The following is a 72,089-nucleotide window of genomic DNA, read 5'->3' as shown; positions in this document are numbered from 1 at the left end:
CGCTTAGTCCCAAAGGCGGAGGACGTTAGGAGGGAGGCCGGGGTTGCCGCTGTTGAGGCCAAAAAGGTTTTGTAAGGGCCCCCCGGACGCCTTGTTCAGCTTGATAGAGCGACCCCAGTTTCTTCAAGCTCACTTCCACTGAACTTTTAACCCCTTGGTGTCAGTCTTACAGGTATTCAGGGCAGGTTTCCTCTAATTTTTTACCCCCCTCCTTTCCTTTCCTTTTTATTTTTATTGGTTTTTAAGTTTTAAGCTGAGAACAATCTTGCAGAAGGAATCTACTGGTAAGGACCTGAGTTTACAAGGGTGTGCATTTTTGCTAATCAGGTAAAAACAGGGACGCCCAGGTGAAACGTACCCCGTGTTAAACCTGATGCAGACTGCGATGTGTGGTAACGACGCAGCAAGCCTGAGCAGGACACGTAAATGACGGTAGTTGTTCACTTTTTTCCCCCTTACCAGATTTGTTTATTTTAATTTGGAGGGTTTCTATTTTTCTCCCTGTGACCGGCCCTATTTTCTCACATGGCTTGATCTTTCACTAGCATCATAAAGGCAAAGAAATCCACTAGCACCTAGGATGCTTTCTCCCCAGTCACCCCCTTTCCAGTCCTGGGGCTGAGACTCTAGGGGCTCCATCCTGATCTTCTATCAGGAAAAAACACTTATCCTGACTCCACCCCCTTTCACCTAGCTGATCCTGGAGCTGCGTTCTCCTCAGGAGTTGTTCTGGATGTTGGTAAACCAAATTACAGAAAGTGTGAGCTGGGCGGCCAGCCTAGTCACGGACTGGATTGTGGGGGTGGAGATGGAGGGATAGAGGAGCCTGGAGGAGCAGGTGATGGCACTGGGAGCGGGGAAGAGAAGGGACTGTCTTGGAGACCATGCTCTGAGATCCTGAGTGGGCTCGCAGGATTACAGATGTCCAGTCCAGTCTCTTCCACGATGATCGTGGCACCAAGCCCAAAGGGGCAAAAAGCCCAGCACCCTCAGCTCCTCTCTGACTTCCTTCTCTGCAGAGATCCCCTGGCATTATAAGAGTGGAAGCGTGTTCAGGTCTAAAAGCAAAACCCAGAACTTCCACTGTGGTCTTGTTGCCTGACTTTCCTTTACAGAGGAAATGAAGCCTTGCATCACAGAAGGAAACCAAAGCTGAAGCAGACTGGTAGCACACGGTGGTGATTTGCTATGACTGCTGGAAAGTGCAGGTGGGAATTCACATCTGACCACACTGACCACACTGTGATCTCAAGGACCTGCAGATGGGGACAGAAAGCGTTACAAGACACATTTTTAAAATCAGGCGTTTGTCCTTGGAAATCCCAAGTGGACAGAAAAGAAAGTTGCCCTCCCCCACCCCAACTTTCTCAGCTCCAGGAAGTGGGTCTGCTTTACCCCCAGTGAGAGGAGGCGAACAGAACGGGAGGTTGGAAACCCCATATGAAAACCGATTTGTCTCTCTTGGCTCTTCCTTCATCCCCAGTAAATTCTTCTGGTTACTTTAAATGCCCTTTGTCTGCCCTAGTTGCAGCACAGGAAACAGGAAACAACTTGTCCCTAGCACCTGAATTTCTTAATTCGTTTTGGGGGCAGAAGAGAGAATGATCCTCTGGAGCAGAGCTTCTCAAAGCATGGTGCACAAAGAATCGAGGGTAAGGTCTGGGACTCTACGCTTTTAACAGGCACTCTCTTTCATACATGCTAAAGTTTGGGAAGCTCTGGTATAGAACAAAGTCAGGCTAGGTACAAAGTGGATGACAGACTTCAGGGAGGGAAATAGGAGTAGGGGGCACTGAAAGCTGCCCGATCACTCTGGGAAACCAGAGCTGTTCTTCTCTGGCTTAAAGCACTGTGGATGACACCAGAACCATGACACCAGGGGATAGCTGACCACTCTTCCTATTTTCCAGGGTCCCTGAGACTCATGACTCCAAGCACACATAGCCTTACCCTGATCACCCACAAACTCAGGGTTCTGGCCACTGGACACATGTCCACCCTGGGACCTCAGCCTTATGTTCCGTCACAGGTCACACAGAGTTGAGCTAGTAAGTGCCTTCAAAGCTCTAGCCTTTCTTGGCTGCTCCTTAATATCTCTGCTCTCCAACTTTGTCACATGAGCTGTTGCTGAAAGAGGATGTTAACTACACCACACACCGTGGAGGATGCAACAGTCACCTGTAGAGTGAGAGGCTCTATCAGACCGTTTATAGACCACTCGGTCATGGCTACCCTCACCAATGAACATCCACCACCCCAGGCCCCAAACACATATATGTCATATCAATCCATTTAAAATAGACCCTCATCCTGTGTTAAATGTAAACTTCTTTGATGTAAAAAAAAGTAAGGAAAATTATTCTTACAAATTTTTGAGTTTTATGGTATATTCTTCATTTTGTTCTTGTGATTCAAACTTTAGTACATTTAGTTCAATTCACAATCTCAGTTGTGTCCGACTCTGCAACTCCATGGACCGCAGCATGCCAGGCTTTCCTGTCCATCATCAACTCCCCGAGTTTGCTCAGACTCATGTCCACTGAATTGGTGATGCCATCCAACCATCTCATCTCATCAAAAGAGTGAGCTGCAGCTTCTAAGTTGGTTAAGTTTACCTTTAGGAGGCACTTAATAAAACATTTGTTCATTTTGATTTACCATTTTCGTATTTTGGAACCAAGACTCCCCCTCCCCCGCCCCCAACATTGCTTTCTTATCTTTTGGGTCTTTGAAAGTTTTTAGGATGTGGAGCCCAGTTTGGCAAGGAGAGATCCTCGGTGGTGGAAGTGTCCAGATATTAATATTAGAAGGAGGCGATGAGAACCTGCGGTCAGATGTAAGCCCATTGTTTCCTCTTCCCACCTGCCAATCGCTCCAGTACTTCCTCTTGGCAGAACAAGATCAGAAACCAGCTGACAAGGGAGTCTGGGAAATGTGGCATATAGTGTCTTTTGGGAGATTGGTTCCATGCAGTGGAAACCTCCAAGTGTGTTCGAGGCAGGCTATAGAGGCCCCAGACCAAGAAGTCTCAAACCAAATTATGGTGATGAAATCACAAAGGTTATGTATTTAGAGGCTGTCTATTTAAACCATACAGTTAGAACCAATCAGTCAGTCAGTTAGTTCAGTCACTCAGTCGTGTCCGACTCTTTGTGACCCCATGAATTGCAGCATGCCAGGCCTCCTTGTCCATCACCAACTCCCGGAGTCTACTCAAACTCATGTCCATTGAGTCGGTGATGCCATCCAGCCATCTCATCCTCTGTCATCCCCTTCCCCTCCTGCCCCCAATCCCTCCCAGCATCAGGGTCTTTTCCGATGAGTCAACTCTTCGCATCAGGTGGCCAAAGTATTTGAGTTTTAGCTTCAGCATCAGTCCTTCCAATGAACAACCAGGACTGATCTCCTTTAGGGTGGACTGGTTGGATCTCCTTGCAGTCCAAGGGACTCTCAAGAGTCTTCTCCAACACCACAGTTCAAAAGCATCAATTTTTTGGCACTCAGCTTTCTTCACAGTCCAACTCTCACATCCATACATGAGCACTGGAAAAACCATAGCCTTGACTAGATGGACCTTTGTTGGCAAAGTAATGTCTCTGCTTTTTAATATGCTATCTAGGTTGGTCATAACTTTCCTTCCAAGGAGTAAGCATCTTTTAATTTCATGGCTGCAATCACCATCTGCAGTGATTTAGGAGCCCCCAAAATAAAGTCTGACACTGTTTCCACTGTTTCCCCATCTATTTCCCATGAAGTGATGGGACCAGATGCCATGATCTTAGTTTTTTGAATGTTGAGCTTTAAGCCAACTTTTTCACTCTCTTCCTTCACTTTCATCAACAGGCTTTTAGTTCCTCTTCACTTTCTGCCATAAGGGTGGTGTCATCTGCACACCTGAGGTTATTGATATAGAACCAATAGGAAAGAATTAGATAGGTTAACCCACTTGGGGGCTTCCCGGTAGCTCAGCTGGCAAAGAAATCTGCCTGCAATGTGGGAGACCTGGGTTCAACTCCTGGGTTGGGAAGATCCCCTAGAGAAGGGATAGACTACCCACTCCAGTATTCTTGGGAAGCCCTGGTGGCTCAGATGGTAAAGAATCTGCCTGCAATGCGGGAGACTTGCAGGAGATCTGGGTTCAATCCCTGGGTGGGAAGATCCCTGGAGGAGGGCATGGCAACTCACTCCAGTATTCTTGCCTGGAGAATCCTCATGCGCAGAGGAGCCTGGTGGGCTACAGTCCATGGGGTTGCAAAGAGTCAGACATGACTGGGCGACTAAGCACAGTGCAGCACCCCACTTGGGATGGGGTGTAATAGGGTGAAAGGGCTGCGCTCTCTGAATCTTGTGTTTTACTCCGCTACTGTAGTTGCAAGTATCAGAATTGAGGTTAAAGGAGTCAGTAGGCGGAAGATGCTTGGAACTAAGGTACACTTGCTCTACTGGGAGATGCAGGCAAGCAGGTCTGGCGTCAGGTTTATTCATACAACTCATAGGTTCTGGGCAGCCACCCCTTTTGTCAGCGTTTCTGCAGCAGAGCATACAGGGTCCAGAGTGATGCTACCAACAGGAAGAGGGTTTAAGGATGTCAGCCCTGAGGGGGGCATGCTCTACACCTGCTGACTTATGATTTGATTTTTCTATTCCTTTCTACATGTAAGTAGCACTCTTGTTTTTTCCCTTCTTTTTTATGTAATACATTCCATTTATTCTATTTTTTCATGTTTTACAGATTACAAACTTGTTCCTATTTTTAGTCATCTGAATTCTGCTTATGTCTCACAAACTACTTGCTTACTTATCATCTATAGTTAATACTGATGATTTTCACCTATCCTGTTTGCTTTCCTTGTCCTCTGTAGTAGAAGTGAATATTCTCACATAATAGAGCAAACATACATTAAACTCTGCATTATAGAGAAGATTACAGAAGTGTGGGGTTGGGACTGAGAGATGCAGGGTGAATGCTTGGCACTAATCCAGGTTCATGTGTTTTTTATACAGAGAAGCAGGGGCCCAGCTCTGCTTCCTGTGTGGCCTCTCCTTTCCCTACTCATCTGAAGTGCCCTTTCTGCTCCATATCTGCACCTCACGTACGTGTGGGCCTCTTTCTGGGCTCCCTATCCATCGGTCACCACGGGTGCAGCTTCGGATAAGTCCTGATATGGTTAGGTCAAGTGAAGACTCAATTTTTTTCTCAGAAAAGTGACCTGGCTAGTCTAGGCCCTTTGAAGAGTGAAAGTTAAAGTCGCTCAGGGGTGTCTGACTTTGCCACCCCATGGCCTATACAGGAACTCTCCAGGCCAGAATATTGGCGTGTATAGCCTTTCCCTTCTCCAGGAGATCTTCCCAACCCAGGGATCCAACCCAGGTCTCCCATATTGCCAGCGGATTCTTTACCAGTTGAGTCACAAGGGAAACCCAAGAATACTGGAGTGGGTAGCTTATCGCTCCTCCAGCAGATCTTCCTCACCCAGGAATCAAACTGGGGTCTCCTGCATTGCAGGTGGATTCTTTACCAACTGAGCTATCAGGGACTCACCCATATAGACCAGAATTCACTTATCAGATTCCTCCCCAAAATAACCTTTAGGATTTTGATCAAAATTTCCCTGTAGATTAATTTGGAGAGAATAGAATCTTCCATTCAGTGAAGCTGGCATAGCTCTTTATTACTTGGGTCTTCTTTAAAGTTTATGTTTTTCCCTGTAGTGGTTTTCATTCATCTTTTGTTAGATTTATTCCTAGGTAATTGATGTCCTCTAATACTGCTGTAAATAGTATCTTCTATTTAATTATTTTCGTTTCTGGTGTGTGAAATGACAGCTCATTGTTTTATATTAATCCTCCATTGAGCTACCTTGTTAAATTCTATTATTTCTAAGTATTTGTAGATTCTTTTGGGTTTTCTATGTAAATGATCATATAAACCGCAAATAGTGATAATTTTAGTTTTTCTTTCCAGTCCTCCCTTTTAATTCTTTTTTTTTTTTTGAAGTTAATGTACTTGGAGAACATCTGCCACAAGAACGAAAACTGGGTGATCTTATACATTCTTGACTCGTTTCAGATTTTAAAGGGTAATGTTCTAATATTTCCCCACTTAGAATGACATTTGCTTAATTTTTTAAATGTGCTTTTTATATCATGCTAAAGAAATTCCCTTCTATTTTAATTTATTAAAAGATTTCTTTAATAGTGAACGTATGGTGATTTTTAAAAAAATATCTGTATCTATTGAAGAGATAGTTTTTTCTCTTTTAATATGGGAGTATAGTGAATTACATTTATAGACTTTCTAATATTAAACTGACTTTATGTTAAATCCAACCTTGTCATGGTTTATTATCTTTTTTATACACTGTAGAATTTAATTTCTTTTTTTTTTTTTGAAAAGTTAAAAATTCCTTAATTTTTTATTCCTGGTACCACTACCACAATTTACAGGGCAATATACCTGATGTAATGAAAAGAAAAAGAAAAAGACAAGGCTACAACAGATAAAAGACCTCAGGAATGTACATCTAATTGACACTACATTGCATTAATCAATAGCTGCACTTTTTGCAAACTGTGGCTATGACAGTCCTGAACAAGAAGGGTTTCCTGTTTAAGCTGCAGTAACTTTTCTGACTATGGATCATCGTTCCTTCTGTGGCAGATTTCTACAGTTCCTCTAACGCATTTGGGACGGCTGTCTCAAAGTAACCTGCAGCTTTCCTGACAACTCCTCGCTCTCTCTCCTGCTAAGAACTGTAGCCCTTTTCTTCTGAGTTTTTAGAACCTTCTGCTACCATATCCACCACTTCCACCACCAGATCCATAACCACCACCATAGGGACTGCCCGAGCTTCTTCCACCAAAACTACCCCCTTTCATGGGTCCATAATTTGATTGCTGTTGTCCACTATAATTTACAAAATCATTATAGTTTCCACCACCACCATAGTTACCTCCAAAATTTCCTCCTTCATTGTAACCATCATATCCTCCATCACTGCCACCATATCCATCACCTTGGTTTCCATATCCTGGTCCACCACCACCGTAACCTCCTCTACTACTATAACCAGGACCACCGCCATAGTTGCCACCATCACCCCAAATCCATTGTATCCACCATCACCTCCTCCATAACTCCCTCGGCTGCCACCACCTCCACCACCATAGCCTCCTCTTCCACCAAAGTTTCCACTACGGCCAAAGTTACCTCCACCACCTCCAAAGTTTCCTCCATGACCCATAAAGTTGCCAGATCCACCTCCACGACCTCTTTGTGATCCAGCAGATTGCATCTCTAGAATTTAATTTCTAATGCAGTCTTCTATTTATGGCTTGTGTTTCTATATTTATAAACGAAATGGGTCTATATTGTCTGATTTTGGTATTGGGATTATGAAGTCCTTATAAACTGACTTGAAGAATATTTCTTTTTTTTTTTAATAGTCCCAGGAAGAGTTTTTATAAGATTGTGATGATCACTTTCTTAAAGATTTGTTAGAACTTTCCTACAAAATCACTTGGGCCTGATATTTAGTGTGGGACTATTTAAAAATACTATTTTCCATTTGTTTATAAGTTCTCAGTTTTAAAACATTTCCTCTTGAGTAAATTTTATTTTTCTAGGAAATCGTTTATTTATGAAAGTTTTCAATGATTTTTGGTAAAAAATAAATTCCTTTTATCTTATTTATCTATATTTTTCCTAGAAGATATCATCACTTTCACCCATATTATTACTTGCTTGTGAATAATTTGTCTTAATTTTTTATAAATATTTAAGTTACAAAAGTGTTCAAGTTGCATGTATATGCTTTGTTGGGACAACATCCCTCTCTTTAACTTGAGTTGGGGCAGGGAGGGATCTATTCCTTAGAAGGGAGTGAGCTTGGACTGACCATCCAGGGCAGGTGCCTGCAATAATATGTTAGCATCTTTCATAGGCCCCTTGGAATATCCTTAAAGTGAAAAAATGTAATGCTGTTCAGAAAAGAGGCATCAAATGCAGCATTTCGTTTCTCCCTCCCTTCAATATTGGCTCAGATCTGCCATCTGAGTTTTGCTTCCTGAGGGACAGGTTTCTCAGTAAGAAAGAAGGACGTGGCGTTTCAGTTGGACTTACATGTAATCCATAGCTTTTCTGTGCATGGCTATAGCTATAGCTATTAAGAGCTAGTGATAAGACACATATGTGGGAAGAAAGCACATCGAGGTGTGGTGATATTTTGCAGTGGGAAGGGCGAAAAGGTCAGTGTGTGAAAGGCTATACCCTGCATCACATGGTCATCTCGGGCTGGCAGAGTCAGGGGCAAATGCTGCTTTTTTCACTTCTGTGTACAGACTGGCCCTTTTTTATTTTATTTTTTACAATAATGATGCATTGCTTTTACAAACAAAAATGACAAATAAAGCTATTTGCACCGTGAAAAGGAAAAAGAGTGTGCTGATTTTTATTGTAGTCCTTCTCTTAAGATTTGTTAGGACCTAGGTTGTCTGAGGGAGCAGCCACGTGAAAACCGGAAACATCCTGGCTCAAGAACGAATATGTCAGCGATGAGGGCACTTGGATAAAACACTTCTAAGCAGTGGGAAGCAGCCCTCGGAGAATGGGGCAGAAATCCGTGGCCTGTGAGAGTGTGTCTGTACCTCTGCTATTGGTTCTGCTTATTTCCCTTGTGTCTCTTCTAGGTTTCCAATAACTCTTCCTGCCAGGGCAGGCCTATCTCGGCATCCCTCATGAGTGCGACCAGATAACATCTGTATTTCCAGTAAAACCAGAGTATGAGAGGGGTCAAGGCGACCCCGGGGGCTGGAGTGTAATGGATTCAAGGAAATGCCAAGGGGAAGGATTTATTTGGAGTAACAGAAATGGAGCTACTTGGCAAACTGCGCTTCCTCACTGGGAAACTCTGTGGTGCTACCTAAAGGTAGGAGCAGGGAAGTGATGTCTGGGATCCAAGAATTACCTCAGGGGGCTAGAGTCATCTTACACCCAATACTGCATCTAGCGCATGGCCCAACAGGCTGGAAAATCCAGGAACCCATGGGTCCTTGTCTCTGGAAACCCGAATGGACAACTTTAATGACATACATTTGATGGAAGCCAAAGCAGAGAGGGTAGTTATTTTTAGCTTGGGGCAGGAAAAGGGTGGCTGGAAAGGAAACATCTGTCCCAAACTATTGACTGTTGCACTTCACATGGAGGTCTTTTCTTTCTTGAAACCATCACATAAAATAAGGTGGTTGGTTGGGGCCTGGCTCTGGGAACATTGTCCCATTGCCCCTCTCCTACTGCTTATCTTCTGAGTTGGGGCTACGCCTAAAAGAGACCATCTCAGAGGCAGCGGGTGGGGGGAATAGGTCAAGGACAGCCCAATTCCTATGAATTTTTCGGACCGCTCCTAGTTTACCATCTTCATCCAAGATGGCCCCACCCTTTAGGGTACAAATTCTTCAGACTGCCAGTTGGGAATCACCAGAGGTCTCAGGCTGTGAGAATCAGACCTCTGAGAACCAGAACACTCTCCTCGGCTGTGCTGGTGTCTGACCTCTGAGCAGAGTTGTTCTTTCTTCCATAACAGCAAGAAAGCTCCCTTTCCTTCAAGATAGGGCAGCCTCCTACGTGTCCGTCTGAGGGGGAGGAAAGGGGCAAGTGTGCCCGCAAGGAGGCAGGGAGCTCTTTTCGCCTCAAGAGAAGCATTTTCCATTTCTGAGCACACAGTGCAAAGCTGAATGTAGCCACAGAGGCTCAGGATGGATAACGTGAAGGAAGTGGAGAGGCAGAACGCGGGGCTCAGGCAGAGCACGGCAGGGACTCAGCCGCTCTGCTCCTGCGGACGACGGCATGAAAATGGCTCCTCCGGAAGTGGCAGCCGTGCAGAAGGGGAGGAGCAAGACCCAGCATGTCGTTGGCTGAGGGGTTTCCAGCCTTGTGTCTTGAAAAACTAACCAGAATAGTGCTGCTGTGTTCTTTCTTTCGGTCCTTTCTCTCTTTCTCAATTCCTTCCTGTTTTCGGCCCAAGACAATTGCCTTCCAGATTGAGCAGACTCTTGCCAAGAGCAATGACAAGTGGTGAAGAAGAATAAAAGAGCCTCCATGGGTCCACTCCGTCCCTCTCCTGGGGCAGTCCCAGCAGAGCAGTATCAGAGCAGGAGGGCTTAGAGGGTGTGAAACGGGATTGCTAAATTGCCTGAGTCTCTAAAAAGATCCATATGTCTGGGCGGCATCAGGCTTCTGGGCTCAGGGAGGGGCCGATAACGTCATCTGCTGGACGGGCGTCCGGTTCTCTTCCTTTGGGGAAGATTCGACATCAGTGTGATTACAAGTTGTTAGACTTCATGATGACCCAGGTTGGGAACTCGGGGTGCAAGTGTTTGGGGTGTGGAGGAAGGGAGAGGAACAGAGAGTAAATGGGAGTAAATGAATAGGAAAGGTGAAGTTTCTAAGCTCGGGTCTGTGAAACATTTAGTAGGGAAAGAGTTTGGAAACCCCAGCATACTGATTTTTTTCTTTGAAATTTTTTCTCATGCCAGGAGAGTTTTGGGGGGAGCCACTGTGCAGTTGGATGTTGGGCCATTTGCCTACTTCGTGGGAAGTCTAGACGCCTGTTCCCATAACTAACCCTCCAGAGCCAAGGAAGAGTCACTTTCTTCCCCCTCACATCTTTAACCTCCAAACTGCAGCTTCCTTCGGGGTAGGGGGTGGCAGATGGTACACAGCTGTGTGATGCATCTGGTCTTGAAGGGATCAGAGCAAGGCACAAAGGCCAGTTGGAATCCCAGAGGCTACCCTGGAGGCATGGCTTCGAAGATTTGGGGTGGTGCCTCTGACACTCTACCCAGGTCCCATCTTGGACAGATTTTCTGCCTTTCCTTAGTCCCCTACGCCTCTTCTCCACTCTGACTTCAACTGGATCAGACAGAGAAGATTTTGTGAGAGTGGCCAGGCAGCTGCTTCCCAGATGTGTGTCTTCTCCAGAAATGGCCATGTCCAAACGTGGGAGCTTTGAGAAGATTGGTTGGGGACGGTAGGGATGGGACTTGGGAGATTCCCCTGAGGATGTCCTGACCTAGGAGAGCTAGCACGGCAGTCGTCTGAAGACCCCGGAGTGAAGCCGGAGGACCTGAACTGGAGAAGGAATGGCAAAGCTCTGGAGTGTTCTCAGCTCTTCTCTCCAAAACTCTGTGTCCAAACATATGACTTTAGTACATTTGCCAGATAATCTGACTCATTGTGTGTGTGTGTTTGCTTCACAAGTAGAACATAGTCTTCTCCAAGGAGGTCTTGAGTCTGCCACACAACTTCTTAGTAACTCCCCTGGTCCTGCATTTCTCAGTTGGAACATGAGTAGCTTCTAGTCTGGTCTCCTGATAACCATTTTTTTGGTTGTTGCTGTTCTTTCTTCTCTTTATTCAAACAGCAGGCAGAGATAATGTGTGAAGGATTAAAACTGAGGCATTTCATCCTCTTGTTGAAAACTCTTAAGTGATTGCCCTTCGCTCTAAAATAAGATCCAAACTCCTCACCATGATCTGGAGACCTGGCTGGGCTGGACTCTTACTTGTCTCTCAGTCTCCTCTCTTGGTCTCACCTCCTTGCCCAGTCTCCCCACTGTTCTGGCGATTTGGGCTTCCTAAAACCCCTCAAGGTCTTTTCCCACCTTAACTCTTAACCCAAGCTGTTTCTTTGTCTGACTGTTCCTCTTTCTGTAAGCCGGCTCATCGTCCCATCCTCCCTGACCACGCCATGGAAATAAGCACCCCTACCCCCAGTCGCTTCCCTTCTCTCTCACAGCCCACCCCACCTTGAAACATGCATCCATGCCGCATATCACAGTCTACAAACACACGTTATGTGTTGGCTCCTTGTCTTTCTCTTTTGACTGTAAGCGACACAGCAGCAGACACCATGAGAATTTTGTGCCCTGGAACAGGGCAGGTGGCTAACACACCCTCTCAGTATTTACTGGGTGAATGAATGCATTATCTCTTTATTTTCCTTTGAGGAGTCTCCACTTGCCCAGACATCAGTAAAAGAAAATGTTTTAATGCTAGGGACAAACATAGGATTATCACATGCTATTATCGTTGTTTCAGAAAAACAAGGTCATTTTTACAACCTCAAGGTGAATGGAGCCTAAACTCGAAGCTCTTTCTACAAAGGCACAGTTGGGTGATCTTATCCTAATTTCTTCAGTTTCTTCTGAAAATGTCACAGATAAGCCCACGTCTTCTGACTGCGTTTGGAAACCTTAGTCTGACCTCACAGTTCCTACAACCCGTGACTCCGCCCAACGCCGGTTGGGTGTTCAGACTCTACAAACATTCCGGTGGACCTGAGTGAATCCTTGCCCCTCCGTGGGGCCCAGTCCTGGCATCTGCCATGTGATAGGGCTCAGAGAGATGGTTGCCAAGGCGACTCCGGCTCCAACCGTACCCACCCACCGGCTTCCCTCTAAGAGGCAGGCCGAGCCATGCCTGCTGCCAAGGGGACTGAGCGGGGTGGGCGGCCAGTGTCTGAGCCCTAAGCTGCTGCCGGACAGGGGGAGTGTGGGGGTCGTCTCCTTGTGTGCCGGGCAGCCCAGGGCGAGAGTGGAAGCAGCCAGAGTGGGTGGCCAGTTCCTGTCTCTGACCCTTGGGGCAGTGCCTGCAGATCCTGCCAGGCTCCCACACCTTGGCTAAGAATAGCTCAGCTCCTTCCTGCTAGCCTGCAGGCCTCCGGAGCCCAGAGGAAAGAGAGCCGGACTATATAACCTCAGGCTGGGCTGACCCTTCCGGCGATTCTCTCCTACGCCCTGCAGATCAAAGGGCTGCCGGGATTGCAGCTCTAGTTTCTGACGCTACCCCCTAATAATAGTGTTCTGCTGTCGGTGGGGGGAGTCAGGCCACTGTTGAAGGCTGGTGGGAAGCAGGAGGTCTGGAAACTGAAAACTAATAAGTCTGGGTACCCAGGACTGGGAGGATGTGTGCTTGGGAGAGAAGCAGGTTGCCAGGGGTCTTCAAGGTGAGCTGAGGTTGTAGCCGAGAGCATCAGACTAAGGCCTTGCGGGGAAAGGAGCTCCTGGTTCCGAGTGACGAGGACCAGAGTGGGTCCTGAGCACCCGGACGGGCACACAGCTCTAAAGCTGGCTGAAGCAATTGGCCTGAAGACCACACTTTGAGAAACAACCAACAACGGATGGCTTAGCAGTCCCGAAAGCACTTCCCTGAGTGAGGGGCTGTCCTTATTCTGCACCAAGGCCATGAGGGTAACTTTGGGTCCATCACTAGACTCCAGCGACTAAGGGGATCATTCATTTGGACAGTGAATGAGGATGTTATTAGTAGCTATGCCAGGAGATCAAGCATCATGGAAACTCTCCTGGAAAACCAGACATCTGGTTGTTCTAACCACCAAACACAGCAGCACCTCCCTGCTCTCCTCTGCCTCGATTTCTCAATAGGAAGAGATGAGATGGAATACATAAAATAGAACGTTGGAAATGGAGGGGCCACAGAAATCTGGGGCTTATGATCAAGCTTCTCTGTGCTTCACAGGTCCTGTCCTTCATAAATCAAGTGGAAGTTAATTATAGCCACAAGGAAGCTGGGAAAGAAAGGAGAACTTTCTCAGGAAGTCCATTGCTTGGCTGGGGTGGGGGACTGCCTGGATGGAGAGATAAGCTTCACTGACAAGCCAAGGGCAGCAGCTTTAGGCAGCTGAAATCCTGGGCTGTTGCAAACCCCGGAGAGAACCCCTACATCCTCTTTTACAGTAAAATAACCTCAGCTCCCCAGTTAACTGTCCACAATCTATACAGTTCACTTGAATTGACAGTCCATTGATTCATTAATGATCATGTGAGGGACAGATCATATGTTACATGCCAACTTCTGTGTTAGTTTCTAGAGATGTGAAAACAAACAAATTTGTCCCATCTCTTAAGGAACTCTCAATCTAGCAGGGGAAACAGAGGGTTAAATAATTTGCAGAGTGGTGGAACAATACTGCTTTCATGGAGAAACCTGTTTCCAGAGTCCCTTTCTCAGAATCACTGAGGATTTTCACAGTCATTCTTTAGACAGATAGCAAAATCCTTGCTTATATGATGATGAAATTTACTTTGGGGTGTTTCAGAGTATTTGTTAGGAGATAGGCTTTGGAGCTGGTTAAACGTAGATTTGGATTCTGCTAACTCACAAATTACATACTCTTCAGCAAGGTTCTCCAGGCAGATAGCAGTGCCTACTTTGTCAAGCAGTGGGTCTAAAATTTTAACATGTACACAGATCAATTTGGGGAAGTGTTAAATGCACATTCACGTTCAAGAAGTCTGGGCTAGGGCCTGAGAGTCCACATTTTTAATAAGCTCCCAGGTGATATTGATGCTGCTCATCTGAGGACCACACTCTGAGTGGCAAGAGCATGGAATACTAAAAGATCAAATGAGTGCTGAGCGCGGTGCCAACAAGTGGAAAGTGTTCAAGAAATGTGCCTTGAAAATGAAAGTTACTCAGTCATGTCTGACTCTTTGTGACCCCGTGGACCATGCAGTCCATGGAATTCTCCAGGCCAGAATACTGTAGTGGGTAGCCTTTCCCTTCTCCAGGGGATCTTCCCAACCCAGGGATCGAATCCAGGTCTCCCACATTGCAGGTGGATTCTTTACCAGCTAAGCCACAAGGAAGCGCAAGAATACTGGAGTGGGTAGCCTATCCCTTCTCCAGGGGATCTTCCAGACCCAAGAATTGAACTGGGGTCTCCTTCATTGCAGGCGAATTCTTTGCCAACTGAGCTATCAGGGAAGTCCGAAGTGTGCCTTACTACTATTCAAATGAAATTCTAGAATGTTCATTGATTTTCATCTAGCTCTCTCCCCATATATTACTTATTATCATAATCTTAAAGCAAATTTCTTAAGTCAAGGAAACACTCCCTGTTCCATCTCTTGGGAACCACAAGAGGCCAGTCCTTTACACAGTCCCTGGCAACGGGGTAATTCCACAAGAGAGGAGTGGAAGATTGGGAATTTGTTTCTAATATCCCCCCAGATCCTCGTGATGGAAAGAGCAACAGGAACTCTTGCTGGGCTGTCATCTTTCCTGCAGAGTGCATCTACCTGTGGGTACTGAGAAGGCATCACTCTCAGACCCCATACTAAGAGGAAAGAAGGAAGCAGGCATGCGGATAGCAAAAACACGATTAAAGTCTAGAAAGTTTTATAAACGGTGGTGGTTTTAAGGTATGGCTTCACAGATGTTGACACTCCTGCCATTGAGAGGCAGGCTGTATGTCCTCTCTTCTTAAAGCTGAGCTTGCTCGTGACTCCCTCCACCAGAAAAGTACGATGGAAGGGCTGCTGCGTGACTTCTGAGACTGGATGGGAAAGGGCCCTGCGGCCTCTCCCTGCTTCTCTGGGATGCTTGCTCTCCTGACATGCTTCCTCTTTTGGGAAGCTAGGTGCCGCAGGCCACAAGGAGAGACCTCATCTACGCTGTCTGATTGACAGCTCAGTGGGGTCCCAGTCACTCCAGTCTTCCCGCTGAGACCCCGGACCTCCTGGTGGAGCCGAGTCAACGCCTTCCGCCTGGGCTCTGGCCCACAGAATTCACGAATATAATAACACACTTGTTTTATGTTGACACATTCCCAGGGCAATAAATAATTTAAACCATATTTTTATTTAGAATAAGAAAGTATAGATATGGTAGCTAAAATTGAAAGCTGATGTTAAACCCTTATTTACAGGTAGTAAATATTGTTTTCTATGAAGTTAATAATTCATTAGGTTTTTAGAAAGTAAACATCAAATCTCTAACACATTAAATTTAAATTCCGTGATTAAGTATTATGTCATTAGAAGAGGAGGAGTAAATAGTGAAAAAAAAAATCATACTTTGGAATCTGGATTGGAATTCCAAATTTAAAACTTGCCAGTTGCATGAAAGACAAATAGGTTTGCTTTTCTATGTCTCATGTTAATAATATATTAAATATTTATATCATTTCATGATATAGTAGATGGGATGGTAATAAAATGAGAAGCTAAGCAAACTGCGTTGAGGAAGAGAAAAAGGTTTCTGATGAAACTGCCTTGTAAATTAACCCTTAAAATGAGTGGGAATAACTGGGTTAGATATTCTCAGATTGTAGAATTTCAAAAATTTTCCCCCAAAATTTAGGGTAGATTTAGGTGGGGGAAGCCTTCAAAAAAAGCAATTTTCTAAAATATGTATAAAAATTTGAAGAGCCAATAATAACTGAGCCTGTCTTCAGCCAAACAAGCTGAATATCTTAGTTAGTCTAGATCAAGATGGATTATAAAAATATAGTAATGAAGATAGCATGGTTTTGGAACAAGGATAGACAGTCTGATGGGTGGAACAGATAGTTCAGCTATACGCCCACATGCATTTGGTCTGATTTACAGCAAAGGGGACAGCTCAGAGGTTGTGAAGAATACAGCTGCAGAACAGAGAAAAGTGAGGACCAGGAAAGTAGAGCATCCCAGAATCAAGGGAGCAGAGAGCTTCAGGGAGGAGATAGAGGACAGAGCCAAGGACAGCAGAGGTCTACTAAACTGGAAAGCTCTTCTGAACTTGACTTTCCAGCAGTTGTTAAGACCAAAGTGTGAGCTCTTCTGCCAATGTGGACAGGAACCAGATTGTAGTGGTTTGCAGAGTGAGTGGAGGTGATGTGTTAAAGAAAGAAAGTGCAAGCTGCTTGTCCAAGAACTCTGGTAAGAGGAGAGGGGAGGAACTCACAGCAGGTATCCATGATAGGAATTCTTTTTTAGGTTTATTAAGGATAATTCAGGCTTGAGGGTGTTTATAAGTTAAGGAGATGGTGAAAGTTGAGAGAAAAAGTAGAACATACATCACACTGAAGATATATTGATAGAGGAAATTCAGTATATTTCTGGGGAGAAAAGAAGATTAAGAGTTAAGAATAACACATGGATAAACTAAATTTTATGAGTCTTTAAATGTCTCCAGAAACTATTAACATTTCAGTTTAAAATAGCCCAATTCTCAGACATCCTCAGTTATATCTCAAAGGCCTTTTAGTGGCTTAAAAATGCGTTTTGAAATATATCAGACATAAAAAAGTCTATAAAGAGTACTGCAAGGAACTTGTGAGCCCTCACTCACCTTAGAAAAGAGAACATTATGAATACAATTGAAGACCACTTTTTGCACCATTTGTGTATGTGTATGTGTGAATGTAACTGTGAGCTTTTGTTTGCTATCATTTTTCCTCAGATAAAGAAATGTCAAAAGTTAAAGAATGAAGAAAAGTCTTGCACCTCTGCTTAGCGATAGGTTGCATGCGTGCATGTTAAGCCTCTTCAGTCATGTTCCCCTCTTTGTGACCCCATGGACTGTAGCCTGCCAGGTTCCTTTGTCCCTGGGATTCTCCAGGCAAGAGCACTGGAGTGGGTTGCCATGCCCTCTTCGGCAATAGCTTAATATGTTATTATTATTTCTCTTACTGTTTTAGTATACTTTTGCTTTCAGTTCAGTTCAGTCACTCAGTTGTGTCTGACTCTGCGACCCCATGGACTGCAGCAGGCCAGGCTCCCCTATCCATCACCAACTCCTGGAGCTTACTCAAACTCATGTCCTTTGAGTGGGTGATGCCATCCAACCATCTTATCCTCTGTCATCCCCTTCTCCTCCCACTTTCAATCTTTCCCAGCATCAGGGTCTTTTCCAATGAGTTTTGCATCAGGTGGCCAAAGTATTGGGGTTTCAGCTTCAGTCCTTCCAATGAATATTCAGGACTGACCTCCTTTAGGACAGACTGGTTGGATCTCCTTGAAGTCCAAGGGACTCTCAAGAGTCTTCTCCAACACCACAGTTCAAAAGCATCAATTCTTCAGTGCTCAGCTTTCCTTATAGTCCAACTCTCACATCCATACATGACCACTGGAAAAACCACAGCTTTGACTAGTCAGACCTTTGTCGGTAAAGTAATGTCTCTGCTTTTTAATATGCTGTCTGGGTTTATCATAACTTTTCTTCCAAGAAGCAAGTGTCTTTTAATTTCATGGCTGCAGTCACTATCTACAGTGATTTTGGAGCCCTCCAAAATAAAGTCTGTCACTGTTTCCATTGTTTCCCCATCTATTTGCCATTAAGTGATGGGACCAGATGCCATGATCTTAGTTTTCTGAATGTTGAGTTTTAACCCAGCTTTTTCACTCTTCTCTTTCATTTTCATCAAGAAGCTCTTTAGTTCTTCTTTACTTCTGCCATATGGGTGGTGTCATCTGCATATCTGAGGTTATTGATATTTCCCCCGGCAGTCTTGATTCCAGCTTGTGCTTCATCCAGCCTGGCATTTCACATGATGTACTTTGCAAATACGTTAAATAGACAGGGTGAGAATATACAGCATTGACATACTCCTTTCCCAATTTGGAACCAGTCTGTTTTTCCATGTCCAGTTCTAACTGTTGCTCCTTGACCTTTTGCTTTAAAGTTTGCTAAAAATATATAGTAAGTTGGTGACTACTGTTTCCTCTTTATTATGGGGAAGTATTTGTATAAAATCAGAATTATTTTCTTCTTGACTGTTTTATACAACTAACTTCTAAAATATCTGAGTGAGACTGAGTATATGTGAGAGTGTGGGTGTCAATTTTTAATGATTCATTCAATTTCCTTAACTTATAGTAATATGAACTTTTTCTGTTTCTTTTTGGGTCAGTTTAGGTATATAATATTTTCCTTTTCATCTGTTTTTAACTTAAAGGAATATAATTGTTCATATTATTCTCTTAATATTTTAATTATCTCTTACATCTATAGTTATGAATTATCTAAAAATCCTAATATTACTTTCCTTCTTTCTTTTTTAAAACTCAATCTACTCAAAGGATATCAATTTTAAGGTTTTTGAAGATATCAACTTTTGGTTTTGTGTGCATTCTGCTGTTTTTTGTAATTTTTTAAGACTCATTTCACTAATTTCCATTCTTTCTTATTTTCTAAACAAACATGAAAATTTGTAAAATTCCCACTAATAACAACTTTTATCCTTACATATATCTTGATGTGTGCTATTTTATTATCCTTTGAGTTTATGCATTTTGCTATTTATACCTTGGTTTGTTCTTTGATCCAAGGAATTTTTAGAAGTTTGTTTTAGAATTTTTCAAACATATTGAGTTCATTACGTTATTTTTTTAAAAAATACACTTAAGTCCATTTTGGTCAGAAAACGTAGTGTCAATGATATGACAGCTTTCCCACTTACAGAGACTTTCTTACCAGCTTATTGATAAAGTTTCATTTTCATAAGTGTTCCATGTGTGCTTGACCACAATGTGTTTTTGCTGATTGTTGGATTCAGAGTTCTATATACAGTCTTTGAAATAAATGTGTTAATTGTGTCTATGAATTCTTTTACTTCTAGCTAATTTTCTTACTGCTTGATTTGTTATTTTTGGGGGGGAATTGTATTGAAATTTCTACAGAGCAGGTGAATTTTGCTCTTTAGGTCATTCTACTCTTTTTTGCTGTGTATATTTGAAACTATATCATTAGATATAGAAAAGAATAGAATTTTTACATTTTCATGGCTAATGAAACATTTACTCTAACCTTTAGATTAAAGGTTAATCTAAAGGTTTTTGTATTAAAGTGTGTTTTGCCTCATACTGATGTAGCTACATAGGCTTTCTTTTTATTAATATTTGCCAGAAAGATTTTTCTTCATCCTTTTATTTTTGATATTTCTGTGTCCTCACTTCAAGGTGTGTCTTTTGTAAACAGTATAAAGTTGAATTTTCCCAGGACCATTTGAATAATCTCTGCCCTTCAGCTGGTAGGTTTTCAGTCCACTTACATTTATTATCATTACTTATCCTTTTAGATTTATTTCTACCATCTTACTTTATGTCTTCTATTTGTCCTACTTTTTATTTTTCCTCTTTATTTTCTCGTCTTTTTAAATTGGTTATTTTTTAACTCAATTCTTTAGCATTCTATTTCAATTATTTTAGAAATTAAACTTTTATTAATAACAAACATTAATTTTAATGACATCTACATACAAGGATTTCCCCTTTTGTGTTACATGTTACTGTATTCCAGTAATTCAGTTCTGTCTTCATACATTATCAATCCATTCAGCAGATATTTACTGAGTGCTTGCTGTGTGCCAGCACTGTGCTAGTAGCCTGGGGTGCATAAGGAAGCAAAATCTTCCAAAATAAAACTTCTTACTCCGTTTCCTAGTGAGGGCAGGCCTATAGTTGAGTTCTAAGAACTTATTTTTGCTCCCCCACCCCAATGGAGGCCTGGCGTGCTGAGATTCATGGGGTCGCGTAGAGTCGGACACGACTGAGTGACTGAACTGAACTGAACTGTACCCCCATGAGACCCAAAGACCAGATAGAAATTTTAAAATTTCTTTGTGATTTATCTTTGTATATTAGCTGGTAGAGGTAGAAGTTGAAATAGATCAATTTAGCTGCACACACATGCACACATTTATATATGCATATATGACAGATTTTTATCAATCTCTGCATATATAGTTTAAAGACTCTTGTTATTTCATAAGACTTATTGCCAAAAAAAGGAACTTCCCTGGTGGCTCAGATGGTAAAGAGTCTGCTTGTAAGGCGGAAGACCTGGGTTCAATCCCTGGGTCAAAGATCCCCTGGAGAAGGAAATGGCAACCCACTCCAGTACTCTTGCCTGGAAAATGCCATGGACCAAGGAGCCTGGTAGGCTACCGTCCATGGGGTCGCAAAGAGCCGGACACGACCGAGCGACTTCACTTTCACTTTCATTTTCACTTTCATTACCAAAAAGAAAAAAAAATAACCCACACAACCAAAAAAGGATGCCCTTTATCTTATTTCCCATCTTTAGACCAGTCCACTTTACTCTCTTTTACCTAATTCTATTGTATTTACCTCCATATCTCTAAATAGTGTGTTTACATTGCTACTTCCAGATTTTTCATTTAAGTCATTACTTAAATTCCCTATGTTGGCAGATGAGGTTTACCTGTCTTTCACTTTACCTCCTGTCTTATCCTGTTCACTCTTCTTATCCCCATTAAGTTAATTTCAGGAAGGACAATAAGTGATTTATTTTGCAAAGTTATAATGACCTATATGATCTTCATTCTATATATACTATTTTATTATTATACAAACTCTACTTAAAAGTAAGCCAAGCAACTATTAATATTTTTTTATTTCCTGAATTTTTTTAAATCTTCCCTGGAAATAACTGTAGTCTTGAATTTTTCTTTTTATTTCATCAATTAAATCCTAACCCTGCCACTATTGTTGACCCCTCCTCTCAAGACATGCAAACGCACCATGCATTCTGTCAATTTCACCTTCCTAAACAAACATTTCATAGAGCCTTTGCATGTGCTCCGGTCTGGACCGGCCGCCCCACTGCCTGAAGCGCAGCTCTCATTCTAGGTTCTCCCTTTACCTTCATCCCAAGGATCCTCTTTTCCTCTCTTGTGTTGGATTCCCTGTTTCTGGTTCCCCATTTCCCTCTTTCTTAATTTATTCCCTCTTTATTAACAAGCACATTCTTTACCAGCTTTCTGAAAATCGACGTACTAGAGGCGAACTTTTTCATACCTTACGTGTTCGAAATTGTCTTTATTCCACTCTCACAGTTAGTCTAGCAGCAAATAGAATTATTGATTGTAAATTGGCTTCTTTTATAATTTTGAAGGCCCTGCTCCATCGTTATTTAGGTCCCATGTTGCTCTTAAGAAATTCAAAGCTATTCCTGAAATTCAAAGCCAATTCCTGATATTTGGATGTGACATATTCTCTTCCTGGAAATGGGAGGATGTTTTCTTTATTTGTTAGTGTTCTGAGAAAACTTAATGTACCTTTTATGGACTATGTTCAGCTATAATATTGGGTTCTTAATAAGTCCTTTATCTCTGGAAACATGTAACATTCATTTGGGGAAAATATCTTGAAGTACTTTGTTCTTTGGATGTTTCAATTGGGAACAAGTCCTCTCACTTTATCTTTTCAATAATATTTTCCATCTTGTGTTTTTTACTCTGTTCTAGGAGATTTTCACCACTTTTTTTTTTTCATTTATTTTTATTAGTTGGAGGCTAATTACTTTACAATATTGTAGTGGTTTTTGTCATACATTGACATGAATCAGCCATGGATTTACATGTGTTCCCCATCCCGATCCCCCCTCCCACCTCCCTCTCCTCCCGATTCCTCTGGGTCTTCCCAGTGCACCAGGCCCGAGCACTTGTCTCATGCATCCAGCCTGGGCTGTTTTCACCACTTTTATTACATTTTTAATTTCTTCCAGAATATGTTTCTTATTTCTAGAGTACTTTATTTTCTATATGTTGTTTCTTTGTCCTTTCTTTTTTTTTTTTTTGCATTCTATTTTTGTTTTATGAATACTATGTCTTCTCTTACTTCTCTGAGGATATTGGTGATAGTTCTTTCCTTTTTTAAAAAAAAAAGTCTACTTCCTGCATGGTCTCCATTTCCTCCAGGTTGGTTTTTTTCTTCCTGTTTGTTTATTTGTTTTTTTGCTTTGGTCTATGTCATTCTTTGATATTTGATGATGCTTGAAGTTTATGAGTAGGGCACCAGCAAGCTGACGGTAAGCTCTGAGAGAAAGGGTTTGGTTTGTCAAGTGTGGTCTCTACTGGAGGAGTGTTCTGGCTGGGATGTATCTTTGGGAAAATCCCTGGCATCAGTAGCTTCAGATCTTTTCTCTTGTGTTTGCCAGAAGCCCCAGAAAATTTTCAATTCTCCTGTCTAGACTGTTTATTCCTAGCTGCCTGCAACCTGGGAACTAGTGGGAGAAGTGACCTGGATGGGCAGCATTCAATTCATGCCCCTATTTTCAGAATGATGCGCTTGTCCTGAAGTGAAGTGAAGTGAAGTTGCTCAGTCGTGTCCGACTCTTTGCGACCCCATGGACTGTAGCCCACCAGGCTCCTCGGTCCATGGGATTTTCCAGGTGTGAATACTGGAGTGGGTTGCCATTTCCTTCTCCAGGGGATCTTCCCAACCCAGGAATTGAACCCAGGTCTCCTGCATTGTAGGCAGACGCTTTACTGACAGTCCAGAGACTTTCTGTTTTATATTCTTCAGTCACCAAATCTCCAGACATCTTGCTGTAGTTTAGAAGGGGCAGTATCTCATGGTATAGTAGGATGGGATAAAGGGGAGCAGAGTGGAAATTTGGGAATCTTCAAATCTGAGTTTCTGCTTCAACCAAATTGATCTTCCTATCAAATTGATCAACCTATCACTACATTTTAAAAAACTCTATGTTATGCATGAAAGTGAAAGAATTGTTAGTCTCTCAGTCATGTTGGACTCTTTGCAACCCTATGGACTATGATTCACCAGACCACTCTGTCCATGGAATTCTCTAGGCAAGAATACTAGAATGGGTAACCATTCCCTACCCTTCTCCAGGGCATTTTCCTGACCTAGGGATCAAACCCAGGTCTCCTGCATTGCAGGAAGATTCTTTATCATCTGAGCCACCAGGGAAGCACATTTTATGTATAGTAGTTTGTATTTGTTAATCCCATACCCCTAATTTGTCCCTCCCTTCTCACTCTCCCTGTTGGTAACCGTAAGTTTATTTTCTGTGTCTGTGAGTCTGTTTCTGTTTTGTATATACATTCATTTGTATTATTTTTATATTCCATATATGAGTGATATCATATAACATTTGTCTTTCTCTGACTTATTTCACTAAGCATAATATTCTTTAAGTTCATCCACGTTGCTGCAAATGGAAATAATTCATTATTTTTAATGGCTAAATAATATTCCATTGTGTATATATACATAAAACACATCTTCTCAATCCAGTGATCTGTTGAAGAGCCCTTGAGCTGCTTCCATGTCTTGGCTATTGTAAAAAGTGCTGCTACAAACATTGGGGTGTACGTATCTTTGAATTAGAGTTTTCACTGTTTCCAAAAATATACACAGGAGTGGGATTGCTGGATACTATGGTAGTTCTATTTTTAGTTTTTTAAAAGAAACCTAAATACTGTTTTCTATAGTGGCTACATCAATTTGAATTCGCACCAGCAGGGTGTAAGAGTTTCTTTTTTCCCACATCTTCTCCAACATTTGTTATTTGTAGACTTTTTGATGACAGTCATTCTGTAAGATGTGAGGCGACGCCTCACTGTGGTTTTGTGTTTCTCTAATGATTCACCATGTTGTACATCTTTTCATGTGCCTATAGGTCATCTATATGTCTTCTTAAGGAAAAGAAGGGAGTGTCTGCCAACCCCAGAAGAAATGAAAGAACCACAAAATATCATACAAAAGAGGGCAAGCTAATGGAGCGATGGAGACTTGGTAACGTGGTGGGAACTTGGTCACTGGAAGGAGACATTCCATCTGATAGGAAAAGAAATGGGAAGCTGATGTTTCCTCACCCAGAAGCTATTATGATTAGTGTTTCACCAGAAAAATCTGAGGGCTTTGTGCTGACTCCTGGGACATAGAGGGATAGAGATAATTAAACATAAAGAAACCAGCTAGCAACAGCCACGGTGGTCATAGACCAGCTATGGCTTCCACAGTCAATTTTTTTTTCTTTTTTAAGGAGAGAAGAGTTTATAAAGATATAAAAAATTTCAAATGTATTTAGAATTTGGGATCTTAAAATTTTATTTAGGATTCCAACTTTATTTCAACATCACAGGACTGCTTTGAAGTTCTGTTTGGAAATCATCTAGAGTCATCTATTTGCCAAATATCTCTAAGTAACATAAAAATGTTAAGTTCTTTGTACTTTACAAGACTGTTCTAGGCATGAGAACTATAATACAGATTTGTTCACGACACCACCTGATTCTGTTTTCACTTTGTGACCTCAGGCATCCTGTTTTATTTTATTACCCAATTTATTCCTGAAAATATTTTGGATATTAAAATTTCAAATAGCTTGAGCGCATATTTCATGATTTTAAGTGAGAAAAATAAAAAAGCATTTCTTAAAACCCCAGCCAATTCCGCCAGCCCCCCACTTATCATTAAAACCCTCTTAGAAATCTCTGTAATAATCCATGGAGGATTTCTGAACTATAAAGATAGAGGATTTAAAATGACAATTGCATTTAATGAACTCATTAGTGAGTACAGATAAATGCTTTGCAACCATGTTGTTCAATAGCCAGTACACATTATGTTATCATTTCTACCTGCTTATTTTCTATTCGTTGTCTTCTCTCAAAACGCTTTTTCACTCTCAACTATCTTTTTAGCGATTTGGGTTTTTCTAGGTCTCTTTGGTTCGTGTACTTGGTTCACAGGCTTTTCCACTTTCTTAGAAGGCATTTTCACTGAACAATGTGGGGAAGATGGCAGCGATAACACACAAGTTTAAACAATGCAATCAACAGCACAGGCAGGAGAGAAGCTGTCTTGCCGGGGAAATAGCTAAGACAGACTGCAGGGCATCCTGTGTCCTCTTGTCCAGACTTGCGTTCAAATGATGAGTTTTTACTGGCCCCAGCATGCAAATACTTTACAGCAGGTTTTCAATTAGGGTAATGTCTGTGGGGTAAAAATGGTTCCAAGTCATTACAGGGAATATTTGCAGAGTGAGGATTCAGGTAGTAAAAGCAATATCTGTATTGTATCCTGTGTACCCATAGTATTTTCTTAAAAAAACAACAACAACACACACACACACACAGTAAAAAGGTTTTTATAATTAACAAAACAAATTCAAACACAGTACAAAAATACACAAAAATAAAACCAACTGTATTTATTTAATTTTTCATGGTTTGCATTCTGTCTTCTGATTAGACAACAAAACTCTTGGTGGAAATGATCTCATTTTTATAATTCAATCCAGCAAATGATGCTGGCCGCCTACGTGGTGGCAGGCAGTGTGCCAGGCAGAAAGCTGGTTATGACACAGACAGAGCACCATGGCTGAGTGTGCAAGCTTGTTCAGCAAGTATTCATTTCCTCCCAGTTTCCATGTCCAAGTTCTATGTATCTGCCACCAGGTAAATGGGTTATTTCTCCATTGCACCCTACCTCCCCAAACAAACAAAACCCTTCCCTAACCATGCCAAAATACCAAACAATCTGATCATTTATACTGATATTCTTCCAAAATATGATTGTTAAAACAAGAGTATGAATTATTAGGTCATAATTAGTCATTGTGTATGATTCTTGTATACTTTAGGGACATACAGAAAGAAAGAAAAAAATACACAAGGGCAAATTAAATATCCTTCTCCCATTGAACTTCGATTTTAGCTCTAATCACTTCTTCACCTAACCCCACTTTTCTTACTTTGCAAAAACAATGCCTTAACTTCTTAAATGAAATTTCCAGTGTTAAAGAGTCTTAGCTCTTCCAGTGTTCTGAGAAGCGCAGAGTCTCTCCGTTTCTCTGCTTTTGGGCTTCTGATAGATCTGGGATCAAAAAGCCTGTAGTTATTTTCTTAGACTTACTAGAGAAAGGGCATTCTGTTTTACTCCTTGGTTCTCTGAATAGACTCTGACGTATTTTAACTGGCCAGCTAGATTTCCAGAGGAAATCTGGCTTTAAGCTTCTAGAAGTGACCTTCCTCTTTCTTTTCTTTTTGTGGTTAGAAGAGGAAAGAGCAAAAAGACAATGGCAAGCACTGACAAACATTATATACCCAACAGGGCAAAAAATTCTCCCAGTTATCAGGGGACCTGTCATTTGTCCAGGCTGCTTCCTCCCCTCCTTGTTCTTTGAAGCAACTCAGTACAGTCTTTACTGAGAAGACAGTTTGCAGACTCCCCCAGACCAGCGCTGTCTGGTAGAAATATATTATAAGTCACATATGTAATTTAAAACTTTCTTATAGCCATATTAAAAAGGTAAAAATAAATAAGCAAATTAATTTTAATAATATACTTTACATAACACGATGTATTCAGTCATATAATCAATATAAAACATATTGAGATATTTTAGGCTGTTTTATTCTTACTAAGTGTACTTTAGACTTACAGCACACCATATTTGGGTGCTCAGTTTTTATGAGGAATAGGTGAAGTATTTGTAATTTTATGTAATTCACAGTTGGATAAGTATATTCACATACTTAAGGTGTTCTAAACATATTTACATTTCCCCCGTAACTGAAAAATCATTCTCCTTTAATACTGCATCCACATGGACAAGACTGGTTTATCTTTTTAAAAATAATTGCTTCGACTTCAAAAGCCAAAGATACCAGTTTCAGATTCATGTCTAAGCTAAGTAAATTCACTACCTCTTGTGTTAGCTCAGTAATATAAACACTGAGCTCAAAATGGTATTGACAGATTGAGAAGCAATTCTTTATCAGTGTTGAGTTCTTCACATTTTTCTTGTAGTTTTTACAGTCAGTTTATCTAAACGCTATCAATCACAATGAAAATTGTTTTCATATTTGCTCATATAAGAAAAGTGTAAAATCAGTTATTAATTGATCATATAATGAAAAGTTTCAATTTCAACTTAAAATCTTGTGTCTCTTTAACTAGGTCACAGATAAGCTTTTCCTTTTCTTATGCCTTCAAATTTAGCTCATTCATATGCAGTCTGAAAGTATAAATCACATTGATATTTTGTTTTTGATTTTTGGCTATTTGGCAAATATTCCTTTATTTTCAAGAAAATCTTAAATTAGAGTTCAGGGTACAGCAAATTCTTGCAAAACTCTCACAACTCAACCGAAGAGCATTGGCAAAGAAGTCATGAGGCCATTAAACTCACCATCTTTTATTTCTTTCAACAGTTCTATCCACTTGCAATGGTTCATTAGATTAGCATACAAACACTGGATGATTTTAACAACTATATCCATGACAAATTTCATGGTGTCTGCTTCAACTAAGCATAAATATTTGTAAGATGTATCATACAGTGAAACAAAGACTTAAAGGAAATATCAGTTCCTTTTAAAAAATTCCAAGAAACTGTTTTTTTTTGGCCTAATACAGCTGAAAACTGTTTGTTGTGTTAGAAACTAATTTTTTAATATCTAGCCAATACTCTTCTTTGACAGATGTAAAATATTTTAAAAATATCTATACTGTGACTTTGCTATTTTAGGGCCATGAATGGAAAATATTTCTTTGTAAACTAAGAAATCTTTGGAGACAAAACATACCCAATGTACTAATTGTACAGTGTCTTTTATATATTGTGACTCATTTAAAGGCAACCCAAGAAAAGGAAAAGCTTATCTGTGACCTAGACAGACAGGTGCAAATTTTTTTACAATTATTCTGATTTTGAATCAGTTGACATTTGGTATTGTTAAGAAGAGCTTGTATTTTATAAACAATAGTTGTGGCGGCTTAATTGAAGTTCTTACTTTTGTGAAATATCTTCTTTAGTGCTTTTCTCAATTTTCTAACAAAAATTTCTGTAACTGATATAATAGTTTCTTTTACCATCTCTCCATCTGAAAATGTGAAAATGAAAGCAATTTTATATCTGGCCAAAATGACAAGCTCAAATCTTATTAAAAGTCTTAAGAATTTGGGATGTCATGGATAGATCTGGAAGTCACCATGCTAAGTAAGTGAGTCACAGAATGGCAAATACTGCATGATTCTACTTATATGAGCTATCTAAACTAATCAAATTACAGAAGTAGAAAATAGAATGTTGGTTGCCAGTGGGTGGAGGGAGAGAAAAATGGGCAGTTGCTATTCAACTTGTATAAATTTACAGTCATAGAAGACAGATAAGTTGTAGAAATATGCTATACAACATACCTGTAGTTAACAATATGATATTGTGCACTTAAAATTTTGTTAAGAAGGTAGATCTCATGTTAAGTGTTCACACACACACACACACACAAAGGGACACAAAGAACTTTTTGGAGGTGATAGACATGTTTATTACCTTTAATGTGGTGATGGTATCACAGGTATATATAATGTATGTAAAAACTCAACAAATTGAATACATTAAATATGTGCAGGTTTTTGTATTTCAATTATATCTCAATAAAGCTGTAAAAGAGAAAGTGAAGATAAATTGTCTACAAAACAAGAAAACTTAGATGTTTAATCCTGATTTCAGGTAACTTAATTTCATCAGTTCTTTTTCAAACACTGGAGGAAATGTATCAAATTCAGTATGTGTTTTCTGAAAAGTCTCTTAACATTGTGTACTTTATTATCTCTAAAGATTTTTATACAACAATCTTTCTCATTTTTCTCCATGTCAGCAAATTATAGTTGTCATTCATTGTGAAATTTACAACATACCTTTACCAATCATTTTTTTAGTGTTCTGACTAGCTTTTACACCTGTATGCAATTCTGCATCAGTATGATGCCTTCACTTTGAATTAAAAAACTTGTCCATGCTTATTTTTTAAATAGAAAAATAATTTAATTGTATTACAATTAAACAATATTTTATATAATTTATTATTTATAATTGGTACAAATTATACCAATTATAATTTATAGAGGTATCATTGGAAATTGTGCTGCCTGTATAAAACATTCAAATAAACACATTATAATGTTACATTGGTGTTTAGAAAAAAAATCACTGAAATTGAAATCAGTGTATAGACATCAACTCGGTCAGTACAGTGTTTACATGTAATAGTAGAAATAGTGTATATAATACTGTAACATGAGAGAAAATTTCACAGTGAAGGTTAAATGCTGTCCTACCAAAATAATCAAGTCATATTGTTAGAAAAATATTTTATAGTCTTTCAGTTTTTAAATGTAAAGTATCAGTTCCGTTGCTCAGTCGTGTCTGACTCTTTGTGACCCCATGGACTGCAGCATGCCAGGCCTCCCTGTCCATCACCAACTCCCAGAGCTTGCTCAAACTCATGTCCATCGAGTCGGTGATACCATCCAACCATCTCATTCTCTGTTGTCCCCTTCTCCTCCCGACTTTAATCTTTCCCAGCATCAGGGTCTTTCCCAGTGAGTCAGTTCTTCGCATCAGGTGGCCACAGTACTGGAGTTTCAGCTTCAGCATCAGTCCTTCCAATGAACACCCAGGACTGATCTTCAGGATGGACTGGTTGGATCTCCTTGCAGTCCAAGGCACTCTCAAGAGTCTTCTCCAACACCACAGTTCAAAAGCATCGATTCTTTGGGGCTCAGCTTTCTTTATGGTCCAACTCTCACATCCATACATGACTACTGGAAAAGGTCATGTCACAATTAAATAAAATGAAACAGTGACGTATTTCAAGGGCTCAGTGGCCACATGTAGCTGGTGATTATGGTACTGGTTAATGCAATCTCAGATGATCACTAATGAGAACTGATAGATACCTAACTGAATCTAAAAACCCCCAATAAAGAGATCTTGATTCCATTTCAATAGATAAATATTGAAAAACACACATGAATAGAATACTGGAGTGGGTAGCCATTCCCTTCTCCAGAGGATCTTCCTGATCCGGGGATCAAACTTGGGTCTCCTGCATTGCAGGCAGATTCTTTACCATCTGAGTCACACAGGGAAGCCATGAATAGGTGCTTTAAAAAGTAGGCTTATGCTGTAATTCACTGTGACTCCTCTAAATAAGGGTGAAATGAAATAACAGTATACAATTAGGAATTAAAAAAATATCAATTTTTGGAAATCCAGCTTTCATGCATTTCACATTTTTGTTTTACATATTCTATTAGATATTCTATGTAAACCATTTAACACAATGTCTGGAGCATAATAAAGTGACCCATTTATTTGTTTTCTCTCCTTGGTCATCTGATTGCTGATGCTTTTAAGCCCAAAGAGTTTGGTGCTGTTGTCTGTCTGCTGCTGCTGCTGGGAGCAGGGCGGAGCCCAAGGATGATGGTTGAGAGCTGAAGCTGGGCTTCTGAGATAGCAGTTGTCCGTGTCACCATCTTTCTCCCCAACCCATGACTCAATCCCTTGACTACCAGGGTTTGGGGCTTGCTCACCATATGCAGTCATCATCTCAAGTGGGTATGTTGCTAGACCCCATCCTCTCTGACCACGGGAAAGCTGGCCACTGAGTGAAGGCTTTACTCATGGGTGAGCTTGGAGGAGACAGATCAAGACTTCATTCAGCTCTTGTTTGGGAAACAAGGAGAAAGATCTTGTTTCTGCTACTTTTTCCTTTGTTTCCCTAATGTCTGGTGGCGGGGAGGCGGGGGTCAAGGAAGCGGGGCTGCATGGCTCCCTGACCCTGTAAGTTACTAAGTCTGGGTCCCGCCCCTCCATGATCACAGCTGCTCCTGCCTGCCCAAATGGGTCTGTTAAAGATTTTCATATGTTCTATATCACTGGAGCTTAAGTGAGGCAACATCTACAGAAAGCAAAACAAAGGACTTTCTAATCTTTAGCATTTGGGGAAGAAACGTCATCCTGCCTAAAAAGACGTAAGCCTATAGTGTTCAACTTCTGAATACAGCTCTTTTAAACATTGTCAGGATATGTTGTTAGAAGCATTGTTATAAATTAGAAAAAGAGAGTTCTAAGAGTAAAAGCTAAAAGTTTTCATTGAGAGCTCACCATATCCTAAGTATCTCGTTAATCCTCAAAGCAGCATTAGTTGTGACTGTTTTTACCTACAGTTTTGAGATGATGAATCTGAACAAATGAGATGATACATGACCTGTCCAGAACATAAAGCTGGCAAAAGTCGAACATGACTAAAGTGACTTAGCACTCACACACACACATATATACACGTATATGTGTGCATGCTAAACGATGCATGCATGCTAAGTCACTTCAGTTGTGTCTAACTCTTTGCAGCCCCAAGGATTGTAGCCTGCCAGGCTCCTCTGTCCATGGGATTCTCTAGGCAAGAATACTGGAGTGGGTTGCCATTTCCTCCTCCAGGGGATCTTCCCGACCCAGGGATGGAACCCACGTCGCTTACGTCTCTTGCTTTGGCAGGCAGGTTCTTTACCACTAGCGCCACCTGGGTATATATATGTGGTTGTTGTTGTTCAGTATTTAAGTCTTGTCCGACTCTCTGAAACCCCATGGACTGCAGCACGCCAGGCTTCCCTGTCCATGACCAACTCCCGGAGTTTGCTCAAACTCGTGTCCACTGTGTTGGTGATGCCATCCAACCATCTCATTCTCTGCTGCCCCCTTCTCCTCCTGGCTTCAATTTTTCCTAGCATCAGGGTCTTTTCCAATGTGTCGGCTCTTTGCATATTATATATATATATATATATATATATATATATATATATATAAGAGTATATATATATATGAAACATTCCTAGTTTTTAATCACTTCTATTTGATCCTTTCTGAACAGATATCTCAAATATCGATACAGTGATTTACTTATATTTGCTTATAATACTTACCCAGTGTTTTTGCTGTTATTCCTACTGTTGAATTGAATGAACTATCAAATTTTTTAAATTTAGGGTTGCATATTTTACTGCCTCCTATTTTAGAAAGGACTTGATTAAAATTTGGCTCAAACAGTAATTTTTTTTTTTTTAGCATAGAAGAAGTTTATTAAATGTTGCTCTTCATTTGAACACTTGGAGAAGAGATGAATAGAAAGAAGATTCAGCAGAAGGGGAATTTGGATTATCCATGGTTTTACAAAGACCTCACCAGACTTCACAGGACTCTCTGAAGCTGAGACGATCCCTTACTGTGGTTCTGAGTTGGATCAAGGGGGCAGACCATTCCTGAGTAGGAAGCCAGTCATTGAATGCAGACTGTTCTAGGGAGGCGCAGGCAAAGTGCTTCCCTTTAGGCCAGACTTGAAGACTGATTGCTGAGTGTTTGCAGTAGTGGGTGAAAAGCACTTCAGCCCTGAAGAGGTGTCTGGGTGGCCCAGCCTCTGCCCACTATACCCAAGGTGGACGCTCCTTCACCTGAAGCTGGGAGGGTGGAGGCCGCACACTGCTGATGGAGGAGCTGAGGGGAGGGATGCAGGCGATGCCGCTCTCTGCCCTGCCTGTCTCCTGCCTGCAATGCAGCAGAGCGGGGTTCGATCCCTGGGTCAGAAAGATCCCCTGGAGGAGGGCATGGCAACCCACTCCAGTATTCTTCCCTGGAGAATCCCATGGACAGAGGACCCTGGCGGGCTACAGTCCACGGGGCCGCAAGAGTCGGACATGACTGAGCAACTAATGCTTTCAAGATTGAAACACAGTCCAAAATAAGATAATTCATAGTAAAGCCCTGCAGAGCACCGCTGAAGGATGCAAGGAGAGTGGACAGTTAGGCAGCTACATTGGACCGACTGGCACAGAGGCCAGAAGCGGGCTCTAAGCCTTCTGGCAGCGAGGTCAAGAGCTACACACACTAGATTGAATAGTTTTCAATTTTCCTGACAGTCAGGAGAATACAGTTCAGCTGCAGACAACTCAAGTAGGAGTTAATGTATGAGCCTTCAAATAAAGGGGTTAAACAACATGGAAAATATCTAACCCTGGTTTTATGAGACACAGAAGAATCATTAGGATAGCTGGTTGTCATGTTGTTCTTAAGTAAGAGCGCATGCCGTTACATACTAACCTGCTACTTGTGAAAGCATCTCCAAATGCTGAAAAAAATGTGATGCTGTGCTTCCTTCAGGGCTAGAATTCCATGATTAGAACTTGGAGACTCTCTGATGGGTGATTTAGATGCTTGGACCCTCTGCAGTACCAGACACCTAAACCATTTCTGGGCACGTGCCAAATAGTTATAAATAATGACCAAATCCTCTAAACGATATAGATTTTTCTGGATTGTTTATTGAAATGAGAACTAGATGTGAAATGGGAAAAGATAGAAATGAGTCATGCTCTGTTGGAATGTTAAAAGCTAGACAGGCCTCTCAGACAGGCTGCTCACTTCAGGGGAGGCATGAGACGTCCAGGCTCGGGCAGGGGGACAACTCAGGCTAGTAGGCAGCTGACCGAGGTGCTGGGGACTGTTCCAGAAAAGTTTGTAGGGAGATGTTACTATTCTCTACATCCTTTGGATGAGGAAACGGAAGCTCAGAGAAATCCGAGGCTGTATATAAGCCTCCCTGACTGCAGAGTGCAGAACTGAGCCAAGAGATGTGAATCTCGTCCAAACTACTTGGGAAAACAAGACTTCAGCTTGACAAGTGATTGGGCTGGTTGTTACCACCCATCCACACCTCTCAAAGCAAACGTCTCTATTATTCTGTACTTTTTTCCGAAGAAGTTGCCTGTTTGGTGCCACTGATAAGTGATTGCATGAAAAAGTCACTTAAATAGCAAGATGATTCAATTTAAGTAGCAAGAGAAGACTATATAAAATTGCTCTTTGAAATTTTAATAAAAGCTTAATTATTTCTATGATTTAATGGTGTTATAATCAATATTAATTAGTAGTCCTTTTGGCAGTGGCTAAACTACAAATTCAACCACTGTTTAAGACTTATTTATTTATTACCAATTTTTTAAAAAACTGAAGTCTTTTTTTTAAAAACTAGGCATTTATTATAATTACCAAATTCTCCATTCTAATGATTATATATTGCCTAAAATTTGTAAAACTGGAGTGTAATTCATTTACAATATTGTGTTAGTTCTAGGTGTACAGCAAAGTGATTCAGTTGTATATACACACACATACTCTTTTGCAAAGACTTCTTTATTGTCAAAGACAATAAAACAAGGCCACTGTTTCAAAAGAGAAAGGCTGGCCTTCCCATTTCCTATTGCAGAGGGACATGTCCCTAATTTTCCTAGTTTCATAAAGACTAAAAAATGAGCAGCGCTAAGCTCATTGTTCCATTTGATATCATTTAAAACTGGTTGTGTATGTGCCATGATCATCCAACTATTTCAAACGTGCTGCTTTTCTGAGGCACCAGAGAAGCAGAGGCGAGACTGAAGTCTGTGATACAAGTTAAATGATGTTAAGTTACCCGAGGGTCCTCGATGCTTTCACAGTGTGGAGGAAAACTTATTCTTTAATTGAGCTTTGTTCTTATACAAAGCCACTTTTAGTAGCAATGAAGAGGAAAAGTTAAATTTTTACCTCACCTCCTTCTCCTTCTGCCTCTGTAACTCAGCTTGCCCCTTGCAAAGTCTAGACCATGTAGGTCACGTAGTCTCAGAAAGTGGGGACCTGTGATACTAGGAACTGGAGTTTATCTCACTCACCCCCATCCTGCTCTTTGCAATCACCCGGCCCCTGCAAACCTGATAATCATGACTGTCCAGGCCAGGCATCCCCCTCCCCATCTTGACTGTTGTTCCCGCGCGTGCAAAACCCCTTAAACCAGCCCATTAACAGCTAGTGTTGCCCACTACAGTCTGTCTATATAAACTCTGTAATCTCTCTGTTCAGGGCTCAGAGCTCGGAGTGTTAACTCCTCTGGGCTGGACAGCGTAATAAACCTGAGTTCTCCAACTCGCCGACTGTGGTCCTTGGTTTCTCGAGTACTGGTTTCTGCAACAATAACAGTGGGAATAGGAAAGTGGGTGTAGATGGAAAGTCAAATTAGTGGACTGAGGGACTGCAGAGATTTGAAGTGATATGAGAGTCAAAGGCAACACGGTTTTTAAATTTTAGTAGCTCAGCGGAAGTAGAAGAATTAAGAAGCAGGTAGGTTTGGGTGGTAGAGGGACGGGGATCATGCGTAGGAATCTATTGAAGGTAGATAGTTGGAGCCAGTGAAGGTTCTAAATAACAGTCATCCTACCTCCCTTATTTGAGACCTGAGCTGTCACTATTTCCCATTAATACTGATACAATGTCAGGGTCCATCACCATCTGGGTCAGTTCAGTTCAGTCGCTCAGTTGTGTCTGACTCTTTGTGACCCCATGGACTGCAGCATGCCAGGCCTCCCTGTCCATCACCAACTCCTGGAGTTTGCTCAAACTCATGTCCAATGAGTCAGTGATGCCATCCAGCCATCTCATCCTCTGTCGTCCCCTTCTCCTCCTGACTTCAATCTTTCCCAGCATCAGGGACTTTTCCAACGAGTCAGCTCTTTGCATCAGGTGGCCCAAGTATTGGAGTTTCAGCTTCAACATCAGTCCTTCCAATGAATATTCAGGACTGGTTTCCTGTAGGATGGACTGGTTGGATCTCCTTGCAGTCCAAGAGACTCTGAAGAGTCTTCTCCAACACCACATTTCAAAAACATCGATTCTTCAGCGCTTAGCTTTCTTTATAGCCCATCTATACATGACCACTGGTAAAACCATCTGGTAAAGGTCTGAAAAAACTGATGACACCATCTCACAACCTGATGCAATTTATAGAACCAATGCCTGATCATCCATCCATCTAGTCTTCCAACTTGAGTGAACTCAAGTTCACTCATCTATTTATTTAGCATGTGTTTCTACAAGTCAGGCATTGTGCTAGGTACTGGGGATGAAATGGTTAATAGCACAAGGAGCTTATGATCTCACTGGAAAGATGATAAGAAAACAAGCAATAACAACAGAGTGAGTACACAATGGTAGCAATCGGAGAAAGAACATTAAGCCAGCTCATGGCAGAAGCATGTGACTCGGCCTCAGTGAGTCAGAGAAACCCTCCTGGGAGGTACGAAGTCCAAGGGCAGGGAGGAGAGAGCCAAGTGAAGTGGTGAGGTAGGGAGCCTTCCAGATGGCGCTGTGAGCATCAACACAGTTGAAGCACAAAGGATGAGATGGTGTGGTGAGAGTTGAGAAGGGAGAAGTAAATGGACTCGATCAGGAGGTGCCTTGTAAGTCTTATTCAAGGCTTTGGATTGGATTCTAGGAGCAGGGAGGTGCTATTACTGAAGGCCTTAGAATTCTCTCTCCGCCTATAGTGGAGAGGATGGAGTGGGCTTGCAGCAGAGCTTCAGGGGGTCCTTTGTTGTCTCTGGTCTCCCGAGGGTGAGAGCCCGGGGCAGAGAGCCCTTCAGCTCCCATCTCATTGGGAGCGTCTTGGAAAATCAGAATCAAGGGCGGCAAAGCTTTCACCCCAGCACCTATCCCGCACCCCACCCTCTGACGCTCCCTGCCTTCTGCCAGCACTTTGGTGAAGCTTACCAAGGAAGGATGAGCACCCACACTCTGCAAGTATTTTCTCTGTACCAGTCACAGTGTAAGGGCTTCACAGCTTCCTCATAACAACCTTACGAGGTAGGGATGATGTTATCTCCGTTTCACTGAAGAGGAAACTGAAGTTCCAAAATCTGAGTCCCTTGCACCCCAGCGGCACAGGCAGTAACAGAGGGAGGATCTGAACCCAAACAAACGGACTCAAGAGGCCACACTTACAACTGCGAGGAACATGAAACCTGCTGGGGGCCATCACTTCTCTACTTTGGAGAGTCTGAAAGAGTGAATCACGCTCTTTGGTGGGAAAATTACTAATATAACATAAAATATGCCACTTACCCACATTTAAGTGTACAATTAAGGGGCAGCAGTTACATTTGTGCTGAGAGCAGACACTACCACAATGTTTCCAAAACCATTTCTCTCATCGCAAATAGAAACGCGATACCCATTAAGCAATAACTTCCCCTTCTCCCTTCCACAGTCCACGGTAATCTTTACTTTCTGTCTCTAAGAAAAGGTCCTATTCTATGTATCTCATATAAATGCAATCATAATATTTGTCCTCTGTCCCTGGCCTATTTCACCTAGCAGAAAGTCATCAAGCTCTACCCATGTCGTAGCATGTAACAGAGCTTCATTCTTTTTGACAACTGAATAATCGAATAATATTCCACTGTATATGGGTTCTACATTTTGTTGAGCCGTTCATCTGTTGATGGACACTGGGTTCTTTCCATCTTTTGGCTATTGTAAATCATGCTGTAATGAACATTGATGGCCTAGCGTTTGTCTAAGTCCCCACTCTCAATTCATTTGAGTATCATACAACTAGGAGTAGGATTACTGGGTGGTATGATGATTCTATGTTTAGCTTATTGAGGAACGGCCAGACTATTTTCCACAGCCAGTGCACCATTTTACTTCCCTACCAACAATAGACAAGGGTAGAACCAGAAGACTCGAAAGGCAGAAAAGATCCTGCAGTGTATTTAGTTAGCTCCCTTACTTTGCAGCTATGGAGACAACAGTAGTTTAAAGATTAGTTACCGTTTTTGATCACTGACTATAAGCCAGCCATTCTATATACATTATTCCACCCTGTCCTCTCCAAACCCCTGTAAAGTGTTTATTATCTCAGTTTTGCAGAGGCTAATTGACATGCTCTGCAGCTCACAAATGACAGATGGTAAAACTGAGCTCTGAACTCAATTCAGTCTTAAATTAACTCAGGATCCTACAAATGGATCTGCTCTGTGGCACAGGATTACCTGCTCTTCCTTCCTGGAATTGGTTCTCAGTGGATTCCATCTCTAAAAATGAGTTTAAGATTTTGTGTGCTTGTGAAAGCTTTCGATTACTTTTGTAAGCTGATCTGGAATTTACGTTTTTCATATCACCTGGGGTCACATCTTAAAACTGCAGTCTCATTGTCAGTGAACAATGGAGCAGGCAGGAAACAAAACACCTTGTTGTTATTGTTGGGTAAATATAGCCTCCATGCTGGTTTTCCTTTTCTGAATTTTCTCCAAAGTATTTCTCCGTAAAGCGACTGTAATCTGATCCTTAAAAAGCACTCTGCTGACTCGGATGCTGCTGGTAGTTGCAGAGCTCCTCCGTTTGTCTTCCTGTTCTTCTTGGGTGAGCTTATCTTCGTCTCTTGTCTGGTTTTCTCTGTTCTGGATTGGATTTCCATATGCTGCTACACAGCCTGCAGCCTTTCTCTCCAACGATCTCTTTCCTGTGTAAGACGTTTCGCTCGCCATTGTTAAGCGCAGGCATATGACAACATTTCCTGCAAGAAATTTCCTTCTGCTTCTCCTCTGCTTTATGGGTGCTTGACTTCATTCATTTGGCCTCTCAGCCGCATCTGACTCTTTGCCACCCCATGGACTGCAGCACGCCAGGCTTCCCTGTCCTTCACAGTCTCCCAGAGCTTACATTTGTACACAGGGCCATATTTTATAAAGTGCATTGGACTACATTATGTGACTCAAGTCTGACTTAAATGCAGTAAGTAAACATTATAATCCTTATTTTATAGATGAGAAACCAAGATATAGGAAAGTTAAGAAGTTTTCCCAATGCCACACCAATTGAGTGGCGGAAGTAGAACTCAGACTTCATATTTTTCTTATATTGTCTTATATTTTATCAGCACTTAGAGTGTTAGTCGCTCAGTCACATGTGACTCTTTGGGATCCCATGGACTGTAGCCTGCCAGGCTCCTCTGTCCGCGGGATTCTCCAGGCAAGAATACTGGAGTGGGTAGCCATTCCCTTCTCCAAGGGATCTCCCTCATCCAGGGATCGAACCTGGGTCTCCTGCATTGCAGGCAGCTTCTCTACCATCTGAGCCATCAGAGAAACCTTTAGATAGAGTCAAATTCTTTCTGGTTCTTAGTAATCAGTTTGTGACTTTAATTTCTTATTTTATTTTTTAGTTTATGAGCTTAAATAAAGCTAATGGAAAACAAAAAGGAAATAAAAGTAGGAAGAACCAGAAGAAGAAGATGGGCACATCTCTAAGTCCTAAGTCTGGACCACATATTTCTTCACTGATCAGCATAGAACTCATCACAAACTTAGTGGCTTAAGATGCCCACGTGCGCTAAGTTGCTTCAGTCGGGTGCAACTCTGTGTGACTGACCCTACGGACAGTAAGCCATTAGGCCCCTCTGTCCATGGGATTCTCCAGGCAAGAATACTGGATTGGATTCCCATGCCCTCCTCCAGAGGACCTTCCCAACCCAGGGATAGTACACATGTCTCTTTACATCTCCTGCACTGGCAGGCAGATTCTTTACCTAGAACCACCTGGGAAACCCAGAGGTTTATGACATACCTACTTATTATCTCATAATTCAGATTTTGAAAGTAGTATGCCATGGCTAGGCTCCTGCTGAGGGTATCACAAGGCTAACACCAAGGTGTTGACCATGCTGGACTCTCTCCTGGAGACTCACTGAACTTGTGAGTCCTCTCAGAGGCTTGATAGACCTTTCCTGACTCTAGTCCCAAGGATTTCCAAATACCTTCCACCACTGCCCTGCAGGTCTTTTGGCTCCCCAGTCCTGAGAAACCCGTTCCCACCACTGCCCGTGTCTCGGTGCTGGGCGGCTTGCCTCAACACCAGCCAGTGACGATCACCGGGGTCTCTGCTCCCCAGTGAACTTGAGCCTCTTCCCCAGGGGCCCGGCCAGCATCCCGCCTGGCTCCCACTCCTTTCCCCACGTAGCATGAGATGATGAGTTACACCTGGGCTCAGCTCTGGATGCTCCTACAGCTTCCTCTCCATCTCCTGGGCAGATTCACATGAATGAAGGTGTCTCCTTCCCAGCATCTCACCACCCACTTGGCACCTTCTAGCCTTTCTCCTTTCTGATAGGATGACCACAGAGAATCTCAAGCTCATTTGTTGAGCTGGGTGACAGACATCACAGGACCCAGTCAATACTATAGACCATGATTCTCTCAAAAGACTCCAGAGTCCACTTGCCCCAGGAAACGGGTCTTTTAGAATGACACCTTTAAAATGTTATAATAGTAAGTGCTCGACATTTTCTTAGGTGCCTGTCTGTATATAAGGATCCTGGCGATCCTACAAGTGAAGTATTATTAGACACATTTTACCTATGAAGACTTTGAGGCTCAGAAAGTTCAAACAATTTGCCTAAGGATACGGTGCCAATCTTGTGGCTCAGCTGGTAAAGAATCTGCCTGTGATGTGGGAGACCTGGGTTCAATCGCTTGGTTGGGAAGATTCCCTGGAGAAGGGAAAAGGCTACCCACTCCAGTATTCTGGCCTGGAGAATTCCATGGACTGTATAGTCCACGGGATTGCAGAGAGTCAGGCACAACTGAGTAGCTTCCACTTCACAGCGCCAATCAGTGGCAGAAACATCTCAGTTTGCACCTCTTCCACGCCTGTGATTACTTGTTCTTAAGGGGAAAATAACACGCATACTATCAGAATGCCACACACGCGTGGAAGCAGGGTCACACCCCCACATGTGGGCTCCCAGGTGCTTAAATCACATTTATGCATGTTTAACGCTTTGATTCAGGAAGCACTCTGCCACTGGGGGTGCCCTCGATTCTGCTCCCGTTCCGTCAGTGCTGCTGACACTCCCACATCCTGACACGTTGTTTCACCGTGACTGAGGCAACAAAACAACCCTTGCAACAGTTGCCATACAGCGCCATACGGAAAAGTCATGTGTGGTGCGTGCGTCTTGGACAACAGCCGTGTGTCTGCCTCCTGTGCGGATGCACGGGCGGGTGCACTTGGGGTGGGGATGTTTTTTGAGGGGTATGACTGAGTGTTTGGGGGTAGATCGAGGATCTGGGCAGGCCTTTTGACTGGCAGCCCCTTACTCTCAGGTATAAAACAGATCTATAGCAGAGAAGGTGTACGGTGGGGATGGATTCCTTTGCTCTGACCCTGTTGGCTCAGCACTGCCATTTTACTGCTCCCCATGAAGACTGCTGGCAAGTCAGTCCTGGTATCCGCCAAGAGGACTGTTTCCTTCCAAGGGAAGCTTCCCAGCCTACGCTTAGCCTCAGACTAAGTTGGGCTGGCCGTGTTCGGCACCCACCCTCCTTTCCACGGTGGGTTAGATGGGATTTGGATTCAAGGATGGTCAACCCACAGACCGACCAGTGGCTGATGAAGTGACCAGGCATGAAGCACTCTGAAGAAATGGTAGATACAGAGGCCAACCAGGGTCTCATTTTTGGAAATCTGAACCGGAAATGGGAGAGTATCAGCCAGTTGGTAGAAAGAGAAAACAGGAGAGAGAAAGCAGGCAGAGGGCAAGAGAGTGGAAGAGCCGCGCTAGTGGGGGCACAGGGACCCCCAAATCAGATGTGGGGGAGAAGACACTGCAACGCCTAGAGCTGCCAAAAGTCTCCAATGTCCTCCCCATAACTCCCCTGATGCCCTATTGGACTTTTTCTTTCTGCTTACGTATTCCAGTGCGATCCTAATCACATTAATTGTATTAGGATGACGGGCAGCAAGTAACAGAAAACCCAACTAAAAACAGTCTGAATAAGAAAAATGATTTTTTTTCTCACTTAAAATCCCAAGGGTTCCCCCCACTTTCTCATCTCAACCCCTCATTCTAGCCACCACCCAAGGTCAGTTCATTTAGTGGTTCAAAAGTGTTGTGAAGATTCTAGGTGTTTCCCGACTTTCTCCCATCACCCCAATATGCTGCTTGTCCTTCCAGGCTAACTTCTTCCTTCGTCTAGGAAGATGGTGGCAGTTCCAGGTAAGGACAGCCAGAGACAAAAAAGGATGCACTTTTCCTGTGTCCATCAAATCTTCATCAACTCCCCAATCTTCCATCATATCTTCTTGGCCAGAATCACGCCTGATGCCCACTCCCAAGTCATTCCCTGGGGCCAGCAGGGAGAAACTCAGCCTCCCCTGACTGGCACGACACTTTAACCCAGATAGTGCCACCTTTCAGCTGGCTGAGGGATGGACACAGCATTGTCTGGTCCGCTTCGTACCGCCAGCGCTGAACAATGAAGTTCCATTTCATGAAATGAATTGGTTGCCTTTCTTTCCAACCAACTCTTCAAAGAGTCAGCTAACACTGAGCTCATCTTAGCAGGTACACGTGGAGAGTTCAGTGAGTTTGTAAGTACAGTTTTGTGTGGGTTCCTAAAGTCTCCACTCCTTCCAGTGTTTTATGGGCGCACACACACACACACACACACACACACACACACACACACACAGAGTTAAGACTGAGGAATGGCCTTTCACAACTGCAGCTAACCACTGAACCTCCCAGTTCACTTCTCGCCTTCTTTGGCCCCTAAGTCATCAGTCAGCCTTTGGGAGGCAGGGCCTGTCTCTAGCCTATAGGGAGGCTTTTCTGGTTCTCCAGATTCCAGAGTGCATCACAGAAAGGGCTGGAGAGCCCCTTAAAACTAAGCTTGCTGGCCTCCACCTTCAGAGTATCTGATTCAGTAGGTCTGGGACCATGTGCCCTTTTGACAAGTTCCTAGATGACATTCCTGCTGCCAGTCTGCGGATAAGACTTTGGGAATCACTGCTCTAGGGCCAGGAGTGCCCACCTTCCTTCCATCTAGAAGGGAAGCATCTAAGGAGGCCACGTGGCCACTCACATCGCTTCTTCTGCAGTAAGGGGAACCTGCGTCCTTGTCACTTGCTGTCAGCCCCTCTCCGGGCAGTAGGGACTCTAACTCTCAGAGAAACCGAGGCCATCGGGTCCGGGAATGTCAGAGGGTGGAAACCTGGCCCCCTGCCGCCGGAGGAAAAGGAGAAGGAACTTAGAGGTTTGTTGGATCCTAGCTGGGGACAGGGGCCCAGAGCCTCAGGCCTTTCCCTGCCCTGGGGTCTCCCAGCTGTGAAACAGCCTGTCTGGTCTGCAGCATACGGTTGCTGTGAGCATAAAGAGGAAAGAGGGGTTTGAAACTGCCCAGCCAAATGCAAAGCTCTTTATGATCTGCAGTCCTATTAATCACAAAAAGGTAAGCCAGGGCTGTGTAAAGGCTCCTGGGGAAGAGGGGCGGCCCGGGTCAGTTTCTGGGTCCCCGTGCCTGTCTCGCTGGCCAAGCAGGTGTTCACCCTCCAGAAGGCTTCGCTCCCCACCCCGCACCCCCCAAGCGCGTGCACTGGGCCGGGGCCATCCTCCAGGCCCCCCTGACCCGCGTGTGCGCGCGTGCATTGCACAACAGATTGAAGACGAGGCCTGCGTTTCCCGTCCTTCCCCAGCCTGCTCCGGGATCCCAGCTGCGCGCCAGGGCCGTGGAGCCCCGAGGCGACGAGAATCCGGGGAGAAAGCCCGCGTTTCCCTCCCGCCCTCCGGGGTCGGAGAGCGGGGTGGGGATTGGGCCGCCGCCGGAGGACCCGGTGCAGGCCGCTTGGCAGAGCCGCCTATGGGGAGGGCCCCTCCAGCGCGGCTCCGCGGAGCCCTGGGGGCCGCGCCGGCTCGTCCCAACATTGTTCAGCACCCCGCGTCAGCTTTGGCCGCGGCCCCTGGCGCGCGCCGGCCGCTTTTGGCCGCCTTGGCCCCGTCTGAACCCTGCGGGCTGCGGGCCAGGGCGGGCCGAGCGCCGCCGCGCCGGGCCCCTCTCCCGACGCCTCCCGGCCGCCCGGGGCGGCTTCTCCCGGCCTCCCTGGCCCGCCCCGGGCTTCCCCCCACCCCGGCCCTCGCGCCGATCGTCCACGGGTGCAAAACCCCGGGGCTGGGCTTACGGGTTTGCGGGCGTGTGCGCGCCCGGGGCTCCCTGCGCGCGCCGCCGCTCCCTACAGGGACGCGCGCGGGGGCTGCCCCACCGAGCCGGTGCCTGGCGCCCAGGGGTCCACCCTGACATTGGGCTCAGCGCTCCTGGGTGCGCGGGCGGGAGCCGAAGGGCCGCGGCGGGGCGGAGGGGAGGCCTGTGGCCGCCCTGATGTCTCCGGGCGCACAGGTTTTGGAGGTCCCGGCGCGCCCCTCGGGGCACCAGCCGGCGAGGTTCCAGATGTGTGCAGCTGTGCAGCGCGCGGGCTTCCAGCAAGTCCTGGGTCGGGGCCGAGTCAGAAGCGGCCCCTGCTGCTCTCTGCGTGAACCGGGTGGGGAAGCTTTGCCTGGGAGGGCCGGCGTATGGCCACAGAATGTTCTGGGGGAGTGAAGGGCCTTTGGATAAGTTGAAGGCTTGGGTCGAGGATGGGGTCTTGGTGTCACCATTTATTTACCAGCTGCCCAACCTTGAGAAATACAATCTCCCCCATTTTCTTGATTATCCGTAATATAGCTATCATGGGAATGCTTCTTATCTTCCATACATTATTTTTTTGTCTTTCCAACAACACACAGGGTCGGTGTTACCCGAGTTTTGCAGATGAAGTGGGATCCATCCACGCCTGCCAAGGTTATACCAGGGCTGAGTGGGGACCTGTGACTTGAAATGATCTCTAATTCCAGAGGCTGGACTGTGAGGATGTTGATGGGATTCGGAGAATTTTTAAAATGTAAAAGAGTGATAGATACCATTCTCCTCCGACGGCCCTCAGTCCTGAAGCCCCACCCGCAGGCATGACCCTTGCACCTCCGAACCTCCACAGAAACACTTCCTTAGGAAAGCTGGTGAACAGGCGGGGGTTCAGGGTGGGCACCCCTGACAGGAAGCCTCGCCTGGAGCCAGAACAAGAGGGGGCCTCTCCCTCTTCTCATCCACATCCTTCTCTGCTCTTGAAAAACCAGATTGTCTGCTGTGGGTTCCCCCCCACCCCCTGCTTAGAGCCCACCCACCACCAGGACCCTTGGGCCTCTGAAAGCGCCTCAACTTCCTCACCTGTGCTCCTGCGTTCACTTTGCAGATACGATGGTCGGAACGCTGGAGAGAAAAGGGCCTGGGTGCAGAGAAACCTGGGTGCTAGTCCTTCGTAAAACGAAAACGTCTAGCGATACTACAACCCGTCTTGCCTGACCCTGGGAGAGTTGTGGTGAGACTCAAAGTGGATACGGGCCACACCCGGGCTTCGGGAAGTATGAAATGCCTCACACGTTCACACAAGGCGCTGGGAACAACCGGGGTATAAAAATGAATGCCATCTGGGACTCTTCCAGTCCAGCAGGGGAAATAAAAATGGCTATACACATAGTCAAAACATAAAACTGCGTGCAAGTGCTACCGCATATACCCCGTGGTGCCGCCTTCCACGCTTTCTGGAATGACAACACACGGGCGTCTGGCTGACCGCTAACATTCCTCCCCCAGCGGCACGAGCGCTGTCCACACCATAGCTAGCCCAGTCCCCGTCTCCGATGAACCCCCTTCTTCCATTAACATGGGTCTGTGGCAGGGATTCTTTTCCTCTTTGGGGGGAGGGGAGGGGGATTAGTTTCCTATGGCTGCTGCAACAGATTACTACAAATGTGGTGGCTTGGCATTTATCTTACAGTTCTGAAGGCCCGAAGTCCAAAATCGGTCTCACTGAGGTTAAAATCAAGGTGTCAGCAGGATTGTGTTCCTTCTCGAAGCGCTAAGGGAGAACCCGTTTCCTGCTCTTGTCTGTCTTCTGGAGGACTCCTGCTTTGTGACTCGTGTCCCTTCCTCCGTCTTCAAAGCCATCACTGTTGAGCTGAGTCTTCCTCACCCCGCTTTGGCTCCAAGCTCTGCTTCCACTGACACCTTCTGACTCTGACACGCTTGCCCCGCTTCTTGTTGGGCCTATTCCGATTACATTGGGCCCACGTGGCTAATCCAGAATAATCTCTTTAAGATTCTTAACGTGATCACATCAGTAAAGTTCCCCTTGCTGAGAACACATTCTCAAGTCCCACAGACTAGGTCCTGAGCATCTCTGGAGGAAAGCCACTCGCCAGGGTAGGGGGGGACTGGGGCCTCAAGCCACAGCAAAAACTTTTTCCTAAGGAGAAATATCAAACGTTCAACTCTCTTCTTCAATCAAGAAGTGGGAATTGGCTGTGTGACACCGGGAGCTCAACCCAGCGCTCCGTGCCAACCTAGAGGGCTGGGATGGGGTGGGAGGTTGAGGTTGGAGCGGGTGCATGTACACCTATGGCTGATTCATGGTGATGTATGGCACAAACCAGCACAGTATTGCAAAGCAATTATTCTCCATTAAAAAAAAAAAAAGTAACATAGCAACTTCTCCTATAAATGTGACAAACTTTGAAAAAAATATACCTCTGCCTTCCTTCCTGTATCCATTTAACATCAGATTGCCTGCTACAAGGGAAGAAAAAATAATGAAGAGCCACAAACATAGACTCTGCATAAAAGAACAGGGGGGAAGCTCAGTAGGTTGGGAAATTGTAGCATGTGCCTCATTGGGAATGGAAGTTACAGGCCTTTGAAATGATTAGCTGTTAACCATTGTTCACAGCTCTTCAGCCGCTCTACGCTGCAATCTTTTGGCGCCATTCATTTCTAAATATTCTTAAAGCATCAATAGAAACCTTGGCTCCTTTTCTTTTCCACAAGAACTACCTGGAAAATAAAAAAAAATAAAATAAAAATGGTGCTTCTCTGATTGAAGTCGGCACATGGAGCCCCTCAAACATTCTGTCAGATTCTAGGAACATGGTTTTATCTGTTTTGTGAGGTCGTTTCTCTGAGTGAACTAACAAAAATAAGTTAGAAATTACTGTTCAGAGCACTAGGGAAAACACCATGTTGAAAACTACTTCTTGGAAGCAAAAGCAAGGAACACAGTATTCTTTCAAGAACTGGCTCTTGTTCTGAGACTTGATTTCCCCAGCTTTGCCATATAACATAGGTGCTTCCATGCCATAAGCCTTTAGTTACAAGAGTATAAAAGGGTCAGTGTGCAGTATGTTGAAAAGTACATAGGTCCAGAAACCAGATGGGAGGAGCTCTGATCCATTCATTCATTCATCCTGTATTTATAGAGTGCCTATCAAGGGCTTCCCTGATGGCTCAGGCCGTAAAGCCTCTGCCCGCAATGCAGGAGACCTGGGTTCCATCCCTGGGTCAGAATGATCCCCTGGAGAAGGAAATGGCAGCCCACTCCAGTACTCTTGCTTGGAAAATCCCATCCATGGATGGAGGAGCCTGGTAGGCTATAGTCCATGGACTCCTAAAGAGTCGGACATGACTGAGCGACTTCACTTTCACTTTATCATGGGCCCAGGCACAGTCTGAGGGCAGAAAGGGACTCTGGGTAAAGAAGCAGGGAAGTTTGGCATGGGCTATCTGACAACGCTGTTGGACAGGGCTCTATGCGTGAGGCACAGGGGAAGGCCTGGAAAGCTTTCCAGAGGAAATGGTGTGTGAACCTGGAATTAGAAGACAAGGAGGAGTTAGCCTGCAGAGACTGGGGCTGCAGGAGGCTGGGCTCATTGAACCTGGCAAAGCCCAGAGATGAAGAGAGGTGAAGAGAGGGGTTCTGTTGCCAAGTAAGCAGGAGCTGATGATGCCACAGGGCCTTGAGGCCCTTTTAAGGAGCTCGAATTTTCTCCCAAGAGCTAGGGGAACCATTACAGGGTCCCAAGAACTGACTCATTGGAAAAGACCCTGATGCTGGGAAAGATTGAAGACGGGAGGAGAAGGGGATGACAGAGGACAAGATGGTTGGATGGCATCACCGATGCGATGGACATGAGTTTCAGCAAACACCGGAGTTGGAGATGGACAGGGAGGCCTGGCGTGCTGCAGTCCATGGGGTCTCAAAGAGTCGGACATACTGAGCGACTGAACTGAACTTAAAGTTAAGGCTCACATGGTAGGGTTTGCTCCTTGCCAGCAAACTCAGTGACCTTGGACAACGTGCTCTCCCAGTTCTCCCATCGGTGTCTGGCTGTTCCCTGGCGTCGTTCCCCGCTCTGACCTCGGGACTCGGTGAGCAGGAAGTCCAACTGGCCCCCCGGCCCCTCCGTTCCTGCGGCTCTCTCTGTACCATGGACGCGCCAGTGGCCCTCGCCCCAGGCCTCCCCTGCCCGGGGTCGGTGCGACTTCGGAAAATCGAGGTGGCCTTGCTCAGCTTGGAGCTGACAGGCGGTCGATGGACCCGAGGCCGGAACGTCACGAGGCCAGCCGGGCGGCCAGAGGCCGCGGAGGAGAGCAGCTCCGAGATTTAAGGCGCAGCGGCTGCTTCCTAAATTTAAGAAGAATTCTCAAATTCTTCCTAAAAGCCCCCCGCGCCACCGCAGGCCGCCGCCTCTGATAGCGCCCGTGGGGCCTCGGAACACGGCCGCCGGGTCTCCGCAGGGCGGACACCGGCCCCCTGTTCCCGCTCGCGGACCTCAGAGCCGGCCCTCCCGGGCGGATGGCCCGCGGTAACCTCCACCGCCCAGGCGCCGGAAGCGCGGCTCTCGGGCGTGGAGCCCGCGGCGGCCTCGGGTGTGCGCAGGCGCGGGCCGGGCGCGCCCGGGAGACTGGGCGCGAGCGGCCGGCACTCCCGCGGCCCGCGGGCGCCCCCCGGTGGAAGCTGGGCGCCAGGGCACCCCGCGTGCGTCCACGTGCGGCCGGCGCTGGCCCGGAGGGGACCGGCAGTCAAGCCCCAGGCCGGGAGCCCAGCCAAGCGCTGTGTTTTTCCAGGTCCGCGCGGGGACCGGGGGAGACTGCGTGTTTGTTCGGTGGGAATAGTTTACTGGAAAACTAGGCGGAAGGTACCCTGCAGATCGGCATGGACTGTATTGTTTGGGAGTCAACAGCCTGTAAAGTACATGTCAGGTGACCGCAGTGCTGGGAACCACCGCTCCCTCCTCCCTGACCTTGAGCGAGGCTCTGGCGGGGCGGGGGAGGGGGAAGCGGGGTGCGGAGGGACGGGGTCAAGACTTGACTGGCCTATTGTTGTTGTTCAGTCGTTCAGTTGTGTCCGACTCTTTGCGACCCCATGGACTGCAGCACGCCAGGCCTCCCTGTCCTTCACCACCTCCCGGAGTTTGCTGAAACTCATGTCCATTGAGTCGGTGATGCCATCCAACCATCTCATCCTCTGTTGCCCCCTTCTCCTCCTGCCTTCAGTCTTTCCCAGCATCAGGGTCTTTTCAAATGAGTCAGTTCTTCGCATCAGGTGGCCAAAATATTCAGCTTCAGCATCAGTCCTTCCAGTGAATATTCAGGACTGATTTCCTTTAGGATAGACTGGTTGGATCTCCTTGAAGTCCAGGGGACTCTCAAGAGTCTTCTCCAACACCACAGTTCAAAAGCGTCAGTTCTTCAGCGCTCAGCTTTCTTTATGGTCTAATTCTCACATCCATACATGACTACTGGAAAAACCCTGGCCAGCTCTCAAATTCCATCCCCTGGGTCTGTGAACTGGGGCTGAAGCCCACCCCCACTTTGCCCACCCCACAAAGACATAATGCATGTGGACTAATAACAATTCCGGAGAGGCAAGATTTCTGCAAGGTGAGAGTGAAGATGGAGGGGTTGCTGGGGACTCGTCCAATCATAACGATGTCTGAAGGGCACCCCACAATGTGGGGCTTACTGTGGAGAGTGGACTCCCACAGGACAGTGATCGTTGTCTGCCCTAGTCCACTTAGGGAACCACGCTGCACACAGTTCTCTTGAAGTTCATCACTGCTGGCTAGGCAGGCCAAGTCCTCCGTGAGCCTGAGTTGTCCTTAATCTTCTGTGGTCCCACCTGTGCTTTTCTCCAGCAGTTTCTAGACTACGTGCTGGGAAAAGGCTTCCTAAGGGCTCCCCTCCATTTTCACGTTCTTCCCACTGCTGAGTCTCTGCCTGGAGTTGGTGGGGAGACAGCAGCTTCAGGCATGGAGGTATGAACTCGCCAAGGTTTTGCCACTTTGGGGGAAGTCATGCCTTCCGGGCTAGGGCATTTCTTTTATCTAGTTTCTGAACATTCATCCTGGCTGCAGGTATCTGTGGTTTGGGATGTAACCCCGTCACACCTGCTTCCCCCTAGGTTATCAGAGCCCTGGTGATGGAGGCTCCCTTAATGATGGGAGGGGCAGGACATGAAGCTGGACAAGTCACCGTGTGACTCTGTATGGTGACGCCGTGTTTCATCTTCCTCATGAAATGTCTAGTCTGGATGACCTCACTGGACATCTTCTGGCACACAGCCCTCAGGACAGAGAGGGACAAACTGATACCCACAGAGGGGAAGTGACTGGCCTGGGTTACTCAGCAAGCCAGCAGCCGACCCAGAAATAGGTCTCCGGTCTGACACCCAATTTATTCATTTATTGTACACATTGGTTGAGGGCCCACTCTGAGTCGGGCACGGTGCTGGGTGCTGAGGATGCAGCTGTGAGCAAAAGGAAATGACTGCCTAGACCTTGTACCCTCTGGTGTTATGTGTGGCGATCGTGGGCAGACAGCCAGACTTGGCCCATCACAGGGTGCAGTGAGAAGTGCCTCGTAGCTCTGTGCTCCTTCTCCTTGGAGAGGATGGTCTTGAGGGTTGGGAGGAGAAGCCCACTTGTGCATTCACTTGTTAAATAAATACTGGTGGTGTCCCACTGTGTGTTGGCTGCTCTGGGGGACACACACACCCCTCTACGAGCAAGACCCACCTTCCGAAGCTGCCCGATCAGCTGGGCAGAAACTTGTCTCTTAGCATCTCTACCTGCACTTCTATAGTTTTTATGCTTATTGCTTTCCTCTCCAGCTCTCCTCCTAAAAAAGAGGCTTTGTCGAAAACTCTGCTTCTGAAATGGTGCCAGCCCTTTCCCCAGAAGGCATCTCACATCCAGTCGCTGTTACTGACTTATTGATGGACGTCATCCAGTGGCCTTGGGGAGGTGGTGGGCAGTCCAGCCACAGCCTGTAATGAGGAGAGACAACCCAGCATCCACCCTGCAGTGAATAATAGAACAAAAAGCTCCCGACGCCTGCAGGATCAAAGCGCAGGAGCCCCAGTGTCTCTGGGTTAAGTAGACCAGCAGAGGGGCTGGGGCAGGTGGGGGGCCCCTTGGACTTTCTGGGAGGGAGGTCTGGGTTGCGGAGGAAGCTTCAGCTGGAGAAGGGGTTTCTACGCTTTATGGAATGTTCCGTGGCTCTCTGCACCTTCCCTGATGCGGCTCTTCCCTCCACCCTCTCTCTCTACCGCCCCCTCCAGGCCTAAAGAGGGGGAGTGGGTGAGGAGGAAAGAAGGCTGCGTGTACCGGGAGTCAGGAGACGCTGGATCCCTGAGCTTAGACAACACTGAGTTCCTTCCCAGCCCTCGGTCTTCCCTTCTGTACTATGAGGAGGTTGGAATATGATCATGAACTTTCTTCTTGCTTTTGTAAGCTGTGTTTCTCTAAAAAGAGGTGGAGAGAATCCATTGTTTAGGATCCTTGTCCAGTTACTTGTAGGCCAGGCAGAAGGATCGTCAGATCTTTCCTGGGTCCCTCCTCAAACTCAGCTCTGAACCCCTCTTTCTCAGGGGCAGCCAGCAGGAGGTCGGGCAGGAGAACTGTGATATTTACTCCCTCACCCCGTCTATGCTCATGTGCCAGAAATCAGCAGCAATTTTAGAGTAAGTTTTTTTAGGAGGGTGAATTATTATTTGTATTTTCAATCTTGAAGAAATGTTTAAAAATATTGATATTAATGTTAGTGCCTGAAAATAGACATGCAGTTCTAAAGTAGAAGACCCTGGCGGTACAAGGTGCTCCAGGTAGCTGTACAGATGTTTATCTCGGGCAGGAAGACCCCCAGGGTCCTCCACACACACTCGCTTTGAGTACCACACCCTATCCGCTCCTTGTGAAAGTGTGTGTGTGTGTGCGCGCCGTGCCTGCCTGAGTCCTGACCCTTTTATCTCTCCTCCTCAGTAAGCCGGTAGAGGAGGTAAGCAGATAATTAGAGGAGGAAATATGTCAGTCAGGAAATAACTCATTTTACTAGAGGAAAGTCATTAAAAGCCCTTCCTTTTGTTTGTGAGCACAGGGACCTCTGGGCAGGTAAGGAGCCGCAGAATAGAGCTGGGGTCAGGGGGTCGGGGCCGGGGGGGTCCACACTGTTATTGGAGACAGAAAATCCCGTGTTTGATAGACACCCAAGACTCGAACATGGAACCCAGTGCACGGGTCCACTCAGCCCGGAGCCTGGAAGTGTACACACACACTTGTGCAGCCATGCTGGGTACTGCCCAGACCTGTGTGATGACATGCCTGGACACACGTGTCCCCTCGGCGTCTTTACACAGACATTCAGTGTAGAGTGGAGACCCAGTGTTATGGGTGAACGGTGTCCCTCAGAAAGCTACGCTCCCAGCCTAACCCTGTGTGAAGGCAACTTTACTGGCAAAAGAAGCCTCTGCTGTGTCAGCTGGTGAAAGTGAGATCACCCTGGAGTCGCTTGGGCCCGGATCCAGGGTGACTGATGTCCTCACACAGAGGGGAGAGTTAGGAGACCGACAGAGACAGACAGGGACGATGGCCACATGGAGATGGGGGCAGACGCTCCAGTGATGCTGCTCTGGGCCAAGGGAAGCTGGACCTCCAGGACCTGAAATAAGCAAGGAAGCTTTCTCTCGCAGCGACTCGGGAGGGCGTGCGGCCCTGCGACACTTTCATCCTGGCCTTCTAGCCTCAACACGGTGAGAAAAGAAACTTCTGTTGCTTTAAGCTGTGGTACCTTGTTAGGTGGCCCTAGGAAATGAGAGTCCAAGGTACGCAGAGTCCGTGGGGCGTGCCCGCACCAGGCGTGCACGGCACTCTGGCACAGACAGCCCGAGATAGGCTCGCAGGGTGTTGGATGGGTCCCTCCGCAACCGTGCCCTCCGCCGGGAGCTCACACCAGCGGCCTTAGGCCCCCCACCATCCCGAGAGCCGCCAACATTTATTGTGCAGTCCTCTTTGCTGAATTCTGTTCTACACCCTTGAGGTCCATGAATTGAATCTTTTTAAATTTTTTTGTTGTTTTAATTTTTGCAATGTTGTGTTGGTTTCTGCCATACAACAACCCGAATCAGCCATAGTTATACATACATCCCTTCCCCTCCCTCCCCTCCACCCCCCACCCCTCTAGGTCATCAGGGACCACCAGACCGGCTCCCTCTGCTACACAGCAAGTTCTCAGCAGCTGTCCAAATACACATGAGCGTGCATCTATGTTGATGCTACTTTCTCCATCCATCCTATTCCCTACCTCTCCCACCGTGTCCACAAGTCGTTCCCTACATCTGCGTCTCCATTCCTTCCCTGCCAATAGGTTCATCAGTACCTTTTTTCTAGATTCCTTATCTACCTGTTCATATATGATGTTTGTTATTCCCTGAAAAGTGCAGGAGTTTTCCCATTCACCGATGAGGAAACGGCGGCACCCAGAGGCTGAAGAACTTGCTGCTCCGGGGTCAGAGCTCGGAGGCTGGTGTAGATCCCGCCTGTGTCTGCGGCACCTGGTGAATGACCCTTTTCTCAGGGTTCTGGTAAGGACTGTGTCCTGAGCAGGGCTGGACTGTCTCTTCGGCTGCCTCCTGAATCTGGGGCTGTGATGTCCAAAGCCAGAGCCCTGGCACAAAGGCTTGCCTTCGCCTCTGTCTGTTAGATCTGCAGTGGTCTGTGTGAAGAAGTAAGAGCAGGAACGGGCAGTGTGAGCAGAGAGCTTCCATCACTCTGCTCCGTGTGTGCATTTTGATTCAAGAATACTTTATTCATTGAGGAATATTTTGCATACCATATTATACACACAGTGAGCATGTAAGTGTTGATGAGGTTTGACAAATAGATCCAGTCACGTAACCACTACTCCAATTAAGGAAGGACCACTTCTGCCACCACAGAAAGCTCCTTGTATACTTTTATAGTCAAAATCCTGTCTCTATCCCAGGCAACCCCTGATCAAAGTTCTAACAACACAGATTAATTTTGCCTTTTTTCCAGTTTCACCAACATGGAAATACAGAATATGTGCCTTTTGCGTGTCTGATTCCTTTCACTCAGTGTAATTATTTTTGAGATTTAATCATGTGGTTATATATGCCAATAGTTCATTCTCTTTTCTTGCTGAGTAGCATTCTGTTGTACATTCTTTGGTACTGCCCAATGGACATGAATCTGAGCACTCTGGGAGATACAGGAGAAGGACAGGGGAGCTTGGCACGCAGCAGTCCATAGGGTCACAAAGAGTCGACATGACATAGCGACTGAACAACAAGTTTCCATTGTTTGAAGGCACCACATTTGTTTACCTGTTCAACTGTCGATAGACATTTAGGTTGTTTGCAGTTTTATTAGCTATGTTAGTTGCTTAGTCGTGTCTGACTCTCTGGGACCCTATGGATTATAGCCCACCAGCTTCCTCTGTCCATGAGATTCTCCAGGCAAGAATATGAGAGTGGGTGGCCATTTCCTTCTCCAGGGCATCTTCCCAAGTTAAGGATGGAAACTGGGTCTCCAGGTTCTTTACCATCTGAGCCACCAAAGCAAACTATTACAAATAAATTTGCTAAGAACATTTATATGTTTCTTTGTGTGAACATGGGTTTTTATTTCTCTTGGGTAAAAGCCTGATAGTTGGAGGACTGATGTATGTTTAACTTTTTTAAGAAATTGAAAAATTCTTTTCCTAAGAGGTTGTGTTATTTAACACTCCCACCAGCAGTGTAGAAGGGTTCTAGTTGTTCCAAAACATCACCAGCACTTGTATTGACTATTTTTCAATATTTTAGTGGTTCTGTTGGGTATGAAGTGGTAGTTCACTGTGGTTTTAATTCATATTTCCCTGAAAATTATAGATGTTGGCAATTTTTTAATGTGCTTATTGTATATTTCTTCTTTTGTTAACTGTCTTTTGCCAAGTTTAATTTTTTTTTTATTATTGAGTTGTAAGACTTCAAGATAAATTCTGGACATGAGTCATGTCAGATATACAAATTTTGAATATTCTCTGCCAGTCTGTGACTTGCTTTTTCATTTTTAAACACAGTTCTTTTAAGTTCTTTGTCAGGAAGTATGTCGATGTCCGTTTCCTCAGGGCAGGTTACTGCAGCTTTGGTTTTTCTTTTTGTGGTGTCACATTTCCCGGAGTCCTCATGATCCTTGTAGCCTTGCATTAGTGTCTGCACATCTGAAGATTCAGCCACCTCTTCCAGGCTTTACAGATTGCCTTCAGCAGGAAAAGCCCTTCACTAGTCAGCCCAGCCAGAGACTGGGTAGGACAGTTAGTGAGGACCACAGCCAGTGGGATGAGGCTGCTCTTGGGGTCCCCAAGTGGGCCTGGTGCCAGGGCTGGACAATAGTAAGGAAGTCAACACTATGTTTCTGTTATCATTGTCTGTATCTCAAGAATCATGGTTGTAAGTTCCCTTGGTCCTATTTTGGTAGAAGATGGGGTCTGAATAAATGATAACATAGAGCCAGCTCAAGTTACTGAACAGGACCTCTGACTCTGAAAGCCCAAGGGGTCCTGATTGCTCTGCTCTTTATTCTGTCTCACTCCCCCCATGCTTTTTGGCAGCCCCTCCAGCTTCATTTTCATGCATCCCCAGGGATACATTCCTATACCCGCAAACAGGCAGATACCCTCAAACCATCAGGCTCCATATCAGACAGTTGAGAACCTTGGACTAGAAATTGGTGGAGACAAGAAGACCCAGAAGTGATTGATCTCCCTGTCCCTAGGGAGCCTGTGATTATTGATGAAGACAAAGGTCATCAGAAAGAGAGTAGGAGAAACTTTATAAACCAATAAGGAGAAGCCGATCTGTCAGCGCACACAGGAATGATACGAGGGAAGAGGGGCTATAATAGAAGAGGACCTTCTGAGAACTGGACAGGCCCTGCGAAGGTGTACAGCCTCACTCCTGTTGAGAAGCAGATCACCCCGCTCCCAGGCCTTCCTTGACAAACACCTTGACTTTGTGAGATGAAGCTTGAAGATGGGGAGGAGGTGCTAATTGCAGCCTATATTCACGAGGTTTTGTATGACAGTAACACAACTCATACTATCAAGTAAAAATTAAAAAAAGGAATATTTTGACTCACGTAACTGAAAAGTCTAGAGGATATGTCTGGTTAGACAAGGATTTCCACGATATCATCAGGGCTCTATCTATCCCAGGCGATCTCCTGATGGTGAGCATGGGGCTGCCAATAACCAAAGGCTCACATCCTACCAGATTAGCAACTTGGAAGCAATAAAGCTTCTTCCCCAAAACCTTTGGCAGAAAAGCCCTGTTGAAGGACTTGATCACCTGGCTTTGGGTCACATGGCCACCCTTGATTCAATTAGTTTGGCCAAGGGCACAAAGTATCCTGATTGATCAGGACAAAGTCTCCTGTACATCAGTGAAGATCGGGCAGCGACGGTCCCATCCAAACCACTTGGAATAGATTCTCCAGAGAAAAAAGAATTCTTTTACCAGAAGAACTAGGGAGGTTGGTACTGGACAGGGAACACAATAGAAGCCCACTCCACAGTCCACATCCTAGCCCCATGTATGATTACATGAAGTAAAGAAGGGGATAAGTTCTTGTGGATGTAGGACTTTCACATGGATGACATGGGGGCCTAAGATCAGGAATGTACCTTGAGATGTGTGTGTTCTACCCAGGTGTCGCCCATGGCGCAGACGTCTTCCCTGTGGGAAGCCTCAGAGACTACACTCCAGAGCCTCTTTATCCTGGTAACCAGCTGAACTAACAGAGAACCGTCCTTTGGAGGACAAAGGCACAGAGGTGGGCAGAAAGAGCAGACAGGGAGGATTCTAGTCCCTCCCCTTCCTCCTGCCACCTGGACTCCCGGGACCACATGGCTGGGCCTCAGGCTTGGACCCCGGAACACAGGAAGGGTGTCAGGGAGGTGGGCCGTGGGCACACACTGCATGGCCTTCCTTCCCCCAGCCCCCTCCACCTCAGCACAAGCGGCAAATACGCTACAGAAGCCACGGAAGGCAGCGTTCGGAAATTTAAAAGATAAACGTGCACGGGGTAATTGAATAGCATTCTGCTGAGAAACGAGCTCTCAGAGCTGATAATCAAGACTATGCTTCACCCGAGGGGCTCTGTCTGCCTCACTGTGCAGACACGGCAGCTGGAACCCTGGGGAGGGCTCTGCAGGGGGTTGGTGGGGGGCAGTGCTTGGCTTTGGGTCAGGTTGAAGGCCTGAGCCGCCCAGCGGTGGGCAGGGAGCTCTGTGTCCTTGGCAAGGTTCCAAGGGGATGAACGGTGGGGGCTGACCCCAGGATGCCTGAGGGGCCTCTAGGTGCCAAGATTTGGATACTACTGTCGTGATTTTTTCAGATCCAACCATCAGGTGTCTATCCAGAGTGTACTATGCTATCTGGACCAGGCTCAAACCTGAGGGATAAAAACACAAAGGAATAATAAAAATGCAAATCGTTTATACAGTACTTAGTATGCACCAAGCATCATTTTAAAGTGATTTCCATACAGGCCTAATTTGATCTCGGCAGCAACCGTAGGAGGTAAGTATTACCACTGGCCCAGTTGTACCCTTGAAGAGACTGAGGCACAGAGTTTAATTTACTCAAGTTCACAGAGCCAGTAAAGAGAGCATGGGGTTCAGACCCAGGTGATGGGAGGAAGAATATGAGATCTTACTGATAACAGAGTCCCTGCTCACGTGACTTCACTGTCCTGTTGAGGTGAGCAGAGAGTCTGAGGATTTGAAAAGGCAGGGGGATGGATGAGACCGGAGCTGAAGGGCTCTCTGGGGCCTTTTGGTCAACCCCTCTCTGAGGCCTAGCCTCCCACTCCGGAGGCAGCCGTGGGTGGATTCTGTCCTCTGGGACCCTTCCTCCCAGGTATGCTGGCAACTCCCGCCCCTCCAAACCCACCTCTCTCTCTCCTTTTCCCCCCTTTCTCTGGTTATCGTAATTATTCGGGAATTTACAGAATAATCCGTCACCAAGTCCTCCAGAACAAATTGAATGTCAGGTTTATAAAACAACCTAATAAAGCAGATGGCATTACCCACTGGTAAATCTCTCCCCCACTTCCTGCCCCACCCCCTCCCCACTTTAGTGTCTCGGAAGCTGACAGATTATCCATTTACAGGCAGATTAATCCTGAACAGTACAAACATGGGGAGAAAATTACACTTTCTTGTCTCTATAATTGATACGAAGGACGCATTAATCTGTAAAGCCCAGAGGAAAGGCCCATCTGTCTGCCCACGCAGACGCGGGGGCGTCTGGGAAGGAAGGAGCCACGTCCATCTCCGTCTGTCCGTCTGCCTTTTTATCAGAAGCCACTTGCCCGGGGGGTTTCTAGCTCTCTCCCTGGCCCTGAAAGCTGGGCACCTGCAACCTTAGACAAACCCCCATCCCCGTCCGCGAGGCAGGCCGGGTTCAAGGTCCGGCATTTCGGGGCTCCAGGCCAAGGGCCGAGGCTCTGCCACCAGCCTCCTTTCTCCTTCCTTCCGGAAGCTTTGACCACTGAGAAGCCTGTCAGCCTCGCTCTGCGGTGGCCCTTGAGGGGACGCCAAGAGGCGCTTCTTCAGTAAGATTTGGGTTCAGTGGCCCCCTCCCCACTCTCTACTCCCGCTTTAAAACTTTTTGCAGATGGACGCACTTCTTCCCCGCGACGCCATTTCCTCCTCTTCCGGCACCTTCTCTGGTAGAGGCAGGTGTGAGGCATTAATTATCTCCTTGAGGCCTGTCGGAGCTGGCAGGAAATGTACCAGCCGGATCCTCTCTCTGCGGAGGGAGCGGGTGGAGTCTCTCTGCGGAGGGAGCGGGTGGAGCGGATGGAGCCTGGTTTCTGAGGAGATTCTGCCCCAGAAAGGGCCCTCCCCACCCCCTCAGCTCAGGAGACCAAGAGCGACAGACATGGACAACACAGACCCCCACCCTTCCAGCCCACCCCATCTGAAGAATTTAGGGCAGGCTCCCTCCCTCACCGTGTCTGGGGATGAGGGGCCTGCGGCAGGGAGGGGAGCGGATTGATCTAGAGTGGGAGAGAGGGTCCACGGCTAGTCCTGTCAGATCCCCGTCTGACAGAATGACCCCGTAGAACCTCAAATGAGAGAGGGAGGAGATAGAAATGAGGATGGGAGAGAAATAGAGGAGACAGTCAGAAAACGCCAGGTGACCAGGAGAAAGAAAATGGAATAAAGACGGAATAAAGGTGAAGTAGAGAAGTCCAGGACTAGAGGTCATAATTTCTGCTTTCCGGATGGTGGGCATCTCTTAGGATCCGAGAGCCTCTGTCTCCTTAGCTTCCACCGCACTGCTTCCAAAGGTGCTGGCCCTCAGATAAGTGGGCACATTCCCAGCACACCCCCAATTTTGTTTGGAGGTGCTCCAGGTGCTCAGAGTCCCGATGCATAGCAGGAACCTCTCACCAGTATAGTGGGCTTCACAGAACACTTCGCTCCCACCTGCTGGACCGCAGACCCGCTTTGGCTAGGCCTCTCCAAAGAGGTGGCCTGTGGGAGAGGGTGCCACCGACTGAATCGTGGTCACCCAGGGCCACGTCTCTTGTCTGGGAATTGATGGGTACAGAAGGGCTCCCCGCAAGTGCTCCAGTCTTTGCCTTTGGACTCCAAGCTCTTTGCACAAATGTTACCGCTACTCCGGGAAGATGTTTGAGGATGGCTCTAATCAGAGTTTCTCAGAATATGTCCCTGGGAGCAGTATTGGTGCTTGACCTATTTTCAGTGCTCCACAGTCAAATACATTTGAACGGTTCTGGGCTAACAAAGTTAAATAATGTCATTTTCTCTGTTTCACTTTTGGTATTTTTTTTTGCCCCTTTCTCTTCTCTGCTCTGGTTGATTTTTCTCCATTTCTGTCTGTGTTTTCTTCTAACTCTCTATATTATAAAGCATTGATTGTAGGTTTGATACATTCCCAGTGAAATGATAAATACCAGCTCATTTTGGTTTCATGCTTTCCCTTTTAAAATGAATGATTAAATTCTACAGTAGATATATTTTTAAAATTGACTATTATAATTTTAAAAGAGAAAAAAATTAGTGACTCTGACCTTAGGGTCCTGAAAGCTTGAAGGTAATATCATTCCATTTTCATTTACTAATTTTAATAAGACTCACTGCAACATAAATTGTAGAGTAATGATATGTAAATTATCTGGAGAAACCAACAAAGCACTTAATTTTATCCCCTTAAATGTCATAATTAATGCTGGTTGAACATCTAAGGTTTGGAGGGCTAGTTTTATTAGGTATAAGTTTGGGTGATAAAATGAAATTTTTTACTTACTATGTTTCTAAGAGTCTCAAAGTTTTTCAACCAATTAACTTGTTAGTGTCTAAAGAGGCAGGTTTTTTTTTTTTTTTCTTTTTTTTTGCTTTTTTAATAGTGAAAACCGTTTCCTCATTCTGGCACTGTATCTTCATAAAGTGACAAACCAGAATCAGTCCTCCACATACTGTCCAAAGATCAGGGCCGTATTTTTTTTTTTTAATTTATGAAGTCCATTGTTAGACATTCTCAGAAGGTATAGGAAAAGAGAGAAATGCTACTCTTGCCCTTAAAAAGAAAAGACAGTATGAGAAAGCATGTCTCTCCTAAAGATGTTTTTGAGAGCTTTACAGACAAAACCAGCTGGTTTAGAAAACAGAAAGTGAAGTAAAAGAGCACTGGAGAATGAAGAGCTGAGTTCTCTAGGTGTCAGATCTTCTGTTTGCTTACAATGTTCCCTGTGCCTAGACTATCTCTCGCACACTCTGTATACCCGCTCACGTCCATTTCTGGTATCTCCTTTCCTTTGCCAACTTGGTAGAATTGACTCCTCTTCCTGGCCTTCACTGTATGTGTTCCATATTTCTATTAACACTTTATTGAATTTTAATTTTATTTCATGTTGCAAGATTCAAGGGTCAAGAAGCTTAATAAACTCTAAATAGGATAAACTCAAAGAAGACCACACCAAGACTCATCATAATCAAAATGGTGAAAATTAAAGCAAAGAAAAACTTTTGAAAGCATTTAGAGGGGAAAATGACACTTTACACACAGGGGAACAAAAGTTCTATACTGGAGGTTTCTCATTAGAAACTCTGAAGGTCAGAAAACAGTGGTACCTCATCTTTCAAGGGCTGAAAAAAAGAATAGTCAACCCAGAACTCTATATGCAGCAAAAGTATACTTTAAGTAGGAAGTAAAAATTAAGCTATTCTCAGATGGAGGAAAGCAAAAGAGAAGTTGTCACTAGATTACCTGTTCTATGAGAAGTGTTAAAGAAAATTTATCAGGTTACATAAAAATGATAATTAAAGAAAATTTGATCTTGAACGAAGAGAGCAAAACATAAATGGTAACTATCCGGGTAAACAGAGACCGTATTTCCCCTAGTTCTTTAGAACACATGTGAGTATAGAAGGCAGAGGTTATAACACCATCTGCTAGAATTTTTGGTGTATGAAGGTATAATACAAATAACAATGATAACATAAAAGTTGGTTGAGGGGAATAGTAAAGGAGTTTATATGATTGCAGAGCTTCTACATTTTACTTGAATATGAAAGTATATGTATTGTAATCTCTAGAGGAAACGCTACAAAATAAATACAAATGCCAATAGAAAACAAAAATAGAATATTAAAAATTAATTAATCCCAAAGGGGACTAGAAAGGGGAGATATGGATATAAATATAAAGGGGAAAAATAGAAAACAAATAGTAGAATTGCAGAACTAAATTCAACAATATTAATAATTACATTAAATGCTAATGGCCTGTATGTATGTTAGTTGCTCAGTTGTGTCCAACTCTTTGTGACCCCATGGACTGTAGCCCACCAGATTCCTCTATTCATGGAATTTTCCAGGCAAGAATACTGGCGTGGGTAGCCATTCCCTTCTCTAGGGGATCTTCCCGACCCAGGGAGCAAACACAGGTCTCCCGCACTGCAGGCAGATTCTTTACTGTCTGAGCCTCCAGAGGAGCCCTGCTAATGGCCCAAACCTGTCAATTAAGAGCTAGGGTTTGACAAAAGGAATAATAATAATAATAAAACAACAAGTCTCTAATTTGTCTCCTTCAACTGACATTCTCTAAGTACAAAATTACAGTCTTAAAGTAAATAGATAGCATTCAAACAATAAGCAAAAGAAGGCTAGAATGGTTATTTTAAAACCAGACAAAATAGTCTTCCAAATAAAGATATCACTCTTTTACTTTTTAAGATAAAGGTGGACAATTCAAATGACAATTCGTCAGAAAGACGTAACAATATAAACTTTAATGAACTTAATTACAAAGCCATTCCAATTTTAGAAATAAAAATAATAAACATAAATACACCACATTGATGAAGCTTAAATAACTGTACTTAGTGAAAGAAGCCAGGCAAAAAAGTACACAACGTATCCTCCTAGTTATGTAAAATTCCAGAAAATGCACACTAACATATAATGACAGAAAAGAGATAGAGGATGGAGGTAGAAGGAGGGATGGATGTTAAGCTCACAAAGAGACTTCTGGGAACAATGGAAATGTTTGCGATCTTTATTGTAGTGATGTTTTATTTGTAAGGACATTTGTCAAAACCGAACGAATTGCATAGTTTATATATGTGTGGCTTCATGTACTTCAGCTTTATCTCAATAAAGTTGGAGAAAAGTGAGTGCTTAAAAAATCATGTATTAATACCTCTAACTCCAACCCAATACTACAAGATTCTTCCCCTCCTTTTCCCATTTTTTATTTGTATCTCATTCCTCCACAGTGATTCTCTCCAACAGATTCTCAACATCCCTTGTTCTCAACAACATCAATATATTTGCTCAATGTTGTAACACATGCAAATAATTTTGAAAGTACTGTACTCATACCACTACCAAAACAGTCTTGTTAGAAAAGGTTCAAAACTTCTTTGCATTTACTTTTAGAATATGTCTAACTGAGGAATTATAGACATAGACAGCCAAGCACTATGATCAAAAGTTAGTTGTATTAATTTTTCCTTTTGTATAGTTATCTTACCAATTTAATACTCAGATAGGCTTATTCCTGTTTACATTCAGTTCTACATTCAGTTTTCCCACATGTTTGATGAGTTAGCTCTATTTTTTGTATGGTAAAATGTTTACATGGGTCAAAAAAATCAAAACTGTGCAAACAGTATACTTAGAGTCATTTCTGACTCTTTGTTAGCTTTTCTTCCTTAGTTTAACTCATTCCCTTCAGATAACCAACTTCACTTACTTCTGATTCATCCTTCTTATGCTTCTTTTGCAAAAATGGGCGTATATTCTTATTTCACCCTCTTTCTTACAAAATATAGCATACTATCTGTGTCTTCTACTTAAAAATACCATGGAAATCATTTCAATTTACAGAGATATTTCTCATTTTTATAGCTGCATATTATGCCATTGTATGCATATACTGAGCGCTGAAGAATTGATGCTTTTGAACTGTGGTGTTGGAGAAGACTCTTGAGAGTCCCTTGGGCTGCAAGGAGACCCAACCAGTCCATCTTAAAGGAAATCAGTCCTGAATATTCATTGGAAGGACTGATGTTGAAGCTGAAACTCCAATACTTTGGCCACCTGATGCAAAGAATTGACTTGTTTGAAAAGACCCTGATGCTGGGAAAGATTGAAGACAGGAGGAGAAGGGGATGACAGAGGATGAGATGGTTGGATGGCATCACCGACTCAGTGGACGTGAGTTTGAGTGAACTCCGGGAGTTGGTGATGGACAGGGAGGCCTGGTGTACTGCAGTCCATGGGGTCACAGAGTCAGACACAACTGAGTGACTGAACTGAACCAAGCTGAACTGAACTGTATAGATATACAATGACTTATTCTACCAATCTGCTCTGCATATATGCATGTAGATTGTTCTTAGTATTTTGTTACTATGAATGATACTACAGTGAATAACCATGTGCATATTTTGTTTCATATTTTTGAAGATGGATCTTCAAAGTAAATCAATATAAATAGGACTATTGAGTGAAAGTTCACACACATATGCAGTTGTGTGAGATACCGCCAATCCCTCTTATAGGTGGGATTGGCATTCTACATTCTACATTTCCACTGGGATTGATTTCAAGTGACTATTTCCTCATATCCTTGTCAACAGAATGCTTTATGAAGCTTTTGAAATTCTGCATATTTTGTAGTTTCAAAATGGTATCAGTATAGTTTCAATTGGCATTTTTCTTATTCTAATTATCTTTTTAATATCTTTTCTCTCTTTTTTTTTCTGTTAGTTTTTGTGATTTTTCTATTAGTCTCTTGATTTTGTAAGCTTTTTACATATAAGAGACATGAACTCTTTTTCTGTGATAGTCATTGCAAATATTTTCCCAATATATTTAATACAATGTGCATTTGATTTTGTTTATGCTAATTTTAGTCATGCAAAAAATTGTTTTATTTAGTTGAATTATCTTTTACTGATTTTAGATTTTGAGTCATAATGAGAAAGTCTTTTACCAATCCCAAATTATCAGATAAATCACCTGTTTTCCTCTAATACTGTGTGTGTTCCTTGATGTATCTTACACCTCTTAGGCACTTGCAGTTTATTCCTGGGTAGGGTGAGAGGTCTGATTCCAATTTTATCTTTTTCCAAATGGCTATTCAGTTATCTCAGCATCATTTATTTAAAATTCTATCTTTTCTTCAGTGATTTGAGATGTTGCCTTTATCATATAAAATTTTTTGTTATGCACTTGGGCCTATTTCTATGCCTACTAATTTATTTTAATTGTCTCCTACTAGTGCAGCAATACCACACTGTTTTAATTTTAGAGTGAGCCTCAGTGTTTTAATTGGTAAGCTAAATCCCCTCATGTACTGTAACACTACTAAATAAGGAGTTATTTCTGCCATATTATTTCATATTTTTCATTTACTCTACATTCCCTTTGTTTTTTATTTGGTCTCATTTTCATTGCATAGATAAATCGTCTTATGCCATTTAAAAGTTTTACTTTCTATTTTTATTATTATTGTGGTCGTCTTTAAGACCTATGCACACATTTATTTGCTTGACAGTGTCTGAAATCTTAGTTTTCAGAGTTATAAATGTGTTTTTCTTTTTTAAATCTTTTGTTTGATCCTTACTTTTTCAGACAACAACAAGCTTTATTAAAGTATTTGATCATTCTTTCATCGAATTTCTCTTGCAGCACTTTCTTGGATTTATTTCTCTTTATATTTGAGTGTTCTTCCAAGAGTTATCAAAATGGGATTTTGTATTATAAACCTCATATGTCTGGAAATATCTTGATAACGCTTGCAATAAATGATGATTTGTCTATATGTAAAATTCTAGGTTCAGTGTTCTTTTCCTTTAATACTTTAAAAATATTTCTTTGTTTTCCTTTATCCAATGTACTGTTAAGAAGTCTGATGAAATCAGTTTTAACCTCTTTAAATCATCTGGTTTTCTTTTGGAAGCTTTTAGAAGTTTTCTGCATTTTTGATTTCTGAATTTCACTAAAATATGTCTAGATGTGGGTTTTTCTTTACTATTCTACTTGGCACTCTATAAATCTTTTCAATCTCAGGTCTTTCATCTTTTGTTTAAATTTCTTCAAATATTTCTTTTCCTCTGTTTTTTCCTTTCTGGCTTGGAATTCCATCATTTGAATATAAGTATCTCTGTTTACTTACAACATTCTTAGCCTTTCTTTAAAAATTTCTATCTTCTTTTGATGACTTCTAGGAGAATTCCTCAACCTGATTTTCTGGTTTATATATTCTGTCTTCAGGGTTATCCTTCCAGCAATTCATCTCTTTTATTTATTTCAATTATTATTCTAATACAAGATTTTTATTTATTTGCATGACCTATTTCATATTTAGTGCTTTTGTTGAGAATATTTATTATGCTTATTTAAAAATCTTGGTCCATGTGTCCCAGTTATCCTGCTTCATGGGATGCGTGGTGTTCAGTTTGTTTTCTTTCTTTAAAGTGGTTTCATTTCTCAAGGTCAAATGATTTTGGCCTGTAAACTTACGTTCCCTTGGGAATACAGTGACTCTGTCTGTAACGTGTAGGAGGGGAGGTTCTAAAATCCTAATTGGTGAGTTAGGTGAATCCTCTTGGTGAATTTAAAGGAGAGGGTGAGGATGAGCTCCAAGACAGAGAACCTTTGGTTCTGCAGAAACTCTCTTGATTTGTCCCAGTAACCTGCTGCCCTTTGCCAATTTAGGGTCCCCTTAGATTCTGTTCCTCTACTGTGTACTGCTCTCTGTCTGGCCTTCTCCTTTGAAAGAAGCGGAACTTGAGAGGTAGCCAGGTCCTTAGTAGATAAACCAACCTTGACTGCTGGGGGCTGGGGAGAAGTGCTGGACGGATGAGTTGACACTCAAGCCCAACTGGAAGCACACTTCTGGCCCCATTAGCGCTCATCTCAGCAGGTTCTAGGATTTCTCCAATACTCTTGGAATTCTGGAAGTCTGGTTGTGATGCAGCTTGCTCTGCATAGACAACGGTAGCTGTGTGTGTGTTTGTGTGTGTGTTGGGGGAGAGGAGGGCAGTACAAGACCAGAGCTTCAGAGCCAACCCAGTCTCCCACTGGGGCTTCTCCCCCTCTATTCCCACTCACCCACCCCCCATCCCCTTGCAAAAACACAACTATTCTTGGTTTTCAGGAGCTTTCTGTCTCCCAGGGGTTCTCACAGTTTTGTTTAGATCTTCAAAACCGTGACTTGTTTTGTCTCCTGTAGTTTCTCCAGAATTAATCTGGGGAGAAAGTGCCAGCAGCTTAGATTAGTTTGCCATCTTGTCAGGAACTGAAGACATTCTTTTTGGCTAAATGCTCAGCCTTGGAGATGTCGTCTCCTTCTCGTTTGTCCCCTTCACTGGGGTAGAAAGCGTGTAAGACCTTGTGCTGCTGTGGGGAGAAGGCTATTTTGGATTCACATAGCATCATTTCAAGTGGCCTGATCTCTTCTGCAGAATGGCCCATCTGGGCTGCTGCCTGGCCTGGCGGCCCCTGAGGTCTCATCTGGCTGTTTGCAGCATCACGCTGCCACCCACCTGTGGCGTCGATGGTCCAGTTCTGGGATTTTGATTGGAAAGCACCTGCAGCCTTTTCATCAAACCCTGAGACTCTGCTGCTCTCCTGGCCCTCTAGGCAGCTCTAAGTTTCTTCACCAGCGTACAAGGAGGTCCTAAGTCATCTCCACAGTCCATCAGTCGATAAATCAAAGACCCAAGGGCATGGCCTCAGGCTTACTGATGTAGTGAGCACCCTTCACAATGGCTGCTCTGTGCCTAGTTGGCTGCCTGTATGCTGAGCATCTCTTCAACTGAGGCTTCCAGCCTTCCAAAACCTTTTCCCTGAGAGGGTACCACTGCCCTTCTGACGGTCACCTCTCATCTATTTAGATGTTTCTGTAGTGCTTCCATTAACTGAACTATAACATTTTGTATAAACTTGTTATGACCTCTTTTCCTTTACATCATAAATATTTGTGTTTCTGTCTCCCTAGCAAGAATGTGAGCTCCCCTAGGGCAGGTACTGTCTAAAATTTTTCCTTGTACTGCTTGTTGTCTGCCATAGGGCTCAGCATGAAAAAAAGCACTGGGTAAATGTGTGTTGAATCAAATTGAATGATAGGAGTTAAAAGGAGATAAGTGCTTGAAAAGAGGTGTTTGGGTGAGAAAATCGTTCTTTATCACTGGGGGATATGGGAGGTTTTCTTAAGAAGGTGACATCTGAGGGTTCTAGCTGATGGAAAGAGAAGAATGCTCCGGGTGCAGGGAACACCAGGAGGAAAGGCACAAAGATGGGGAAGTGCAGGGTGTTTGTTCCATTTCTGGAGCTTCTTTGTGAACCCCTTGTGCAGTGCCTTAGACATAAGCGGTGCTGAGAATACACTGCATTGAGTGGGATTAAATCTCTGTCCCTTCTTGCCCTGCTAGGAAGGTGAGCCACGAGCTGGGGATGCCCGGTGGTCATAGAGGACTTTGGGTCAGAAGGAAAAGAACTTGTCTCTGGTGCAGATACATCTAAGTGTCCAGTGTTTCACATCCTGCATCGACCAAGGTCCTGCAGAAACTAAATGGCACACCCAGACAATGTGAGGGAAGGAGAATTTAAAGGAACAATTAGAGCTGGGTGAAACCAGCAGAGGGGTGGTCAGTTTCCTCGGGGCCAAGAAACACCGTTCTGAGGCCTGAAGGCCAAAGGGAGGACGCTGTGCCCTGTGTGAAGGGCCGTCCAAGAGCAGCTCTGCCCGCTCTGCTGCCCGATCCCGGTGTGTGCGTGTGTGCATGTCAGAAGGTGCAGGCCCTCTGACCTCCCTCTCCTCCTGCCTCCCGAGTCCTCCACCAGTGCCTCCCATCGGCCAAACGCAACTGGAAGCCTCCAGGGCCACAGGACAGGTGGGGAAGGTGAGGGTAGGTCTCCAGATGGGGAATATCTGATTTGTCTCACTTAATCCTCACAACAACCCCACTTGGTTGTTCACTTGTTAGGTTGTGTTCAACTCTTTGTGTGACCCCATGGACCACAGCATGCCAGGCTTCCCTCCTCTTCAGTATCTTTCAGAGTTTGCTCAAACTCATGTCCATTGAGTCAGTGAAGCCACCCAACCATCTCATGCTCTGTCATCCCCTTCTCCTCCTGCTTTCAATCTTTCCCAGCATCGGGGTTTTTTCCAGTGAGTCAGCTCTTCACATCAGGTGGCCAAAGTATTGCAGCTTCAGCTTAAGCATCAGTTCTTTCATGAATATTCAGGGTTGATGTCCTTTGGGATTCACTGGTTTGATCTCTTTGCTGTCTGAGGGATTCTCAACAGTCTTCTCCAGCACCACAGTTTGAAAGCATCAATTCTTTGGTGCTCAGCCTTCTTTATGGTTTAACTCTCATATCCATATGTGACTACTGGAAAAACCATAGCTTTGACTATATGGGCCTTTGTTGGCAAAGTAGTGTCTCTGCTTTTTAATATGCTGTCTAGGTTTGTTATAGCTTTTTCTTCCAAGAAGCAAGTGTCTTTTAATTTCATGGCTGCAGTCACCATCTGCAGTGATTTTGGAGCCCCCCAAAATAAAGTCTGGCACTGTTTCCGTTGTTTCCCCAACTATTTGCCATGAAGTGATGGGACCAGATGCCATGATCTTAGTTTTTTCAATGTTTTTAAGCCAATTTTTCACTCACCTCTTTCACCTCATCAAGAGGCTCTTCAGTTCCTCTTCACTTCTATCATTAGGGAGGTATAATCTGCATATCTGAGGTTATTGATATTTCTCCTGGCAGTCTTGAGTCCAGCTTGTGCTTCATGCAGCCCAGCATTTCTCATGATGTACTCTGCATATAAGTAAAATAAGCAGGGTGACAATATACAGCCTTGATATAGTCCTTTCCCAATTTGGAACCAGTCCATTGTTCCATGTCCAGTTCGAACTGCTGCTTCTTGACCTGCATTCAGGTTTCTCAGAAGGCAGGTAAGGTGTTCTGGTATTCCTATCTCTTTAAGAATTTTATACAGCTTATTGTGATCCACACAGTCAAACACTTTAGCGTAGTCAATGAAGCAGAAGTAAATGTTTTTCTGGAACTCCCTTGCTTTTTCTATAATCCAATGGATGTTGGCAATTTGATCTCTAATTCCTCTGCCTTTTCTAAATCCAGCTTATACATCTGGAAGTTCTCAGGTGATGTATTGTTGAAGCCTAGCTTGAAGGATTTTGAGCATTTTCTTGCGAGCATGTGAAATGAGTGCAATTGTGCGGTAGTTTGAACATTCTTTGGCATTGCCCTTCTTTGGGATTGGAATGAAAACAGACTTTTTCCAGTCCTGTGGCCACTGTTGAGTGTTCCAAATTTGCTGGCATATTGAGTGCAGCACTTTCACAGCATCACCTTTTAGGATTTGAAATAGTTCGACTGGAATTCCATCACCTCTGCTAGCTTTGTTCATAGTGATGCTTCCTAGGACCCGCTTGACTTCACACTCTGGGATGTCTGGCTCTAGGTGAGTGTCACACCATCATGGTTGTCCAGGTCATGAAGATCTTTTCTGTACAGTTCCTCTATGTTGTCTTGCTACTTTTCTGAATGTCTTCTGCTTCTGATGGGTCCTCACCATTTCTGTCCTTTTTTGTGCACAACTTTGTATGAAAAGTTCCCTTGGTATCTCTAATTTTCTTGAAGAGACCTCTAGTCTTTCCCATTCTATTGTTTTCCTCTATTTCTTTGCACTGATCACTGAGGAAGACTTTCTTATTTCTCCTTACTGTTCTCTGTAACTCTGCATTCAGTTGGGTATATCTTTCCCTTTCTCCTTTGCCTTTAGCTTTTCTTCTTTTCTCAGTTATTTGTAAGGCCTCCTCAGACAACTATTTTGCCTTTTTGCATTTCTTTTTCTTGGGGATGGTCTTGATCACTGCCTCCTGTACAATGTCGCAAACCTGCATCCATAGTTCTTCAGGCAGTCTGTCTTTCAGATCTAATCCCTTCACTCTATTTGTCACTTCCACTGTATAATTGTAAGGGATTTAATTTAGGTCCTACCTGAATGGTCTAGTGGTTTTCCCTACTTTCTTCAATTTAATTTTGCAATAAGGAGTTCATGATCTGAATTTTGCAATAAGAAGTTCATGATCTGAGCCATAGTCAGCTCCTGGTCTTGTTTTTACTGACTGTATAGAGATTCTCCATCTTTGGCTACAAAGAATATAATCAATCTGATTTTGGTATTGACCATCTGGTGATATCCATGTGTAGAGATGTCTCTTGTGTTGTTGGAAGAGAGTGTTTGCTATGACCAGTGAGTTCTCTTGGCAAAATGCTGTTAGCCTTTGCCTCACTTCATTTTGTACTCAAAGGCCAAAGTTGCCTGTTATTCCAAGTACCTCTTGACCTCCTACTTCTTCATTCCAATACCCTATGATGAAAAGGGCGTTTTTTTTTTTGGTGTTAGTTGTAGAAAGTATTGTAGGTATTCATAGAACTGTTCAAGTTCAGCTTCTTCAGCATTACTGGTTGGGGCATAGACTTGGATTACTGTGATGTAGACTTGGATATGAACCAAGATCATCCTGTCATTTTTCAGATTGCACCTAAGTACTGCATTTTGGACTCTTCTGTTGACTATGAGGGCTATTCCATTCCTTCTAAGGGATTCTAGACCACAGTGGTAGATATAAAGGTCATCTGAATTCACCCTTTCCAGTCCATTTTATTTCACAGATCCTTAAGTTGTCGATGTTCACTCTTGCCATCTTCTGTTTGACCACATAGAATTACCTTGATTCTTGGACCTAACACTCCAGGATTCCTATGCAATATTGTTCTTTACAGAATCAGATTTTTCTTTTACCATCAGACACAGCCACAGCTGAGCATCGTTTCCTCTTTGGCTCAGCCTCTTTATTCTTTCTGGAGCTATTTCTCTGTTCTTCCCCAGTACAATACTGGACACCTGCTGACCTGGGGGCCCATCTTTCATGTCATATCTTTTTGTCTTTTCATACTGTTCATGGGGTTCTTGAGGCAAGAATACTGAAGTGGTTTGCCATTCCCTTCTCCAGTGAACCACATTTTGTCAGAACTCTCAAACATGACCTGTCCATCTTGGATGGCCCTGCCCAGCATGACTCATAGTTCCATTGAGTTATACAAGACTGTGATCCACGTGATCATTCTGATTAGTTTTCTGTGATGGTGTTTTTTGTTCTGGAGGACATTGGATTGAAGTTCTTGCTTCTTCTTTCTGCCCTCTGATGGATGAAGATAAGAGGCTTGTGCAAACCCCACTAGGATGGTTTTAACTATTAACATCTG

At 44.2% G+C, this 72,089-nt stretch overlaps 2 long non-coding RNA genes across 4 annotated transcripts; one reads left to right on the top strand and one right to left on the bottom strand.

Moving 5' to 3' along the window:
• Positions 1-42,620: 42,620 nt before the first annotated feature.
• On the bottom strand, positions 42,621-48,786 carry LOC122708216. Its single transcript, XR_006345049.1, has 3 exons — positions 48,214-48,786; positions 44,221-46,961; positions 42,621-43,404 (listed from the first exon to the last, which is right to left on the bottom strand). It is a non-coding gene; the product is annotated as an uncharacterized LOC122708216 (long non-coding RNA).
• Positions 44,402-46,047, top strand: LOC122708217. Of its 3 annotated transcripts, none has more exons than XR_006345051.1 (4): positions 44,402-44,529; positions 44,822-44,876; positions 45,325-45,450; positions 45,910-46,047. It is a non-coding gene; the product is annotated as an uncharacterized LOC122708217 (long non-coding RNA). The 3 variants fall into 3 exon arrangements; XR_006345052.1 differs by having other exon boundaries at positions 44,822-44,976; XR_006345050.1 differs by having other exon boundaries at positions 44,445-44,568.
• Positions 48,787-72,089: the final 23,303 nt, after the last annotated feature.

The sequence above is a fragment of the Cervus elaphus genome, chromosome 14, assembly GCF_910594005.1.
Source record: "Cervus elaphus chromosome 14, mCerEla1.1, whole genome shotgun sequence".
NCBI lineage: Eukaryota > Metazoa > Chordata > Mammalia > Artiodactyla > Cervidae > Cervus > Cervus elaphus.
The sequence above is the reverse complement of the archived record's forward strand: the minus strand, read 5'-3'. Positions and strand labels throughout refer to the sequence as shown.